This window comes from Salvia miltiorrhiza, chromosome 7 (assembly GCF_028751815.1).
Source record: "Salvia miltiorrhiza cultivar Shanhuang (shh) chromosome 7, IMPLAD_Smil_shh, whole genome shotgun sequence".
NCBI classification, from domain to species: domain Eukaryota; kingdom Viridiplantae; phylum Streptophyta; class Magnoliopsida; order Lamiales; family Lamiaceae; genus Salvia; species Salvia miltiorrhiza.
Genome location: NC_080393.1, coordinates 22,107,330 through 22,179,418, shown reverse-complemented (window position 1 = coordinate 22,179,418; position 72,089 = coordinate 22,107,330). Strand labels below are relative to the sequence as shown.

The 72,089-nt window shown below is 36.7% G+C and overlaps 3 protein-coding genes, 1 long non-coding RNA gene, 1 other non-coding gene and 1 pseudogene across 6 annotated transcripts; 4 read left to right on the top strand and 2 right to left on the bottom strand.

Annotated features, from left to right (window-relative positions):
- The first annotated feature begins 7,098 nt into the window (after positions 1–7,098).
- Positions 7,099–7,470, top strand: LOC130993461 (uncharacterized). The gene is made up of 2 exons (XR_009091671.1): positions 7,099–7,149; positions 7,258–7,470. It is a non-coding gene; the product is annotated as an uncharacterized LOC130993461 (long non-coding RNA).
- A 3,103-nt stretch (positions 7,471–10,573) lies between these two features.
- On the top strand, positions 10,574–15,151 carry LOC130993460 (uncharacterized). Of its 2 annotated transcripts, none has more exons than XM_057918359.1 (6): positions 10,574–10,694; positions 11,882–12,718; positions 12,800–14,140; positions 14,212–14,319; positions 14,407–14,598; positions 14,681–15,151. In XM_057918359.1, exons 1-6 carry the CDS (start codon positions 10,677–10,679, stop codon positions 15,134–15,136), a joined length of 2,952 nt encoding a protein of 983 aa, XP_057774342.1. In that variant the 5' UTR covers positions 10,574–10,676; the 3' UTR covers positions 15,137–15,151. The 2 variants fall into 2 exon arrangements, with proteins under 2 accessions (XP_057774342.1, XP_057774341.1); XM_057918358.1 differs by having other exon boundaries at positions 14,395–14,598.
- Positions 15,152–15,275: 124 nt separating this feature from the next.
- On the bottom strand, positions 15,276–18,055 carry LOC130993964 (uncharacterized). Its single transcript, XM_057919003.1, has 2 exons — positions 15,711–18,055; positions 15,276–15,612 (listed from the first exon to the last, which is right to left on the bottom strand). The coding sequence occupies exons 1-2, from the start codon at positions 17,990–17,992 to the stop codon at positions 15,276–15,278; spliced, it is 2,619 nt and encodes an 872-aa protein (XP_057774986.1). The 5' UTR covers positions 17,993–18,055.
- Positions 18,056–35,134: 17,079 nt separating this feature from the next.
- LOC130993459 (uncharacterized) lies at positions 35,135–38,622 on the bottom strand (annotated as a pseudogene).
- A 19,852-nt stretch (positions 38,623–58,474) lies between these two features.
- LOC130993457 (rRNA 2'-O-methyltransferase fibrillarin 1-like) lies at positions 58,475–61,084 on the top strand. Its single transcript, XM_057918357.1, has 7 exons — positions 58,475–58,645; positions 58,734–59,068; positions 59,164–59,259; positions 59,344–59,421; positions 59,511–59,687; positions 60,485–60,553; positions 60,710–61,084. The coding sequence occupies exons 1-7, from the start codon at positions 58,618–58,620 to the stop codon at positions 60,884–60,886; spliced, it is 960 nt and encodes a 319-aa protein (XP_057774340.1). The 5' UTR covers positions 58,475–58,617; the 3' UTR covers positions 60,887–61,084.
- Positions 59,955–60,025, top strand: LOC130996368 (small nucleolar RNA snoR60). The gene has a single exon (XR_009092550.1). It is a non-coding gene; the product is annotated as a small nucleolar RNA snoR60 (small nucleolar RNA).
- Positions 61,085–72,089: the final 11,005 nt, after the last annotated feature.

The following is a 72,089-nucleotide window of genomic DNA, read 5'->3' as shown; positions in this document are numbered from 1 at the left end:
CAAACAATTGAAAATGAATAACCATAGGGTAGAAATGAATTGACTGAAAGGTCGAAACGAAAGGACCTAATAGTCTGAACCCGTTTGGCTTTTCAGATGAAGGTTTAAAATATATAGGTTTAAAGACCCATATATGACGACTACTGAGATTTTGGCCATGTGGACTGGCCAGGTCCGACACAACTACTTCTCAGTCACTCGGAAATACTTTTCCGAACTTGGCAACTCTTGTTCATTTTGCTGCAAAAGGTATATTTGGTCTAAAATCACCACTTTCTTCTTAACATCTTGAACATGTCCTTGAGAATATTCTAGAGCTTCTCAAACTTGGAGTCTGCCTCCTAGTTTAATGCAATCCTTAAACATCTTCTATAGGCAAAAATAAGGTAGGCTCGACCTTACTCAACAATCTTCCTCTACATGATCTTTATGTAGTACTTCTAGTACTTAGTGTTCCTTCACATAGCGTTTGAAATGCAACCATATAATTTGAAGCACTCTTCCGTGTTATTGCAAAAGACCTTCTGAATCATCACGCATTCAATAAGGAAATAGCTTTTACTCATCTGAGCACCTTTATAGGGTATGTGTCACCATATGTAATGCTAAGTCATGGAATGACCTTAGTCAATGCTCTCATTCCGGCTACCAGACTAAATGCCTAATCCAAGACGTTCTAACTGAGGCGATGTCCTCGATAGGTTAAGGTATGTATACTTATCTTGAGTATATCCTTAGGGTCTCATTAGAATCTTAATTCATTTATTTCAGCAGTGATCCACTGTCGGCGCTTCTAGCTATTATTAAACTCTGAACCATCTTCGAGAACTTCTCTCGTCTTACACACTTGCGTAAACTTTTATGATCAATCATAATGGTTGGTAATTGCTAGTACCCATATCACATCTCGTCTTTCCAATTCGTAGTAGGTGATCGTAATCAATAGGGATTCTCAGTCATATCCTCATCTATTGCGATAGGTACTGTAAGTAGAATGGTTCCGAATATCTGAAACTATAAGCTGATAGCTTTAATAGTAATATTATAACATTATATACAAAGCATTTTGACCCCTCGTAAGTCTAACTTTGAAGTTCATACATGAATCATGAAGGTTATCCTCAAGCCATAGCTAGTGATAATCGAGGCTAGAAGCGAGTCTCAGCTTATTAGGGATTAGCTAACTGATTACATAAGTCGCACTCATCGCTATAAGCAATATCATACTTAAACTATCATCGAATAAGGCAATAGTCGATTAGGTGCTCCGTCTCGCGTGAACAACCTGAATGAAGAACTATGTCTGCGTCAGTGATTCGTGCGTGGCACTCCGCTTGCACTGCTTTCATTGGATTCTCTTCCTCTTTCTTAGCTCTTCACCATGGCTATAGTGAAATATAACTGAGTTTCTAGCTTCTATTGTTCTTCTCGTAACAGTGATCATGCATTCTTAACGCATCTAAGTTCATTGAGATATCTAATCAATCAATAAAGCATAAAACTTGAATGTAAGCATCAGTACATTCATATAGAACGTGAACTTCTCAATGTTTTAAAATCATTACCACCTTCTTTCTTGCTGAGCATGACGATGTGATGAAGTGATGAGCTTTGGTTGACTAACTCATATATACCAGTGATCATACTAGAAAAATTGGTTAACTCAAGGGTTCGGAGCAAATAAACCTGCTCTGATACCACTCTGTCACGACCGGCCCTAATTAAGGATAATTAAGCCGGGAAAACCGTGACTAATGGAGGGAGATTAGAAGCGGGGTAAAAAGGGGGATAATCAAACAAGGAAGGATCGCATTTCATCATTGTTAACAAAAGGGATATTTATAATATAACGGAGGTTTAGTCGTATAGACTCAAATAACTAGTAAGTTCGGATAACTCCGACTTAGCCAAAATAACATAAAACTTCTGAGTACGCAGCGGAATAAGGTTCTGATTACATGTATGAAGACATGTATCCCTAGAGTTCATTAATACATAATAAGACAAAAGAGTCCCGCTCGTCACTTCATCACCATCGGCAGCTACTCAACCTGCACATTTAGAAATATATGCAGGGCTGAGTACAAAAGTACTCAGTGGGCACGTATGCCTAAGTATAAAAATACATGCTTCAAAACTGTAAATTGTCATGCCATCATAAACAGTACAGCAAGGGAGTTTTTCGCTAAAAAGGCCCAAGCTTACTAAGTTCATTTGTGATTCTTAAAGTTCGTCTGCAGACTAAGTTCTCTTGTAATCTATCATATCTGGAACTTTGTGCCGGAGAGGTGGCCACCTCTCACGGTCACTTGACCGGCCAACCCGCTAGATGACTCACGGTCACTGGTGTACACTAGCCAAGGCAGGATAGCTATCAACTGCTCAAGACCCGAATTTGATTACATAACTGGCAAAGCCACATCAGATAGATATCATACTAAAATTGAAACATTTATGGCAAGACAACAATTGAAATAATTTTCAGTTCAATGATTTTGTAATGAAATATCTTGTTCAAATGTAACATTAAATTCGTTTGATAGATATATAAAACTGAAATTAACAGTTAAATCATCTCATGCATTCATTCGTATAAGAGGCCTACGACACGCAGGGGATCTCTATACGTATAGTAAAAGTAATGCCCACCTGATTGCAGTATTTTGCTACTTAAGACAATGATTCTCTTTCCTTAGCGCGATAGGTTACTCAGGCGCTTTTGTTTATTTGAACCTTTGATAACACGAAAACATGTGTTCGAGTGAATAATAGAAAATACAACAACAAATGCAGTGAATCACTATTCACTCCTTTCTCTAACTACCCATATTTCCTTAAACGACTGTATCTAACTCATTTACAATCGTTCTTCCTTTATCGAAATACTTCATGTACCTTTGAGGATGTAGGAAATCCCATTTTATATTATTCATTTATTTATCTATTATAAATAAAGAATAATTCTATATACATAAAACGTTTTTCTTTTCCCCATTTAATAATGCCAATCAATATATATATATATTGCTACTATTAAAATAACTAATAAGTCATTAATAAATTCTAAACATTAATTCCTAATGAAAATTTCATTGTGAGATTTTAGGAACATTTGTAAAAATACTTTAAAATAAGAAATTAACTATAAAAAGAAATTTTTGAGAAGATCTACTAATTTTAATATTTTAACCATTTAATAATTAATAAATCTTTAATATTTCATTTATCAACTATTCCATCTAATATAATTCTACCAACAAATTCTCATGAAATCTTTCTCAAAATATATATATATATATATATATATATATATATATATATATATATATATATATATATATATATCAATAGCTCATTTATAAACTAAAAGTGATATTTTATCAACAATAAAACTTTAAAATCCTTAATATGAATTATTTTGAATCATTTCAATCTCAACAAAGCTGTATAGACTCAACTTCAACTAATAAACTGCTTTTACTCCGAACTCGTATGGAGTCGAATTTTATATCAATAGAAACATCTTTGAGTCTAGTTTAATTGAAAAAAACGTATGTTGAAAAAAATCCAAGTAGTTTAAGAGATATAGCGATTTTCCCATCGCCTACCAGATTCGGCAGTTTCTGCCAACTGAAAGTCTAGATTTTTGAAAAATAGCAAACGTTACCGGAATGACCTCAAATTTTATATGCAGATAGCTAACATATATATATTCATACAATAAAAAGTTTAGAGCTAAATATCAACATATGGTTACTGAAATAATTAACCGAATCATCTTCCTTACGACAGTTTCAGCAGATACGGGCAGTAGACTTCTCGAATTTTAAAAGGGTAGTAAACGAAGTTCAAATGACATGAAACTTTGTACGAATATTCACCACACTCCCATCTATACCCCAGAAATTTCCCATAATATAATAGAAACGGGAATGCATCAAAACAATAGCGTCAACTTACCCCTGTCCAAGTGAGCACTAATGGAAGTTGTTCGCCGGGGGTTTTTCTGGTCGTCGTTCCGCGATGGTGTTTAGCCGCGAAGGTCTACGACTTAGTCTTCCTCGTGCGAGGTAGATCAGGCTACACAACGGTGGTTTCTCGATCCTTTTTCGTCGTAAGGATAGTGAGAAACGAAGGCCGTAAGTTGGCCGGTGGCTAAGTCGGGAATTCGACGTTGGCCGCCGAAGGATATTGCGGCCTTTGGTCAAGAAAATACAAAGAAGTCTTCGGCCTTTCGATTGTTGGATTTGGTAGCCTGAAGATGGAGGAACGAGTACACGTTCTCGGTTCAGAGCCTAGTGGCCGATCGGCGAATAAACGGCCCGGCGAAGGGAGCTCACTTGAGCTCTTACAACTAAGAAATTTAAAATTCTCTCTCTCATTCTCTTGTTGTTGGCGTGTGAAGAAGTGGATGGAAATTGCTTGGCTGATGATTTAAAAGATGGAGTTGTTGGCTGATACTACAAGGGAGTCAAAATGTATCTGCGAGGTGTAGTCATAGGTTGCGGCTGAGGTGGTTGGAGGATTTGGGCGGCTGGAGCATGCTAAGGAATAGGGAAGGGTGCTGCAGATTTTTGCACACACATACACTTTTCCTTTCTTTGTAGTCAACATCCTCATGCTTAGGTAGATGTTAGTATTGTAATAGCTAGGTTGGTTGTGGTGCAAATAAATAAAATCCCTTTGGCTTCAAAATTCTAAATCTGTAATATGAAATGCGTATTTGTGTATTTGCTTGATATCTGATTTCTAGATCTCTTAGGATAAATCTAAATTAAATCCGTAGATTTAATTCTTTGACTAGCATCTAAATTAAATCCGCAGATTTAATTTGCTTCACAAGCCGAAATAAATCCACAACTCAAATAAAATAATAATAATAACAACTAATAATATAATTAATATTTCTATTGCACTTAATAAATAACATGACTTCGCTAAGTCAGTTATAACTTTTGAAAAACATCACTGACTGCTTCAATAATATAAATTCAGGATCATAAGCTGAATTCATATCCGGATAATAATCGGTTCCATTCACTGATGAAAAATAATAAACACAAAATACTGGATTTAATATATATAAAAGTGCGGGTCACTACAGAATCTTACTAACTATCTCAAGATAGATCAGTTAGACTAATAACACACGCAGCGAAAAACTTTTGTTTTGAAATAGCTTGTGATATGAATCACGTTGTCAGCAGTTAAGTTTCTCTTTGCAGTTAATCAATTTTCAGTTTAAGAAAGTAAGAACACAAGTAAGAAGGTAAATACTGAAAGCTATAAATAACACAAAGATTTTTACGTGGTTCGGAAAGCACTTCCTACATCCACGGTCTTCTGATCAAATCGACAACTTCACTGGACATGTGCTTACGGGTGCACAGCAAATCTAGACAACTGAAGATCCTATCTTCAGTACCAGCACACCTGGTTGGATTTCTCATTCTTAGCGCACACAGGGCACTAAGATCTCTTCGGAGACAGAACACTAGTCTGAACTCCTAACAACCCAAACTCTCGATTCGGTCGATTGAAAAGAGGTTAAAAAACTTGCCAACTAGATTACAAAGAACAAGTTCTCTATAATTAGTTATACCTAGGCTTTGGATATACAATATTTGCCTAAGTTCTAAGAGAATATATGTAATCAGTAGTGACTGATTTTTGGCTTTGTGATTCTCTTATTCGATTCAAACTTTGGAAGGGCTTTAAATGCCGAGTAACGAATTCGGCAGCATTTCAGCTTATGTAGTTGAATCGGTGAAGATTGAAGTGATCATCGAGCTCTATTTATAGGAGACGTCTTGAATAGATCCGTTGGCTGAAATAGTCTTCAAGAATTCTTCCGTTAGAGAGTAATTTGAACTTGGGCTGAGGCTTCCTTTGTTTGGTGAGAACAGCTACTTTGAGGAGCAGGAGATATGACATCTCTGAAAAGGTAATCACCAAAAGGAATGACCTCTGCAGAGAAAGGACGATCATGAGATCTCTGCATTTAATGCGGCTGTACTTCTGGAGTGCGTGGCTTCCTTTAAGCTTTAGAGGTTCAGTCCGATGAAGAATGTTTAACTGATACTTGACTTTAGTATCAGTTCGCTGAATCCACGTGGCTCGCATTAAATAATCAGTCGTAACTGATTTTTGGACTGGTTAGTCAAATATAAGTATTTGACTTTGCCTTTATCGTTACATCAGTCGGCAACTTCAATCTTCAGTCTTCAGTCCTCCGGCTTCAGTCTTCAGTCTTCAGAACAACAACTAAACAAGAAAAAGAACTCTAACACTTGAGTTCGAATAATTCTAGTCTATTACAATTGAAACCTATTGATTTTGGTATCATCAAAACTAGGATTAGGATATATCATCAACACACGCTCTTGCAAATAATGAAATAAGAAAGACTGTTACATTCTTGAACACAATCAACAAAAGCTACTCAGGTTTGAACTTATTACAATTACTCTATTTCTTTTTTATTTTTGCAGTAAAAAAATATATATGTGTTGCTTTGGGTATTCGGGGGAGGAGATGTTGTTGCAGCGGAAACGGCGGTTGTGTTGGGCGCGGGGAACGTCGTGGGAAATAGAGATAGGAATTGGGGCAAGGGCTGCCGACCAAATTATTTCATTGAATTTTTATTTTTATTTTTTAATTTAAATTAATCATTTAATTTAATATAAGGTTATAATAGTAATTATTTTAATCTAATTTACCAAACAACTAATTCATAGTAACTATATTTTAATCTTAGTCTACCAAACACTAAATTATACTATTACTAATCACCTTATCTGCAATACATATCTTGAATTATATCTATCTTGATTTATCACAATATGACTACCAAACACACCCCAAATATAGGACGTAACATGAATATGGATTAATGAATTCATCAATTATTCACCAACGATTAGAGGACTAATCTTAAATGTTCCTTTGAGGACATTCAAATGACGAGATTCTCACTACGCCAAAAATGCGCATACATAACACTACATACATAACGGATATTTTGAAAAACCGTTATGTATGCGCGCACTTAGGAAAAGATAACGGTTTTAACAAAAATCCGTTATCTATGTAGCGTTGTCCTAGCGATTGTGTTCTGTACGTGCAACATTCTTGCACTTGGTATATCAGGTACATTTTCGGCTGTACTCATGGGGAAGATGGCAACCCTTGGACATGATGTTATTATAGCTATCTTGCTGATATTCTTGGTTGGCTCTTTGTATGCTTTTGTGGCAGGTTTGTGGTGGATTAAATGAGTCGTACGTTGAGCTGAAGAAGCTTGTGAATTCACAAGAAAAATTGTACCAGATGGCTAGCTAGTTGCATATTTAATATATTTAGTATTTTTGTAAGGCATAATAGTATTAGATGGAACATTTGTTGAATTTTGACTATATTCAAATGATGTATGAATTCTTTTTTATGATAATAATATATGAATTTTGATTATTTTGTTTTAGAATTATTTTTATTTATTGAAATAGTAAATAAGGAAAATTGTGAAAAATAAAAAATATGTTGAAATCTAAGAAATCATACATAACGGTAAAGAATTGTTATGTATAAGTGTAAAGATAACGTATAAAAATTGACTTTTATAACAGTCAGAACCGTTATGTAAAATAAGATAGATAACGTAAATAATTGTGTTATGTATTAGGATTATAACGTTATGTAAAATACTATAGATAACGGATTTTCTCCGTTATGTATTTGGATTATACCGTTATGTAAAAAATTATAGATAACGGATTTTCTCCCTTATGTATTTGGATTATACCGTTATGTAAAATATTATAGATAACGGATTTTCTCCGTTATGTATGCGCGCCACATACATAACACCACTATACTTAACGCAAGTTTTTCCGCATAGATAACGGATAAAATCCGTTATGTATGTGCGTTTTTGGCATAGTGTCTTATGTATAATAAGTCAGGTAAAAGAGTTTAATTAATATTCACGGTCCATTTTTTTCATTTAAAAAAAGAGTAATTTTAAATATAATTGTGGCTCATATTTAACATAGTGTAAAGTGATTATTTAAAAAGGAAACATGCCAAATTAATTGAGATAAATAAAAACAAAACAAAAAATACAAGTCAATCCAAATGAAACGGGAAAACATTTACTTTTATTTGAAGTAACACAAAAAATGTCATGCACTTAGCCTTGGTATGTACGAGTCGGGCATGCCCGAATCCTGACCCAAACGATAACTCATGACCCATGCAGGTCGACCCAACTCGAATTCGACCCTAACCTGAATCCTGATCGTGATACATTATATAAAAGAGACAGTTGTTATGAATAAAAGTAACCTTGTATTTCAAATAAAAATAACACTTCTTATGCTTAAAAGTAACAATTGTACAAGTGACGGTTCTTATAATAAAATTGATCGTTCCTATTCCCTCAAAAAAAAAATGACAGTTTCTATGAATAAAAGTAATAGTGTTCCAAGTAAAAGTGATAAATTTTATGATTAAATGTAATGGTTGCAAAAGTAATAATTGTTCTTCGTCAAGTGACAATGTTGATGAATAAAACTAACAATCTGCATATAAAAAATTAAATGGATCAATCCAAATAAGGTTTAAAATCATATCGAACACCACCCGCGCACAGTGTGACGCACACAAGTGCTCCTCTTGAAGTAATATAGTTATATAAATTAACTATTATGAATTCCTACAATCATAACATTTTTCTCTCATACGTGAAATTATGTACTCCCTCCGTCCCAATAAATGTGGCCACCTTTCCATTTTAGTTTGTCTCATTAAAAGTGGTCACTTTCTTAAAATGGAAATATTTACTTTAATTAAATCTAATTAACTAATCTAATTAAAATGTGTAACTAAATCTAAACCCTAATCAAATACACTCACACACACCACAAAACACACACAACTCACACTCAGCCCCCCCTCCACCCCTGACCCTGCCGCCCAACCCTTGACCTTCGCCGCCCCGCCGCCTGACCCCCGCTGCCGCCGCCCACCCCTTGACCCTCGTCGTCCCGCCGTCTGACCTTCGCCACCGGCCTCTACTCTCTCCCTCTCGCCACCTCTCTCTCTCTCTCTCTCTCTCTCTCTCTCTCTCTTCACCATGCTCTGTTCCTCCTCGTCCACCACCGCTACCGGCGGCATTTCCATTCGAACTCCCGAAGCCGACCCCCCAACCCCCAGACCTTCCAAAATTCCACCCTCTCTCTCCCCCAATCGACGACTGCGGCCTCCTCCCTCCCTCGCCTAGGGCTCCAATGGCGGCTCCCTCGCATAGAGGGGCGACCGGAGAACGACCAACAGCAGAATTTCGTTTGCGATTTGCAATTTGCTGGTGCAAATCTAGTTCATTTTTTCAAGATTTTCATTTGCGATTTGGGTGTTTGATTTTGGGCATCTAATATTTGTTTGCGATTTGGGTGTGTGATTTATTGAGGTCGTCGTTGTTGCCGTTCTGATTCAGGCGGCGGCTCCTTTGCTGCCGCCATTCCGATGTCGCCGGCAACATCACTATGGCCGGAGAAGAAGGTGTGAAGAAAAAGTAACCAGCGCCTTTCTACTTTCATTTCCCTTAATTAATTGTGTTAATAGGCAAAAGTGCCCCATTCCTTATTCATATTTTGAAAAATGCCCTCCCTTATCATGCAAAGCTACCCATGCCCTAAATTACTAATTAACCCTTAAGTGGGTCAACATCAAATGTAATGATTTCGGTTCTCTTACACAATCTTACACATTTTTGAGTTTCAATGCATTTCTTTACAATAATGACCGAAATGATTTCAATCTGTGCATGCAATGATTTTGTAAGTCACTGTATATATATATATAGTGTTCATATCTTTAAATTGTAAATATATCGACCGGACACTAATTAACACTTAAACAATATATTAAATTAAATTCAGCAAAATAGTAAAAATTAATATAAAGATACAAATAGATAGAATACAAACTTTTATGTCGATATATCATCGATCCGGCCGGTAAAATGGCCAGAGAAATGTATCCGACCGGGTACATTTCAATTTACAAATGACCCGGCCGGATACATTTTTCCTTGACAATTACCGGCCGGATCGATGATATTTAGGCATAAAATATTCTATTTTATTCAATTTCATAAAAAAAAAAAAAAAATCAAGACGCTAATAATATATATCCATGCGTATCTATCTTAAATTTTTATTTTTTTCCCTTTAATATATTAATTTCAATACATATATTCTTTGAAATTATTTGTATATATATATATATTTATATATATATTGTGTTATTCTTGAATGTTGATATATAGTACTATATAACACTATATATATCGTGTAAATCAATTGATATCTTTAAATTTAAAATATACTCAATATCCGTCCCAAATAAATGCATGCTTGTTACCCAAAAAAATCATGCATGTTACCGATACATAAAGGTAAAAATATCTTTCTTCAAAATTTGATTCCCTTTTGATAGACATAAAGCCGATACAATCGGCTTCTTCACTTTTACCTACTTACTTTACTTTAAAATACTAGGGTTTTTACTCCACCACACACCTCTATCGGCTTCTTCACTTTTACCCACCGAGAGAGAGAGTTCAAAAGATTGAAGCACAGAGAGTTCAAAAGATTGAAGCACACTCGGACTCATCCATGGCATCTTCTTCACAGGTATTTATTTTTAATTTTCATGAAATTGAATAGAATAATGTATGCTAAAACACGATCGGTCCGGCCGGTGAAGTGGCCGGATAAATCGATCCGGCCGAGAACATTATTTAAATGAAACATACGGCCGGATCGATTTATCCGGCCACTTCACCAGCCGGACCGATCGTGTTTTAGCATAAATTATTCCATTTTAATTAGTTGTATGTTTATATTAATCAGTTAGTAATTTACTGAATTTAATTTAATTATATTTGGTTAAGTAATTATTATTGCGAGTTTTGCTGGGTATTACTGAATTTGTTTCAATCTGAAATATTTGTTTAAGTAATTATAATTGCATTGTGTATGTGGGCTTTGTGCAATTTGATAAATTAAAGTATTTTATGCCGATAGAACAACTACCCGTCCGGCACTATGCCCGGAATAATGAGTCCGGCCGGGACAGTTTCAATCTGAAATGTACCCGGCCGGATTCATTTTACCGGACACTTCGCCGGCCGGATAGTTGTTATTTAGGTATAAAATACTCTTTTCCATGTATCTGTATGTTTACGTTAATTATTACTATTTTACTGAATTTAATTTAATTATAATTGTTGAATTATTAATTAATGAAACTGTTATTTTTTGGTATTAATTAAATTGCCGTTTTTTAATATTTTACTGAATTTAATTAAATTGCTTGGTATTAATTGCAGTTTAATATTTTACTGAATTTTTACTGAATTTAATATTAAATTGCTGAATTACTAATTTTACTGAATTTAATATTAAATTGCTGAATTTTACTGAATTTAATTGCAGTTTAATATTACTGAATTTTTACTGAATTTAATATTAAATTGCTGAATTACTAATTTTACTGAATTTAATATTAAATTGCTGAATTTTACTGAATTTAATTGCAGTTTAATATTACTGAATTTACTGAATTACTATTTTAATATTTTACTGAATTTGACTATTTTTCTCGAATTTTAGTATTTTACTGAATTATTGAATTTTAATATTTTGCGGAATTTAATTGCAGTTTAATATTACTGAATTTTACTGAATTTAGTATTAAATTGCAGTTTAATTAAATTGGTTGGTATTGATTAAATTGTAGTTATTTAATTATGCCTATTTGTATTATTTTTTAATTTTTTTACTGAATTTAATATGGTATTCATTTTGTAAATGAATAGGCGAATGTCCCATATCTTCGTCGCGGCACTATAGACCAGACGGAGGTTGCTATCAGCACCTACTATAGGGATTCACATTTTCCGGAGCTGGTTGAAACTTTAAATGTGGTCGGCGAACAGTGCAATTCAGATTTATTGGGAAGATTTAGAGCATCATGTTTTGGGCATTTCACTGATTGGAGGCCCGGCGCGAAGAGCAATAAAGCATTACACCAGATTGTATCGAGGCAGATTGTGTCAGAAGAAAATGAGATGTGCTTCTTTCTGTGCGGAGCACGAGTCAGATTTTCCCCTGCGGACTACGCATTAGTGACTGGGCTCAATTTCGGGGGATCGAGGTTCGATGCGACATTACAGCACGACTGCAGTCGCGTGGAGGCATACCGACGATTCTGCGGTGCGCGAAGCATGACCATACAGTCGCTCATCAAACGCGTGTGCGATTTGGATCGTCTAGTGGATGATGAGGATGGGAGCCTGTACCTTCGTGCTGTCCTCGTGTGTGTGGCTCACACCCTTGTTCTTGGGTTGGATGCGCGGGTACAGCCGTGGCTTTGGGTGTTGGTGGATGATCTGGCTGCATTTGATAGATTCCCCTGGGGCGCGTATTCGTATAAGATGTTATGCCATTATACGAGAGAGACAGGAAAGGGCGAGAAGTATCACTTCTACGGTCCTTCGTGGGCTTTATATGTCTGGGCATTGGAGCGCGTCCCGGGCTTCGGACACATGGTCGCAGCATCTAGCGGTGATCCGACAGCGCACCCTCGGTTTTTGAGATGGACTTTCAGGGGTAAGCCGAAGCTTCACGGTCTGCGCGATCTATTCGAGGGACAGGTAATCAGTTATTTAAGATTATCCTCCACACCGTTACTGGTTTTACTTATGTTCTAATATATTATCTTTGTTGCTTTCTAGGGTGGTGTCATGCCCCTGGACCCCGATGCTGACGATCTGTCGAGTCACTACTTCATATCAGCGCTGACACCGGGCGAACTCTCGGTGAGCTTCAGGCCCCCCGACAACCCATTAGCTCGGGGTGTCCAATTTCCACAGGGCACCGGAGCCCGTGTTGTGGAGGAGCGCGGGGACGAGGAGGATGTACCTAGACAGCCTCGTACGACTCGCAGTCACAGTGTCCGGGGCCCTGTGAGGGATGCTCGACAGCACGAGCCGGCTCGTCATTCAGTAGATCCGGGCTCGCGCCCTGTGAGGGATGCTCGACCCCACGAGCCGGCTCGTCATTCAGTAGATCCGGGCTCGCGCCCTGTGAGGGATGCTCGACCCCACGAGCCGGCTCGTCATTCAGTAGATCCGGGCAAGCGCCCAGCGCCGCATACTTCTTCATCGTCGAGCGGATCTCGGACTGTTTCCAGTCCCAGCGAGGGTGAGGTGGATCGTAAGTGGGTGAAGAAGACGATCCGTCAGGAGATTAAGAAGGCCTTCGGCAAATTCGTGGAGAAACTGAAGAGCAAGGGTAAAAAGGATAGGTGCAAGAAGAGCAAACATTTCCGAGTGCCCGACTCCCCTGATGATGATGACCAGCGACGGTCCCCTGATCCTCCACAGCCACGGTCTCCTCCACAGCCACGGTCTCCTCCACCCAGTGCTTCAGGGCCCGACGCTTCAGGGCCAAGCGTTTCACGTTCCTGCGACGACGACCCCCGCGGTGAGGAACCACGCCATCCAGAGACCCAGGATTACGACGAGCAGTGGCGGGCCATGAATCAGTCTGTTCAGGGCGACTACACACCTGCGGAGCAGACTTTTGACTGGTCGACCCAGGTCTACCCTCATTGGTCTTCCCCATTCCTGAAGCCGCAGTATAGAACAGAGACCCCGATATTCTTTGCTGAACCGCTCACTTCTATCGCACCACATGAGTGGGGACAGTCCAGTTCGGCAGGACAGGCTCAGACGGAGGAGCCTGAGCCACAGGCAGAGCAGCCACAGGTACTGCTGCTGCAGCACCTAGAGCCTGAGCCACAGGCAGAGCAGCCGCCAGCAGAGCAGCCGCCAGCAGAGCTCCCGCGTCGCAGTCAGAGGGTGAGGCGTCCGTCTAACTATCAGCGATCGCCTTGGGTTAATAGCCAAATGCCACGTCCAGTGACACAAGTCTGCAGTGACCATTATGAGAAGTGGATGGCTAGGTGTCGAGAGGGTAGGGGTCGTGAGATTTATGTCAAGGCAAGTGGTGGTTTGCGGGAGTACGACGACTTCGCGCGGGTGGATAATGTCAGCCAGGAATTCACAACTGGGGTAAATAATCTATTGATTTTAACATTGTTAAATTACTTTCTACTAACTTATTGATTTTAACTTTGTTGCAGGATATTGACTTGTATTTCTTAAGCTTGAGAAATAGACTTCGAGCTTCAGCAGATTTACTGGATGACGTAGATATGAATAACACAATCATATTAGACACGGATTGGTTTGTAAGTAAACTTTCATTATTTGTATGTTTTCATTGGTGCGAATATAAATTATTAATTACTTCTATTGATCTGTAGATATACCTCAAGGGCGAGTGGGACGCTCTATTGGAGAAGTGGGCAGCCAGTGAGTTTACTCCAGAGGAGTATCATATATTGACGCATGGAGCAATAGCTGATGGTTGGCAGCCCCGGATAGACTGGCTCTGCCAAATACGTGGAAAAGCCGTTAAGGGCCAAGAACTTCCTCCTGGTCATATAGGATGGATGGATGCCACACAGGTAATCAGTTAAACAATTATTTGTCATTAGTCATTTGTGCTTTATATGTTGTTTCTTATCAATTCATTGTGGTTTGTCATAGGTTCTCATGCCAGTCATAATTGGCCACCATTTTGTCCTATGTCGGATCCGGTTAGGAGAATTGGTTTGCGAGGTCTATGACCCAGTATTCCACAAGCTATCACCTCGACAGCAGGATGGTCGAGTTGGTGAACTACTGCCTTTACTGAGATTGTTGCCAATTGTCCTTCAGTTGGCGAGGTGGCTAGACGACACATCCATTGATTCGACAGTGGCAAAGGAGAAGTACCCACTTATGACGGCGGTGTTTGCTCCAGCGGAGGTTCAGTTTCACCAGCAGGACTCTGTCAGCTGCGGGCCTTTCGTCTGCATGTATGCAGAACGACTGATATCTGGCTCTCCATCCATTGAGTGGGGTAACCACAACGTGGCGGCATACAGGGCCAAGGTTGCTAGATCTATATTTTCGTTGTGTGAAACTAGGACACATCGTATCAGTAGACTTGGTTTTGCATAGTTTTGTATATTGTTACATTAATGTGTGCTTCTATTTGGTTATTCAACGAGCATTATTTCCTGTAAATCATTCCAGCTTATCGAATAATAAGATAATTTAATCAATATCATTAACTGTTACAGCACACAAATACATCCCACTACTCCCTGGGCTCAGTCGCCCTGCCAGCGCACGTTCTCTTGCTGTGTCCTTCTTCATGGCAGATGCTGCACTTCTTTGGTTTACGACGCCTGATACTAGAAGACTCATCGGCTTGTGTGCTGGTGCCTTCACCACCACCTCGATGTCTACCTTCTTTTGGGCGCCCCGCTTGACCTTTTACAATCAGAGGTAATACAACCTGCTCAGCGATGTGCTCGGGAACTAACCACTGGCGTCTCGGCGGGAGATTATTAACTTCGCGAGAGTAAGTATCGATAAGAAAGTCATTCGTGTAGTACGAGTCTACATACTCCGCGATCGTATCACCGGCTTCACTATAAAAACAAACAAACTCGACAAGTAATCAATATAACGAACATTAGAACATATTTACATTTCAATGAACCCGACAGTAATCATTTCATGATCGTACCTTATTGCAGCGATTGAATGAGAACAGGGCAGTTGGTCTAGCTGAAATACTCGACATTCGCATTTTTTCTTCTCTAGATCCACCTTGAAGCTTCTGTCAGCAGTTTGCACCTTATACTTCATGCCACTCAACCTTTGTGCAGTGTATCGACGACTTTTTTGGACTTCAATAGCTACCCTTTTACCAGCCTCAACAGTCAAGCCTTGCTCGATTTGTTGTGCAGCCCTTAGTCGCTCGCTGAACCATTTCTCAATAACAATTCTGATTGCCTCTAACATCGAGCATATAGGAAGTCTTCTTGCCCACAACAATCTGGAATTAAAAGCTTCAGCAGCATTTGATGTCATAAAACTGTAGCGTCGCACAGGCATAGGACACATCGAACGAGCCCACTTCTCCGGCCCAATCCCCATTAGTTTATCGTACGCGGCTCTCTTCATAACCTTCAGGGCGTTCATAGCCCTATTGAAGTCGGACTTCTCGTACGCAAATGCAGCTTGTCGATACACCTCGACCACTGCCTTACCGTAATGCTTCAGGTTATTTTGCAAATGGTAGTAGCATAGGCCGTGGGTTGCATTTGGTAACTCATTTCTGATAGCATTGGCAATGGAGATATGCTGATCAGAGACAATCAAAAGTGGATCGGCTTGGCCATAAACACGTCGAATGCGTGACATGAAATAACTCCACGATTCATCGTTTTCTTTCGGGCCAACACCATACGCGAGTGGGAACAAACTCTCGTTGCCGTCCTTCGTCACTGCAACAAACAAAATACCCCTATTCTTGCCCTTCAAGTGTGTGCCATCGACGACAATCACTGGCCGTAAGCTGAACATGAAAGGGGTAGCCGAAGCTGCAAGAGCAACAAATAAGTGTTTGAATCGGCCATCATCGTCAACTTCCCACTCCACCCTCGAACCGGGATTGGATTGTCTCAACATGTATAAGTACTTGGGCAGCATCTCGAAGGACTGATCATGTCGACCATAAACCATCTCAGTGGCTCGATTACGGGCTCGCAATGCAACATCGTACTTGATCTGTACGCCAAACTCACGTCGCAGCTCCAGCTGGATGGCCTTCGGCTTCAAGATCTCGCAATCGTCGTGTATCTTCTGTGCTAAATATGCTGCGACGACTTTTGCGGGGGCCTTTATTCGCGCTACGCGCCCTAGCTCACCGTCGCATGAGTGCTCATTGGTGAACTTATACACTCCCCAAATGACTCCATCTTGTGACGATGCATGGAGCTTGAAGGGGCACGTATCTGAATGCTTGCATTTGACATAGACTCGTCTGCTGTCTGATTTGCTGACAGAAAATTCCTTGCCCTGCTTCATGTTCCACAGACCGATTGCAACGATCAGATCATCTTTGCTATTGAAATACATATTCTTTGACAACTCCCGAGGCAATAGCTGATAATCTTCAATATCCACAACTGCCGCTGCGGCGTCCAACGGGATAACCGGAACTAACCAATTAGTTAGTTCATCTGCTCCAGGAACCTGTTCGTCATCATCCTCGTCGATCTGCAAATTCTGCCAACCTGCATATTCAATCCCCGCCCTTCTCACGTTCTCTGGCTCCGACAAGTCTTCAGAGGCGCTTGTATCAGTCTCGGCTTCAGACGATGGAACATAATCTTCATCTACATTACCAGCATCCTCCACGAACTGAGGCTCGTACGTATATTGATCATCAGCTGGACCCCAACAACGATCAGTTATTAGGCGATCGTACTGGTACGGATTTGGCTCATCCCATGAAGGCCAACCCGTTGACTGATCATTACCCCAAGTGACCGACGGTTCAACACTTTGTTGCGCCGGTGAATCTCCGGCTGATAGGTCTAAATAAGCATATCTTTGGATTGCTTCCAATCCGTCCCCACTTTCGAATGTTGCACTGGATTCACCTCCATACCCGGAAGATTGAGGGAGATCGAACGAAGGAACATACACTCCTCCACTGTAATCGTCTTCAACAACATAAATCTCAGGAAAATGTGGCTGCGACGCCAGCAACTGAAGCAAATCATTGTCATCGGCAATAATATTTTTACTGTATACCCTGCCATTTAATCTCTTCGTCAAATAATACAAGCTGTAATTAGTGCTCAATGAATTCTCCATCATCAGGTAATTTATCATGTACACCGTACTGGCCATTGTGTCTCCGAAAATATGCAAATTCTTAGAAGAGCCGCCGATGTACTCATAACCATTGAAGGCACCTCCATAATTAACCACAAAGTATCTCCCATATTCATTCATCTACAGAAAAAATAATAAATAAATAAATATATGATGTAAATGGAATACAATGTTAAAATACAACATATAACATGTTAATACACTCGAAAACCATCTATCCGCCCGGGGAAGTAGCCGAGGAAATGTGTCCGGCCGTGTATTACATGATATATAATTACACACGGCCGGACACATTATCAAGGACACTTGTCCGGGCGGATACATAATTTTCGAGCATAATAACATGAGTTATGTAGCAATATATATGTATAGAACTAAAATGCAACTAATAATTACTAATTAATACTTTAAAACATGATAGAATTTGCTCTAATTCACATGTATTTCCTTCAAACGTGGCTTTAAATCATAGTATGCTATAATATGCTAATAATTCACATAAGCATATAGGATCAAACAAAACATTGAAAATAAACAATAACCAACTTAAATTACATTTCAAACGTAAAATGACATACCTTTAAACGTTCGGATGAGAGAATTCACAAATAATAGCTTCACCACTTGGAAAATATTAGAATTTCTAATGAGTTTGAGTGTTTTTTCACTTTGAGTGTTCGGATGAGAGGATGAGAGAATGAGAGAATTCACTCATATATAAACAACAAAGCTTCCTTCATTTCACGTGATTTTCTTTCAAATTAGAGTGTTTGACATGAATACTTTACTGACAAAGCTATTTCACATCATATTTGTCGTTTATCATCAATTTAAAAAAAAAAAAAAATTATGTCCCTTAATTGAAGGCTAATTAATCGATGGAATATAAATACAAAAAATTAACACAATCCATATTAGCACTCAAAACACACATAGGAACCAAAAAAACATCTATCCGACCGGAACATATATGTGTCCGCCCGGTGAAACCTTGTGTCCGGTCGGACACTTGTTTTTCCCGGTCGGACGCTTGTTTTTTTTTTTCCAATGTGTGTTTTGAGTGCTAATATCGATTGTGTTAATTTTTAGTATTTATTTTCCATTGATTAATTAGCCTACGATTTACTTGTAAAACCTTCGATTTTAATTCAAAAATAAATAAATATTAACTTCTCTGTCAGTATTTCACATGTTCCAACACATATTTGACCGATTTCAATGTTTAAATTGATGAATTGATGTTTTTCTTACACTTTAACAACTTTTGTCATAGATGTGTAAGAACTTTTGCGGAAAACAATGCACATCCATCACATTCAAAGGGCATTTTCGGTTCTTCACTTATTTAGGGCATGTAGTGCTTGGTATAGTAAGAGAGGGCATTTTTCAAATTATTGATAAGAGAAAGGGCACTTTAAATTTCGCCTCTAATTAATTCCTTAATTTTGGTGGACCACGTCTAATTAACACATAACATTCAATTTCTTAATCTCCGTGCCCAAAACAAAGGGGCCACATTTATTGGGACGGAGGGAGTAAAATTTTATTCATATTTTCTTGCAATCCTATGTATGTTTGTTTTAATAATGATTTGTTATTTTTATTTTATTATTTGTATCTATATATATATATAGTATATAATAGCAAAATAAACTCTATCCTACGTGGCATCATATAATCACTCCATTCTAATTTTCCCCAATTCTCATTCATTCATTTTTTTTTACTAAATTTTTAATCAATTTTAATATCTAAAAATCATTAAATATCTAAAAACCACATACGTCCCTGACAAGAGTTTGTTTTAGTTACATGTGATTCTACCTTATCTTATGGTTATAATTACAGTTATAGATATAAATAATTAAATATTCAAAAATCATAAAATTTAATCATTAACATTTGTTTATTCAAATACCATGAGTACATGCATATATAAATAAATTAATTATAAACTTATACACAAATCCTACACCATTAAATAATCATACAAACCTATAGATAAATCTTCTAGCATGAAAACCTAATGAATTTTAATTAAATAATTTATGATTGTCACAATTATTAACAAATAAGATATTAACTCAAATATAGATAAATCCTATCAAAAGAAGAATTCTTTGACAAATCAACTATTTTTTTTCTTCTAAATCTCTAATTAATACACTTTATTTTCTTAAGAAAAAACTATTGCTCAAGTCATGGAAAAAATGAAAAAATAGGTTATTGATGCATTATCCGCTAATATTCATTTATGCAAAGGACGAATACTATCTAGATATTTCGTATAATGCATCTCGCATGAGCAAAATAAATAAGATGACACTGAGAGAGTTGTTAACATTCAGGATATAAGACATAAAAAAAGGCAACAATTACTTATTGCTAGATGATTGCTTCGACAATTTATAGTGGACGGATACACCATGATGAAAATGCAAAGGCAACAATGAATCTGTTACAACCAGTCAAACGTTAGGTCAGGAAAATATGAAAATCTAGCTAAATAATTCAAAATAAATAAGTTGACACTAAAAGAGTATATAACATTCAGGATACAAGACAAAAATGAAGGGCAACAATAACTTATTGCTAGACGATTGCTTCAACAATTTATAGTGGACGGGTACACCATGATGAAAATGCAAATGTTACAATTGATCTGTTACATCCAGCCGAACCTTAGGTTAGAAAAATATGAAAATCTACATAATTTGAAAAGCAAGGGAGATGTTGCTGATATATAAAAAAAACAAAAAAAAAAATACCTTGCATGGTGAATTCAAAGTGCTTAAAAATATAACCAAAAAATCATGTTGATCATACAAATCTTGATGATAATCATTCTCAATCTATAGGAGGAGAGATACAAGTGTCACCATGGAAAGAAATAAACGCAGATCTTCTTGATAACAAATATGTGGTTCCATACAATCCATTTTTGAATATGAAGTTGTTGGGAAATAAGAAGAAATATCCTACCCTTAGTTTTGATGATCCCAAAATCCTTAGATTTTAATTGTACTAGACTAGAATTTGTTTTGAACTCAACTGTTGGAGATCATTTTTCTAGTATAGACTGAAGACCAAAGCACTGAAGTTCCTTGGACTGAAGACCGCATTTAATGCAAAGATATGGTGAATCGTCCTTCTCTCTGCAGAGTTTTCCTTTGCGTGTTATGTAACAGCCCGGCTCTAGAGTTGACGGCTGTCCCCACAGACCAATACGAGTCTTTTCTAGCGTGTTTTGTCCTCACTCGCACGCTCCCTGAGAAACTTCCCAGGAGGTCACCCATCCCGAAATTGCTCCAAGCCAAGCACGCTTAACCTTGGAGTTTCTTTCGTATAGGCACCAGAAAAGAAGATGCATCTTGTTGATATGAGTAGCACCTATCAAATCCTTTAAGCTCTCCTCGAATATGCAGTCCCATACCTGCATATTCTCAGAATCCCTCTCGTTCGGGTGTGTTCCGGTTCATCCCTGCGCCCCTCCGCTTGGAAGTCTTAACCGGAGCCGCTATTTGTCCGTGCCTCTTTGCACCGGCGATCACTCCGTACTTCGTCCCCGGGCATCACAGGCCCACCAGCTTCCGCTTGGTTCGTCCCCGAACCACACCGTACTGGGAGAGGTTCGGCTCTGATACCACCTGTAACAGCCCGAATCCAATTTAATTTTAAATGAAAACGCACGCGGAAAATCTATGAATATAAATAAATATATAATGTGAAAATCATGAAATAAATTTTTATTTAAAATATATTACTCGAAATAACATCTTTAGTTAAAGCTAAATACAAAATATTTGATTCGTCATTCGACCTTCCACGTGCCTCCGGCCTTTAAAACCTGAAAATGTTAAGTATGAGATGAGCATACAGGGTACACTCAGTGTGGGAACATGCAATTATTGTCCACGTTAATAAAATGAAAACACATATGATTGTAACATTCGTAACTAAAAGTCGCACTGTGGCATACCAAGGATCTTTACCGTCCTGGACCGATTCAGCCGGCCGCTGGCGACTGGTTGCAACCATAACTTTAACATGTATATCGCATTGTGGCATACCAAGGATCTTTCCATCCTGGACCCATTCAACGGGCCCCTAACGATATAATTTAATGTACCTCACATATGGTAAACACATAATATTAAAATGAACAACAATTAACCACAGCATGTACTTAAATAAATCTCACACCTGAACTTGAACTTGAAGGCTAACTTTGAGAAATTCAATCAAAAGTAACGTCCTAGTCGCGCCGCACCTTTTTGATGTCTGTAATGAGAAAACAGATTGAGAATCAAGTTTGCTGGGTAAATGTGGTTTGATAAATTTTCAGAAACGTAGAAGCAATGGCTGGTGAAGAAATAAATATGATGAATGAATAAGGTGGAACTGGGTTGATACGTGGCTGTTGCTGAAGAGAATGAGATTAGGTGGCTGAGGTAGAATACTCACACGTAAACTCCCTCTTCAAATCAGAATTTAATTACAAATGGGTGGATAGTAGAATCATGTTGGGCATTCTAATTTTAAAGGCCCAATATTAAGAACTATAAAGATTTTTTATTGAAATCCAACTTATAGAAATCATAAATAATACTTTATTCATTGATCAATTTAAATATAAGGCCCAATCTTTGAGCAATAAATTTTCATTTGCTAAAGTTATAATTTATAACTTAAAATTATCTATCTAACTAGGGGCGCGACTAGATAATTCATCACAAACTCGACTCATAAATATATATATTAATAACTCAAAAATTTAATAATTTTCAATTAAAAATTGCAAAGGAAATAAACGGTTTTGGGCTGTGACATGTTACCTTACACTGTAACACCATCTCCTAGCTCAGAAAAGTCATGCCTCTTTCGGCGTAAAGGAGATAAAGGACGAAGACTTGAGCCATATTTGAATTGGCAAGTCAAACGGCAGATATGAATCATAGGATTGAAGGATCCTCTCCAACGGATCTATTCCTCCACATTCGCCTATAAATAGACCTCAAGATTCAACCTTCGACCTCACCGATTCAAGAACATACGCTGAAGTTCTGCCAAACTTACGACTCAGCCTATACTTAACCAAAATCCTTGAATCGAAGAAGATAATTCCCATTGTCAAATATCAATTCATCTAATATACCAACATTCTCTTAGAAGTTTCTAGGCAAATATTTCTCATCCTAAGCCTAGATTTTGATTACTTGAGAGCCTGTTCTCAGTAATCTATAGTTGGAGATTTGAACCCTTTTTACAAGAGTGAAAAGAGCGTTTGAGAAAGAGAGAGAGTTCGAAACCGTTGTCTGAACTCAGAGAACCTTAACCATCGCAAGCTAGACGTGTTTGTCTCAGCAACTGCGTGTTAAGGAAGAGAAAAGTCCAACTCAGTGTGTTGGCTCTGAAACTTGAGTTTCAGAAGCAAGGTTTTCTGTGCACCCACAAGCACAAGCCCAGTGATTTGTCAGTGTGATCGACTGACCGTGGACGTAGAAAATTATTTTCCAAACCACATAAAAAGCTTTGTGTTCTTATTGCTTTCATTATTTTATTTTTCCATATATGTGCACAAACTTTATTCATACTGAAATTGTTAATGTGAAAAGAGAAACCCTAAGAACTAACAAAGTGATTCACATAAAGGCTATTTCATAAGATTTATTCGGATAGTTAGTAAGAGATTTCTAACACTTCTCTGATTATTTTAAAACTGATTAGACTGAAACCCTACTTGAACTATGATCACTAATTTATTAGCAATTAAAACTGCAACTAACACAACGCAATTGTAATAATAAATAGCAACCAAGTATCGTATCCTCAGGGACTGATAAACGAAATAACTCTAAGTACTCCTAATCTAAACCATCACAGTATTCAGGCAATCAATATAGGAAGAAGATTTATTAATCAAAACTAAATTGCAAACAATAGCAAATAAAATTCAGGTAAAGAAATCAATTGATAAAGCAACTGATCCTAGGGTAGTAAAGTCGTTAACTAAATTCACACAATCAACCTATTAATCTTATTTACCAGTTTAATCCAGTTATGATGAGAGATCACACATTTAATCAATTACTCTCGTTAGAGCAGCAAAGATCGTAGATTAATAAATTATCTATCTCCGTCAGATCTCAAGATAATCTACTAACTCCCAATAGCTCCCTATGATCCACATATCTCCGTCAGGTCTAAAGGTTAAAATCATACATTCATGAATCCGCTAAACAGTTATCTCCGTCAGGTCTCAAACCGAATAGCTACACATGTAAATTATTGGCCAGATAATTCACAAGAATTCAAGCACCAGGAATTCTGAATCATAAACTGGAAGACAAAAATATATTAACAAATTAATCGCATGAATTTAATTAACTATTTACAAACCCTAGAATCAGATCAAGAAACTAGTCAGACATAAGAAAATAAATCAAAAGCATAATAAATAAGAGAGCAATAAAAATAAATAAACTTGATAAAACCCTGAAAGAAATCTGAACAACTTGAATGTTGAATTATTCAATCTTGCAGGAAAAGAAATCTAATCTATGAAAGCTATAAAATTCTAATCCAAAACTGAAAAATATGAAAATAGGTGAAAAATAGGTGAAGAGAGGTGTCTAATAGGTCAGGAAAAAGACCTATATATAGGCACAGGAGATAAATACAGTGTAGAACTCGAAAATACTGATAAAATCCGAAAATCTCAAAAATTCCCGAAAATTCAAAAATTCCTGTCGGACACTATTCACTGTTGCTTGCGACTTTCTTGTTTCAACCATATCTTCCTCGTCCGAACTCGGATTTGCGAACCGTTTGCGCCTTCGAACTCGTATCGAGACTAACTACAACTTTCATTAGACTAATAGTCCAAATTGGAATTACATATTTCTGTAAAATTCACCAAAGTACTAGCAAGTATCATATTTAACAAGATAAAACAATTTAATCACAAAATAATCATCAAACACTCAATTCCCTATAAAATTGACATCATAAGAACATTAAAATTCATGAAAAAATGAGTGTTATCAAACTATCAGTGTGTTGACAAGTTCCTCGCACTGAAGTTAATCCATTGAACCAATATCAGTATCAGTCTACACCCGCTCTTAACTGATCTTCTTTACACTGTTCACTTTAGTCAACTCACTTCAGTATCGATTTAGATATTCACATCAGTTTACAAAAAAAGTTTTAAGTTATAAAAATAACCTACTGGTGTATCCCCCCCATACACCAGTTCAGTAACCCTACGGGACCCAACATAAGTATCGTGACCACATCAATGTTGAGTTTTGCAATCAAGGGCAATTTGTCAAGTATCTCTTCAAATACATCAATAAAACGGCGATAGGGTGAGTGCAAGAATAACTACAATAAATAATGATAAAATTATTGATTACATTGATTTTAGATACATTTATGCTCGTGAGGTTATGTGGAGGATTTTTGAGTTCCCAATTCATTATCGGACTTCCCAAGTTGAACATTTATTTTTTCATTTCGAAGGAGCGCATACATGCTTATTGCTAATTCCACCAGTTTAATCAATTTTTCCAGCTATATCCATCTTTGACAGATGAGCAAAGGACAATTTATGAAAAAGTAATGACGTCAACTGAGAGTGGCGATGGAGAAGAACATATATTTGGAACACCTTATGTTCGGTCGTACGTTGGTGGGGCAATATATTATTCCCGGTAGTTTCGAGTGGTATAGCTTGGTTACTGTTGCCTCGATATACCATTGGATTATCACGAAAACTCCATTTGCAGCAAGATCAACCTAGATAATGATTTAAGTGGAGTCTTTGAGAAGACAAAGCTTATTATTTGGCATGAGGCATCAATGACGCACAGATATTGCTTTGAAGCGCTAGAAAAAAGCTTAAAGGATATTATGAAAGATTTTAGTATCTGATTAGAGTGGTCATACACATGACACAACAACTAATGTATGTATGATGAAATTTTCTATAAGTTATAACGTAATTGCAAATTTAATATTATTTTCAGACTTTGAAAGTTGAAGTCATTATTGATGTATTATTTAATTTATTTTGCTTTAATGTTTTTTAGTAACCAATTGCAGCTACAATAATCTAATTTAAGTAAATTTTAAATAAATATAACAATTTCTCTCTTAATATTTTACAGGTCGATTATAAGATATTTAATTTAGGTTAATTTAAATAAATATTATATATGTTATTTTAGAATAATTTATTCGATACTTTATTTTAATGAAATAGAATATCACAAAATTATGTAATATTAAATTCCGTCGAATTTCGACGGCCCGGTTACTAGTGTTACTTTATATTTCAAAACTTATTTTAAAATAAAGACTCTCATCCCATTCTTCAAAAAAAAATCGTTTCCCCACCCCCTACCCTCCCTTCCAAAAAAATACTCCCTCCGTTCCATATGGATAGGCTGATTGAGATTTTCACAAAGATTAAAAAAAATCATTGGAAATGAAAATATATAAGTAAATTTCCTAATATGCCTATATTTATTATTTAATGATGTATTAAAGTGTGAGTAAATTAAAGAATTAAATAGGGATATATAATAGTAAATGAGTAAAAAAACATTACTTTTTATGAAAACAAGTCTATATAAATGGGACATTCAAAAAAGGAAAACAAGCATAAGCTTATAGGATGGAGGGAGTAAATAAATAAATCTATGACATGGCTTTACTGCTGCCAAACTTGTGGATCCGCCCAAAATCCACATCCAGTCTGTCCAGGTGAACACCATCGCCACCACGAGCTCCAACTAGGCAACTACTTCGTCTTCTTTTTTTTTGTTTTTTTTTTTAATTTACAATATTAAATAAAAAAATTAAATGGTTGCGCCACAGAGGAATTACTTCTTCTTGTTCTCCTCCCTTCATGGCATCACAATGGTGGTCGACCTCAGCGACCAGAGCGCTTTGTCATAAAAAATCGGTGTCGACTGGGGCTTCTCGACCAAAGTCCATGAAGCAGAATTCATTAAATCCCGACTATGATTCATTAAAAATGACAACTTCGGCAACGCTGCATTGACCGCCACCATCTCTTCCGTCCATTAAATCTAATAAAGTAAGTATTTTATTAAAAAAATACCACATTTAGTTGTTTGTGATTATAGAATAGTTGAAGGTCAACAACACCATCCACCATCGAATTCCCGCCATTCATGGTTTTGATTATTTTATTTAGGAAAGATGTACAATAGAAGAAAATTCAATTTTTTTAATTAGGAAAGATGAAAAGTTCTAGTCATTCATAGTTTGTTTTTTTTTTTTTGATCAGGCAAAGAAAAAATTTCATTATAAAATCAAGGTACCAGAGGTACCGTACGGAACAAAGGAAAACCAATTTAATAAAAGAACAACACAAGAGTAGAGAACTCTAACCCAAAGAGAAAGCAAAACAATAAAAGAGCAGAAAGCTTACATCCTCAGAAGCAGATCAAAAGCGAAGCATCCTAAGCATTAAGTCTCGCCACAGCAATCCAACTTCGAAAATCACTAACCGAAGTCGGCAGCTTGAATGCCATTCTCCATCCCCACAATCTGGATTTGATCTCGGTTATCATTTTCTCTCTACACCACATTTCTTGGCTAAATTTGCATTCGTTCCTTGTTTTCCACACACACCAAATACAACAGATCCACACTCCCAATAGGAAGGTTTTATCCTTCTTATTTCCAAGGTTGGAAAAAGCTATAAGGTGTTCCTTAGCCTTGTGGTGAAGCGCTGCCTGCTGTCCAATCCATGACAAAATCGCCTTCCAAATTTCCTCAGTTTTGGCACATTCAAAAAATAAGTGGTCGATAGATTCAGCTGTCGACTTACATAGGGTACAAATCACCTCCGTACTTGGTATCGCCACTTGTCTTTTTTGGAGATTGTCGCATGTTGCTAGCCTCCCTTTTAAGACCTTCCAAGCGGTCGTGATAGCATTGAAGGGAGCTGGAGCTTTCCAAATGAGCTGCCACTCATTCTTTTCTTTGCTGGGCTTATCTGATCTAGCTTCTGAGCTCATCGCTTTATAGGCCGATTTAACTATAAAGATCCCATTATCCGCGGCTTTCCAACTCCATCTATCTCTTTTGCCTGCAGCCACACGCATATTTTTTATAGAAGAAAAAAGGTTATTGAGCTGATCTAACTCTCTTCCTGACAGCTCTCGATTCCAGGTGAGCTTCCACACCCATTCATTATCCACCCAATCTCCCAAATCTTTAATAAACCCTTCCTGTTTTGTACTAAGATGAAAGAGTCTTGGAAACTTATCCACCAATCTCTTCTCTCCTGCCCAACAATGTTGCCAAAACAGTAGCGATTCACCCTCCCCGACATTCACCACGAGATTCTCCCTCAACCACCGCCCACTCTCCCCCTACTTAAACTCAACACCTTTTTCCACCATCCCGTTCTCGTACCCCTATCCCCTGCAACTCTAAACCCCTCGCCATCCCAATCGATCTCCCCCTGTCTTGCCTTGATCACCCTAGCCCACAGAAGGTCTTTTTCATTTAGAAACCGCCAAATCCATTTAGCAATGAGAGCATTGTTAAACCATTCAAGATTTTTTATTCCCAATCCTCCTGAGCTCAAATCTCTACACAACTCCTCCCACTTAACCCAGTGGATTTTCCTAACCTCAGTCCCTCCCCCCCAAAGAAACTTGCAGCATATGGAACGAATTTCAGACAGTACCCCCTTAGGGGCCTTGGCAAATGACAGTTGATAAATTGGTAAAGAGAGAAGGACCGAGCGAAGTAAAGTTACCCTTCCTGCGAAGGAAATTTTCCTGTGATTCCACCCCTTAATCTTCTTTGTGATCTTGTTTCCCAACTCTTGCCAATCTCGTGTTCTGCTCAAGCTTGCTCCTATCTTGACTCCCAAATATTTAACAGGGAGCTCATCCACTTGGCACCCGAGCAATGCAGCCAGCTCTTCGCACTTGGAGTCCTCTAGACCAACTCCCACCAAACAACTTTTATCGAAATTAACTTTCAATCCTGATAGAAGTTCAAACAATCTGAGTATGCATTTGATTGCCCACACATTTTCCTTCTTCCCATAGGAAACAAACATAGTGTCATCCGCATATTGTAAGTGGGACACCTCAATCCCTTCCCTTCCAATTTTGATTGGCTCCAAAAGTCCTTTGTCGACTGCTCGTTCCACTAAGAGATTCAGCCCTTCTGCCACGATAAGAAACAGAAGCGGAGATAGGGGATCCCCTTGTCTGAGGCCTCTTTCCAACTTGAACTCGCCCGAGGGACTTCCATTAACCAAAACATTGGTTGTTGCTGAATTGAGACATCCGGCAATCCAATTTCTCCATTTTTCTCCGAAATTCATCTTTTCAAGCATTTTGTCGAGGAAATACCAATCCACCGTGTCATAAGCTTTAGCAAAATCAGCTTTGAAAAGTATAGTACCTTTCTTCTTCCTCTTGGCCTCCTCAACACTTTCGTTTAAAGTGACAACTCCATCAAGAATGCATCTGCCTTCAACAAAAGCGCTCTGTCTTTCTGAAATAATGAGATTCATCACCTTTTTCATTCTAAGAGCAAGAACTTTGGCCAACACCTTGTAAAGGCTGTTAATAAGTGAAATGGGCCTGTAGTCTTTTAGCTCCGCCGTTGCAGTTTTCTTCGGTATTAAGACCACAAAGGCGGTGTTACAACCTCTTGTAAGCTTTCCATTAGCGTGAAACTCCTTTAAGACTTTGAGCAGGTCTTTCTTGATGATTTCCCAGCACCTTTTCATAAAAAGAAAATTAAAACCGTCGGGTCCGGGACTCTTCCCACTGTCGCAGTTCCAAACAGCCTCTTTAACCTCTTCTTCCATGAAAGGAAGTTCCAGCCACTCTTTCTGTTCGTTTGTAATTTTCTTTTGCACAAAGTTTTCTGGGATTATGAGACCCAATCTGCTGCAACTTCGAAACTGATTGAAGAAATGTGTTCTGACTATTCTTTTCACCTCGATTGGTTCTTCCACCCAAGAGTCTTCCACGTTGAGACCCGAAATCTCATTCTTTAGTCTTCTTCCTCTTATTGCCTTGTGAAAAAAACTGCTGTTGATATCACCCTCCTTCAGCCACCGATTTCTTGCTTTTTATGCGAGAAAGCTATCTTTATTGATCAGTTGGACGTGAAGGTTCGTTTCTGCTTCTTGCCTCATGAGAATCTCATCCTCCTCCAAACCCAAAATGTCATCAATCGTGTCCCATTTCTGAATTTCATCCCTCAATTTTGAGATATTTTCGCCCACCTGACCAAAGGATGATTTATTCCACTTCTTGAGATCTTCCTTAAGTCTCTTCAGTTTTTCCTTGAAAATATAACAACCCCACCCAGTAATACCATCCCTTCCCCAGGAATCTTTAACCACCTGCTCAAATTCGGGGTGATTCGCCCAAGCATTGAAGAAACGAAAGGGTGTTGGGCCCCAATCCACCACCTTTGTTTCCAAGAGAATCGGGCAGTGGTCAGAAACTGACCTTTGGAGCCCCCTCGCCTTTGTTTGTGGCCATGCAAGCAGCCATTTATCATTCACCAAGAATCTATCAAGTTTTGTTTTACATTGGCCTTGTGGTTGATACCACGTGAACTGTCTGCCTTGCAGTCGAATCTCCACCAGGTTGCTGCTTCTAACAAAGTTATCAAAAGCTTGCACCTCTCTTGATTGGAATTGTACTCCCCTTCCCACCCTTTCTGTGTTATTGCGAATTGAATTGAAATCACCTCCCACACAAACACATGAATCTCTGTTCTGCTCCACCAGTAGGTTGAGTTTATCCCACAGTTCCTCTTTATCTCTGTTGTTTTGAGGAGCATAGATGTTAATCAGGCAACAATCAAGGTTGTTTGTCTTCCATCTGCCATTAATGATCAAAGCTCCATCAATGTCCCATTGACTGGAGCTGGAGAAACTCGCCTCATTCCACATGGTAAGAATACCACCCGATCTTCCCTCAGCTTGACGATAGGCAAATCCAAAATTATCTGATCCCCAAATCAATTTAAGATCCAGATCACTAAATCTGCCCAATTTTGTTTCTTGGATAAAACAACATTCGATTCCTGTTTTCTGGATAAGATCCCTAACTTCTCTCTTTTTTATCTTACTCCCCAGCCCTCTAATATTATAGGAAATCATCTTCATAAGGAAACCAAATTTCTATTCTCCTTGTCCCCAGCGTTTTCTCTATCTCCATCTAACTGCTTAACAATTTCAGATTGTTCCTGTTCACAAGACAGTCCGATTTCCTTCCCAAAATCCCAAATTTTTCTTCCCTCAGACAAAAAAAGAATATCAGTATTCAAACTCACCTCCTCCAGAGCTGGATCTAAGCGGGGTTCTTCCGGTAAAACTCCTTTGGGTGCCTCACTTTGTGGTGGAGAAACCGACGTTCCTTTTCCACTCCCTATTCTGCGCTCTTGCATTTTCTGCTGATTTTTCTTCCCACGTTGCTGGATGAAGCGATTGAGACCCATTTTGATTGGAAATTCACCCCCCACTTTTTTCTTTTGAATCGGTTTAGAACAGCGCTTCCTCCTCATTTGATCGGCTACTTGTTCCTCTGAAAACTCTTGGTCGTATCTCTTCGAAGAGGTGGGCTTACTTTGAGTAAAAAAAGGCCTATTTTCCCCTGAATTAATTGGCCCATCAGCGCTATTTTCACCATTTTCCCCTGAATTAATTGGCCCATCAGCGCCCACCTCCGATGAAATAAAATTGGGCCCGATATTTTCAATTGGGCTATCAGGAGTGTTCTCCACTACCTGTGGGCTCGAAACTGCAGGCTCGTTAGGATAACAGAAGGAGTGTTCTCCACTTCCAGTGTTGGCCCCCTCGCTACTCGTATTTGCCGCACCTAGAGTTCCCAACTTTGTCTTGGAAAAAGAAGACCCTTTCACCCTCTGACTTCCTAAAGATTGTGCCAAAACAATTTTAATGTGATCTTTCTTGGGAGACTGGAAGGTGTTAATGTGATCTTTCTTGGGAGACTGAAAGGTGGCTGCATGCTCTGTGGGAAGCGGCTGGTCTGTCGGATGAATTAAATTTTGGCCGGAATCTCCACTGTTCAGTAATTCTTCCGAATTCCTATCTATCTGGGCGTTCGCCGGAGAATCCGAGTTTTGTATTTCCTCCTCCATCTCAACCTCCGACTCTTCTTCAGAATCCGAATCAATGTTCACATCCTGGTCGTTCACTTTTCCTACTAACACATGGTCTTCAATTTCCTCCACTCGGATTTTAAAATGAGCTCCGTCAATATTGCATTCAAAAGTAGAAATTTCGAAAGAAATTAAAGTACATAATTTGGTGCCTAGGATGTCCTATTATCAATTTGGTGCGTTCTTAGTTCTTACTGATGTTCTTTTTAGAATTGAAGACTTTTGCTAAAAAATTCAAAAATAATGGAAACGTAGGAATATGCGTTATTCCTAATATATGGAATTTTTTAATTCAATAAGTATTATGTAATGATTTTATGGAACAATGTCTTTATATGTCTATAATCTATATAAAAATTTTGTGCTCCACATTTTTTTGTTTTTTTATTTTTATAAATTACATAAGTAAATAAATAAATTTAAAGACCGCGCGATGGAAGACTCGAACCCAGGACCTCAGGTCTTGTGCTCCATAATTTTAATTAGCTATAAAATCATGAGGCACTCTCCTGTACAACCGGTTGCACCGTGCAATTGATTTCTGAATGACACTATTTCAACATACAAATGACACTTGAGTAGTGTCATTCGAAAATGTTCAAGTGCCATTTTCCGAATAAAGTAGTGTCATTCTGGCAACCAGTTGCACGGTATTTGTGAAAAATCATTAGTTCGAAGAATAAGTTCTTCCACGTCAGCTTTTATAGCCAACGAACAACTATTTCACGCAAAAGTCTTGGTCGTTCGTTGACGTAAACGTAGTCCATCATTGAAGAAAGGCTCCCGACGATAGATGAAGGGACTTTGAGTGAAATATTGACACCGATTGTTGGGTTTTTTCTCAATCATCCATAAATTCTTATTCATAAATTTAGATAGTTAATTATCCTCATCCACTGAGATGATTATTATGCTCATAATTCATGCAGAATTCGAAGATTTGTCGTGAGTACTTATTACGTTTTTCCTTCCTCTCATTAAAATAGTTATCTTTTGAGTTTTACACAAACTAGGAAAAGTCAATAATGTTATACGGGCGTTATAGTATATGTGTAGGTCGGATCAGTTCCATACACTGACCCAAATCCTCTCTCATGTCCCATTACATAAAAATGATACTCCCTCCGTCCATCAAAAATATGTCACTTTACTTTCGGTACGGGTTTTAATAAAATGTGAGTGAAGTTGGTAGTGGAGTAAGGGTCCCACTTTAAATGTGAGTGGAATAATGTGGACCCTACTACTAAAAATGGATGTGGCATATTTTTTGTGGACGGACGAAAAAAGAAATTTTGGCATATTTTTGGTGGACGGAGGAGGGAGTACTTTATTTTGAATAAAAGTGACACTACTTATAATATAAGTAACCTTGCAATCAAAATAAAAGTGAGTTTTTATAAATAAAAGTAACAATTCTTATAAATAAAAATAACAACGGAATAAAAGTAATAGAGTAGTATTCTAAATAAAAGTGAACTTTAAAAGTGACAGTTGCAAAAGTGAAGTGTTAATGAATAAAAGTGATAGTTAGTTCCAACACATAAAAACAAATGAGTCAACAGGATAATTTTGGATCAAATCAGATCGGACCCGTGCCTGAATCGGGTCTGACCCATGCACACCATAGGACCACATGTACAAGAGACAAACCTTTACGAAATAATCTATAATATTTTCTAAAAACATACTAATATTAGGGGAGGGCTAAAATAAAAACACTTCTTAAAATATAAAATATAAACAATTTTCAGCCCTTAGATCATCAAGATCTACGGTTGATTTGTAACCTTGTTGGATGAATTCGTGGTCCTGGGTTCGAATCTGAAAGGTAGCAAAAATTTATTTTTCACAATTCGTAACCATGTTGGATAAAATTCGTACATTAAAAAACGTTTATATTTATATTTTAAGAAGTGTTTTCACTGTAGCCCTCCCCTCTATGGCTATATCTATATATGTCTATATATATGCAATTGTTTTGCTGCCTTATTTGTTGAATTACTTGTGAATTACTTCTATTTATTGCACGATTTATTTGTCCAGATAGAAAATTAGTCTAGAAACTTAAGAGAGAAACAATATTTGTCAATTTATTTATGCTTTATGGTAAAGTACTAGAGTTTTAATGCCCTTATTATGTAAAAAAAAAAAAGGTTTAATGCCTTTATAAATGCATGGGCTAGACTAATTTTCATCAATCATATTTTGGTCATATTTTGCTACCGAAATCAATTTACCCTCAAACTAATGCTAAATTGCTAATATGGTTGTCGAATTTGGGCCACATCGATTTTTCAGGTGGTCATGTCATTTTCAATTTGGAGATAAACCAATTTTGATCACAATTCAATTAAAGTAATTTATCGACATAATCTTTAAAGTGGTATGCAAAACTAGACTTTGACTAAAGTTTTGATAATTTACAAATCACTATCCCAATTATAAATACTAGTATGTTTTAGAAAATTGGCTTTGGTTCAAATTGAAACCTTAATTTTTTGGCTCAACTTGAAACCAAACCGAAGGGTTGGGTTAGATTTATCTTTTGGGATTAGGTTTAAATTTGCTTATGTAATTTCTAACATCTAACAAACAAATTTGTCAATTTCAAACTAAAGAAGGCATATTTGATTTGATTTAACCAAATGCTAGTAATTTTCTCCAATAGAGAGCAACAATTTGAAATTAAAGAAGCAATAATTACACCTAAAGTCAGCCGTAATAATATAAGGCCATGCTAACGTGACAAGTCGACTTAAGTCGCATCTCCTAAAGAAAAATAAGCAGAAGGATCACTTATGAATGACTGTAAATGTACAACTCAAATCTGGTAAAGCTCTCACATCTGTGATATCAAAATCTTCTACTACGCTCTCACAAGATATTAATTCCTTAGTTGCTAACTGCTGCACAAACAGTACAATATTTAGCACCATATGTTTCTGCAACATCTTTGGGGATGAAAAGAACATGTTTCTGCAGCAGGTAAAAACAAGTGTGTAGATTAAACATCTTATGCAATGGAGATAAAAAATAGTAATAAAGATAGTTGGATGTTTAAAGGGACAGGTTTGTTGAAGCAGATTGAGTTACAACAATATCTGTTCTGTCCAAAGCCGAGAGAATCAAGCAAAGAGAGCTTGTTTCCATAATACAAGTCAAATAATCATGACACCTATACATGAAAATATTTTTCATAGTATACACCTAAAATTCTGGAAATACAAGGAAAAATCTTGATATCACTCTTACTCTACCAGGCATAATTAGGGTCTCCACAGATACCTTCTTCTCGGTGCAAGGTACTGGAATCCATTTACAAGGCTAACCCAACAAGCTTGCAAAATCTACACACCAAAACTACATCGACGTTTTTATGCTTGTATAACGATAAGTTTCAAGTTTCTCACCTTCATTTAGAGATTTACAATGCTTGCTGTCAGCTGGCCCCTGATTGTAGCATCGGGAAGAAACTCCAGCTATTCCGAGGGCCTGTTTCCTCCCTTACAACTTCCTCACTGGTCCACCACTCACAGTCGACAGCGGATTTCTCCGACACTTCTCCTTTTGGATTGTTAAAGTTGAACTCTTTGCTTGAACCCAGTGAGATAGTACGCTGTTTCTGATGGAAATCCTCTCCTTCCCCTTCTGGAGGCACCCCTGGGAACTTCATTTGCAGTATCCCTATTCAACTGTTCTCTGAAACTATCTGCATTCTTGGTTTCTGAAACCTTCTTATTTGTTTCATCTGCTGCTGCCTCTTGTAGATCTGCTGATGCATTTCTATGAGACAGGGCTGGCTCCCTCACGACACAAGTAGGAATGTCTTCACCGAACAGTTCAAAGGAGACTCTATGATCAACTATAAGATCATCATTTTGAGATTTATGGTCTGAGTTGGCAAGTGAGGCCACTTCGTAGATTTGGTTCTCCAGAAGGTTGCCATCTCGTGATGAAGGTTCCCCACCATTAGGCGTCAAAGCTCCAGAGCCTAGCCTCGAGCCCCAACCATTCGGGGTTAACGACCCAGAACCAACTCTTGAATCCCACTTATAATTTGGAAAGTGTTCATAGCCCAGAAATTTGGGAGCTTCCCCCACCCGAAATTCCATAATAGGCCGTTTATCAGGGAAGGGCGATGAGGTTCCAGAAGTGGACATTGCTGAGCCTGGTGACTTAACATGACCACCAGGGCTTCCTGGATACTGATAAGGTTGGAATTCATACTGGGACAAGTTGTATTTCAGGTTGGTGCCACTGTTTCTTCGATTTCGTGCAAGTGATGATGATAAAAGCTGGGCAAAGGGAACTTCTGGTGAAGAAGGTGTTGTCATTTGTACTGATTCGGGAGGTGGAGTAAAACAGGCAGTTGATGGTTCAGTGGTGAAGGTAGAAAACACAGGCGGTGATACTAATTGAGTCTCATGAGCATAAGGACCGATCGAAAACATCGGTGCAGTTCCACCAGTAGAGTGAGCATGAACTGAAAGGGACGCAAGCGACAGTAAACCAGCTGGTGACTGAGTGGCAGAGGGGGGGTCCGATTGCAGAAAGGAAGCAGGAGAAGAGGGAGGAGCTATGAAGGGCATTACAAGGGTGGAAGGGCGGCTCCAACTTTCATGAAACAGGAGCTGCAACCCCGGGTGCAGCTGGTTCAGAAACAAGAACAGCATGACCAATTCGTTTGCTATGTTTGTAAGAACCAAAACACCAGTAGATGCTCCAACAACTTCCCCATCTTCTTTTCTGAAGTCAAACAAATGCAAGCATGATCAGTTATTGCATCTGCTATTTTTCAACTTTTTAGTAGCTAAAAAAAGAGTAGTTGGAAAAAGATATAAACCATGCCAATAGAAACATCAACAACTATTGAAACTCTGAAAATAAAACAAAGCTACTAACACAAAACAATTACAGCCACAAAAGAGTAAATATTAAAGAAAATCAAGATTTTGAAATCTTAACTAATTCCTCCAGTGTAAGCAACAGAGGAAAAACTAAATTGTTAGCATTATTATAAAACTTTGTTGCTTCCCAGTCTGCTTTCCTTAAGAGTAATTCATACACTGAAGCTGTCTTCCAACTTTTCCAAGGTGCACCTGCTATGTCCATCTCCCCACTCGCCATTTGTTACCATTTTCAATGTAGAATGCCTGCATGAAACTTCACATATTCAGTAGCTCGTTATTTGGCTATCTATATTTCTCCAGATTCTCTCTTCAATGCCATGCTTTGACCTCCCTAAGGGACATTCTCCGGGAGATGCACCTTCCGAGAATGACTCAAGTCTGACATATGCTCTTTTACCTTGTACATTGTAGAAAATCCTTCAGACACCCTTATCTCTCCATTCTTGTACTATTATTTTTCTCTAGCCAGGTTGATCTATAAGATACCTTCACCTTGCTGTTTGGCACAAAAAGGCTGTGGTGTCCATGAGAAGATGATTAAATTAAGACATCATATCAAAAAGCAGGCTAAAATTGTTCCTCGGCTCCGATCCCTATAATAATTCTTCAAGAGTTTTCCATGTAAAGAACCTTCCAGAAGTTGGGCAACCCTTGTGCTTCAAGAGACCATGAACTGAGTTTATTTCGAGTCACAAAGAAGTACATTTCAATAGCTATTGAGCTGGAGAAGTATAGGGAAATGATGCATTACAATACCAAATCACAAGTCTTTCCAATCTGAGTTCTGCAAGATTTTGTGAGGGAAAACCCGCCGTCCGATCTCTCTGATAAAATTTCTAACATTTATTGATGGTATCGTTATGGAGTATCATGGACATCAGTCACACATAATTCACAGCTCAAAGACATATGTAGAAATTTCTGAAAATACAACCACTATTTGTAATTTTCAAATTAAGGTCAAATTTAGCTGCCACTTTACTCTTTAACTCGAGGGAGAAAGCCTATATCCTCTATCCTCCTTTTTAGAGTTAGATTTCTTCCAATTATAGCGCAAACTTTGCTACTACAACAAAAGTAATCTCCATCATTATATCAAAAAAGATTCAATTTACATATCATTCGATCTAAAAGATTAAAAATACCATCAAATCTAATTATAGAAGAACATCACGACGAAGCTTTAGCAACCAAATTGTCGATCAACAAAAGGGAAAAATCAACAACAAAAAAATCGAATCCGAGAATCACACACCAAGACAATTCAGTGAGCAGTTGAAGCGATTGAGAACACAAAAGACACACATGACACACCTGAACCGTGGATGGTTGAACTCTGCTTTCAGCGGTAACAATTGCAGTCGCAGCAGCATTTACTGTTTCGACGCTGTTGTGTACGCTGGTCATGGTAATTCTCAGGCGTCTCGACGGCGAGACGTCAGATTCCGGCGATTTGAAAGCGCGTTGATGCTGGACCCCGGTGGGTTTCGTCGGAAGTCAATCAAAGAGAGGGGTGTGAAGCAAAGCAAGATCACATGGCATATTTCAAGAGGCTCAGACACAAACACAAACAAACCAAGAAACGGCGACTTTATAAACAATTACTCCCTCCGTCTCGTCTGCTTTTTTTTCACCATATCATATTAATGTAAAGGTGATTTAACCATAAATTACGTTGTCTATAATAAAATTGAAATCATAAACTTGCGTTGTCTATTTTAGAAAAGATAAAATATATTTGAAGATATTTTATATTAAATCAAGTAAAGGAGAGAAATGAGAATGTAAAGCTGAAATAAAAATTTTATTAAGAAAAAAAAATCCATCCAAAGCCAAAATAAAATCAAGCACCCGTAAGAAACCACGGGTAACTGAAAACAAACAAGCCAAGACTAAGAGAAGATTTTTAGAGGGTCGTCCTCGTCCAAAGAGTCTTCGTTGTCCAACATATCTCCCCATCTTTTAGAAACCACGGCCGACATAGATCGAGCTGCGTCGGAAGAAGAATGAATCACAAAATTTTGCAGAATCGCACCTCTAGTCTGAGCATGTTGCACTTCAAGAACTCCACAGGCAACGAAGTGTCGAGAACTGCGCCCTGCAAAACGGCACGAACAACACGGCCTGTTGCTTTTTGGATCGTACTCATATCCGAAGACATACCATTCTTGATTATACGCCGAAGTCGGTGCTTTATGGAGACATCAGAAACTTCCCTTTCTTGGTAGCACCCTTCGGACGCCCTCGGCCTCGAGTTATGGGGGGGTCTGCATCATCACCTTTCCTAGCGTCACAAGAGCCAGATCTGGACTGCTACAGTGCGTCGGGGTGACAATATCAATCTGCGTATCAGGCACAGTAGAATTAGTAGCCGTCGGCTATCGGGGTGGGTCCATATCTTTGACAACAAAGGCCAGCTTGTCCATAATATCCACTCTCTCTAGACTAGAAAGAGTAGAAAATGAATTGTGCTGAGCAATATCTGTAGGCTGAGACCCCGACCGGCAATTAACTATCGGATAGGTGTTGTTCCTCGCAGTCCTCGCATGAGATGGGAGGACATCCATCTCCGTCATCCCAAAGAGATGGGGTGGCAGTGGTAGTAACGGGGATATCTTCCTCAATAGGGACAATCATCATGTTGACGTGACCGGCTTGAGCGTTCGTGTCTGGGGGACTAGCAGCCTTCCGAGCCGAGACACGACGCCAACCATCTCTAGAAGACAAGGAAGGCTTCCCTTTAGCGCCCTCGACTGAAGGATCCTTGGTGTCATCCGTCTCAGGATTAGAGCTCTTGCAAGTGCTAGTAGCATGGCCAACAATATTGCACGATCGACAGAAATACGGTAGATTTTCATAACCAAACTCGATAGCAAAAATAATATCCCCACGCTTGACATCTAGAATATCAGGCACATCAGCAGATACATCCATCCTCAACCAAAATACGAGTAAACTGACCAACAACAGCATTAGCAGAAATCCTATCAATAATAATAGGATTACCAATATGACGAGCAATACCAGAAATGAGAATGTAAAGAATAGTTCTCTTTTAACATGGAGTATTATATAGCACTTCCTCATGTCCTTTAAAAGTTAAAACATCTTGTTCTTTTTCTTTTTTTTCGGTATGTCCTTAAAATATATTTTTAATTTAACTTTAAAAACAATTCTATTAATTTTTATCCTTACAATTTTTACTTTTTATGAGACTCATTCTTCACTCTTCAAATACACAACAAACTTTTATTAAAATTTGTGTCACACTCCCTCAAAAAGTTGTTTGAGGAATGGAGGGAATATAATTTATGAGTGATAATTATAGGTGTTTGTTAGGCCGTCTAGATAATGTTATATGTTGAGTGTCAAGAAATGAAATAAAACATTTTAAGTGGAACAGTCCAAATAAAAAGGTACTCCATTTGTTCCATCTAAAATGTTTTGTTTCTTTTGAGCACAAGTATTAAAGTGTAGGTGATTTATGTATAAAGTAAATTGTTTATAGTAAAGTTTATTAGATAAATGACTTTTTGAGAGTATTTATATATCAAATTGAGTAAGAGATAACACATAGAGTAATTTTTTGATGGCATACTTTGTAATTTATGAGTTATGTTGAATATATTGGTTACTTGTTAAGCGTCCTAAAATAAAATAAACCATTTTAGATGGCAAGTCAAATATGAAAGTAAAACTATTGAAGTGAAACAAAAAGAGTAATATAGTGGAAGTGAGACATAAAAAGTACCTTTAATCATTTTCTACCATTTTGCTTATTTATATTCTTACGAAGGAATTATGGTACAAAAATATACGAATTTTGAAAAAAGATTGTAATTTCATCTGAAGCTTTTAATTAAATAAAAAAAATACATAAATTTATATTTTAGTTATAATTTTCACTTGAATTTGATTTCCGGCGAAATTAGAGCTTAGTTGACAGTTGGAAGTTCATCCTGATGTTGGTCTAATTTCTTATAATGATGAGTATTTAGAAGCCTAGAGGTCTAAGGAGGCAAAAATTAATATATTTGACTTAATTTTGACTACCAACTAAGCTATCATTTCGTCGAAAATTAAACTTAAATGAAAATTGCAACTAAAATACAAATTCATATGTTTTTTGACTTAATTGAAAGTTCAGGTGAAAATTACAATTTTTTTTTTCAAAGTTCGTGTATATGGCTATGACCCCTTTTATAGATAATCCTATTTTTTGCGTTTGTTTTATATTAAGGAGGCGTATGATTTGAGTGATAAGGGATTATTGATAAAATAATTCGCCTTATCAAGTGTTTGGTTTGCATGATTGTCCGTGATTAATAATTCAGTCCGCATCTAATCGTCCAAATGAGTGATTGTTTATCCCCAAAATTGGGTGAATTATTTCATCACCCCTCTAATCATAACAATCTTATCTATTTCATCCATCAAACTGAACTCCTCTTATATATCGTTAGGTTTAAAGCACAAATTAAGTTCGAGATAAATTTCCAATATGAGATTTCACCATGCCTAAAATTTGAGCTTCATATATATAGTCTTATTTTAGACTTATCTTATCATATCCTATATGTATTGGTATGTTATGCAAATACGTGATATGACGTTTAATAAAAACAAAAAAAACATAAGTAAGCTGGGCTTCTCCTCTAATCAATAGATTGAGGGTTCGAGTCACCTACAAAATTAGAGTGTGAGTGTGTTTTTTTTTCTTTGAGTGTAACAATTTTTTTATTTTAAAAAAGGTAAGATAATTTTTTATATTTAAATTTTAATTAAAAAAAGACTTGAGTTGTAGATGATTACTCAGAGTCGTTACATTTGAATTTAGGTACTAATCCATTAAACATTTAAACTCTTGATTGGTAAGATCTCAATTCCACTTGAATATTAAATGTTAATTCTTTGGTATTTACCATCTTAGAAAAAACAGATCAAATGTTAATTCTTTGGTATTTACCATCTTTAGAAAAAAAACGAAGATTACTTATAATCTTTCCGTCTCATTTATTTTGAGATTTTTTTTTTTTTTGGACGTTCCCACCTACAAAAATTTTGCTCTTTATTCACTTTTTAATTTTTTTCACTTACGCATAAAATACTACTTTTTTTTAAGATGTGTAATGAATTAAGTCACATTTAAAAAACTAAGTAAGATCAGCTCAGCATATAAAAAATTTGTAAAAAATCACATTTCAAACTTAAAAAATTTAATCTTAAAAATTCTCACATCACCGCTAAACCAAACTCAAAATAACTGGTCAAGGTGACTTCCAATTAACATCTGCATTCCACCCAACAAGGCATATTTTTAATAAAAAAAATTACGTTTGTGCATGTGGTGCGTGTGATATTTTATGGTTTGAGGAAAAGGGTGGGAGAGTAGCATTTATTTATTCATGTATTTAAATTTAATCAAAGTAAAGATGGTAAGGTTCTCTTTATGTGGCTGTTATTTTGTAATTATGCGAGTTGGTGGGGTCGAATAAAGATTAGAGAACTAATTAGGATATGGGGCTTTACGGTGCTTTGTGGATAGTGCGAGGTTCGAAAAGCAAAAAAAAAAAGAATCGAAATTTGACAAAATGGCCCTCCTAGCGTCTTGGTATTTTATGGTGCCATATTACGGCGCCGCGCAGGATAAGAATATGAATTGGCTATTAATGGCAAAACTGACGCCAGGTGGAGGAGGGTGCGCAGTTAATGTGGCGTATGTTTGGTTGAGTGCGCCCACCCCGTTACAATTTTAATTTCCATGTCACGTGACCTTCGTGATATTGGGTATTGGTTTGGTTGCTTTATGTCAAACTCATAAAAATAAAAACTAATTGCACCTACATTATTCAATTTTTAACATTTTTTTTTATTTTACAAATTAACTTTTAAAATTTATATTCTTTTTGTCCTATTAAACATGACTCATGTTCGACTAAAATAACTCATTTATATAATGAACAATATTTAACTTTTAAAAAGTTGTGAACTCTATCATTTTTATCTAATTTACATATTTATTCTTAATTTTCGTGTTGGAAAAAAATGAGTCATGTTTTGTGGGATAGATGGAGTATTAAATTACTTAATTATTATATTTTCTAATTATGCATACTCGATCATTTTTCGATCAAACTTTATGCTCAAATGACCGTCTAAAATTATACTCCATTCGTTCCTCAAACATCTTTCTTTCTTTCTATTTTACTTTGTCCTCAAAGCATCTTTTTAACCTATTTTTGTAAACAATTTCTAATATTACTGTTATAATCTTCACTTTTTGCGGGACTCATTTTTCACTCATCAAATACACAACTTTCGTTAAAACCTGTGTCACCTTCCTTAGGAAAATATTTAAGGGATGAATGGAGTATATGTTTAAATTGGTTGATTACTAAAACAACATCGATTTCAGCATATTAAAGCGATGTAGTTTGCATTTATAGTAAACATCTAAATAAATTATGGCATTAAATCGGAAGAAACCGAGAGAATTTAAGTTAACAAAGAAAGCGAGAGGAGATAAAGCAACAAGAAGGAATTCAAGAAATCGATTTTAGAGTACATAAAACTTTCCACCACTTTAAAATATGCAACTCTAAGCCCACTCCCAATTAGGCTAATCCGGACGGTTACTATTTATGTGTTGATGAGATTTCGGCTTTCAAAAGTGGGGTTTAACAGTTAAAACTCTATCACGTGTATTTTACCTTGGATGACCTTGGAAGCCCTCTGCCACGTGTCACGTTTTTGGTGCGCCGCATGGACAAAATGTGTGGTCCATAATATACTACATACTAGTATTTGTATATATATCATAGTCCAAACTTGATCAAGAAACGCTAGTGTAGACTTATTTTTGGAATTCTCTTCGTGAAGAAAAAATGTCAGGAAAAGGTAATATGCAATTATCCTGATTCTTTCTTGATTCAGTGCTACGTAGATAACTGAAACAAGCGGGTTGGATCGGGTCTGGATCGATCAGGTTTTGAATCTGAGCGAATCGGATTTAGAATCAAAACTGAAACCGTTACTTGGTAGTTCAACGAGTAATTAACAATTTCATATCAGTCCGGATAAAATCTACCTATTGACGTCCATATCTACAGCCCGTAAAATTGAACTACTTATTGGACTTTCAGATGCTATGATCTCTAATGGACTAAAATCATCATTAGGTCGATTTATGAGGTTTGAATGATATTTTAACTCAAATTTGGTTTAAAATTATCACTAATTCAAATTATGGGCATACGATTGTATTTGATCACTAATTTAATATAGTATGCTAATTTCAAATTATAAACCACATAATCATAATAAGTAATTATGTAAAAAAAAGAAAAGTAAAAGGAAGTAATTATGAAGGATAACTATGTATCCGGAACACTTTGAAATGAAATATTGAGCGAATAACATATTAGGTCTAACTTTCAAAACAAGGAAGAAATTAAATGTAAAACATGGACAAAATGGGGGGCATAATGGACAAAACATGGAGCAATAAATTTGGTTTATGTAATTAGGAAATATCTGTATTCGATGTGAGCTTGGAAACTTCATATGATTATAAGAGGGAGGAGGGGGCTTTTCGTCAACAATAATGCTTTTGGATAAAATATACTTTCTCCGTCCACGAAATGAGTACTCATTTCCCTTTTTAGCAAATGTACCTCACACATCTCTTTAATTAATACACTCAAAAAGTGGGACCCTTAAACTATTTACACTACACTCCATACATTTCTTAAAACCTGTGTCGTCCACAAATGGGTACTCATTTCGTGGACGGAGGGAGTAGTTAAATATTTTATAAATAAATTTATTTAAAAATTTTGATTCAAATTTTTTTTAGCTAATTTTATTGTTTTCTTCATATTGTAATATATTTTTTTTATAAATTTTAAATAACTTTTTTTTTCTTAAAGTATAAAAACTACAAAAAAAATCAAATAATTGTTGATTTTTTTTAAAAAAAAACTACAATATGGACAAAATAATAAAACTAACTACATTCTTTTCAACATTGAACAAAAAAATTTAAATAAATATATATTTTTTTTAAATAACTTTTTTTATTCAAACAAATTTTGTCCAATTAACACTGCTCTTTAGTCAAAGGCATTCACGCGTGGGATTTGGTGCCATCTACAGAGAGAGGGCGCTTTAGGGTTTAGGCCTCGTGTGATAGAAAATGACGTACACTTTTTCCTCAATACTTTCCCTTAGTTTAACAACTTTTGCACGGGTGGTTCCCTCTCCACATTATCCCTTTCCCCCTTTGATAAAGATATCACAACTTCCCCCTCTCCATTCTCTTTCACCTTTTTTTTTCTTCTTCTTAACTTTTCTTTCTAAATCATTCTCATCTAGAATGACCTCATTTTTAATCATTTATGAACATCGTGCACAATTGTAAATATTAGAGAATTACTGCCTCCGTCCCACGAATCTTAACACGTTTCTAAATATAGTAATAATTATTATATTTTCTCTTACTTTATCACATTTTCTCTTCTATTTTATCACTTTATTACTTTATTTCTCCTATTTTATTACATTCTTTCTCCTAATTTATCACTTTTATACTTTATTACCTACATACTTAAAACACTAATTTACAACTCCTTAATTCTCGTGCCAAAACCAAACATGTTAAGATTCCTGCAACGGATGGAGTATAATATAACGACAATGACATCATTTTTTGTTGCATTTTCAGAAACACTTATGCTTTTAACAGTTTCATTTCTATTAATTTTTCCTTTGACATGGATTCGTATAAACATATAGCTAGATTGATTACGGTATCATTCAGTTTATATATTATATATTTGAAATTGATTGGAGGCATTAATAATTTCTTCCTCATAATCTTATATATGATCTTGACATATATATCTCACATTCTCACTATATATTAACATCTTAATAAGTCGAAATATCGTATTTTCCTTATTCTGTGCTTTAAGCAGTCTCTCCTCCTTTTTATTTGGAGTATTATAAAGGCTGACTCTTTCTTGTCAGGAAAATAAATATATATATATATATATATATATATATATATATATATATATATATAGGAATGGGATCATATAGATCCCTATGCTTATAATAGATCCGTAGATCCAAATCTAAACCACACATTTATGACATGTGGCGTATCAAGATGGTGACACGTGGCAAGGAGTTTCCAAGCATTTCAAGGTAAAATATGGAGAGGGGTAAAATTGGAATGTAATTTTCGGATTTAATAATTAAAAAAATATATATATATTTTTTAGATTTTCTCAATATAGATATATTTTAGATGCATATAGTTTCCCACGAAGATGCATAAAGTTTTCACATGAAATGCATAACTTTGAACAGAAAATTGCATTTGATTTTTACAGTTTTGGTATTTTCACCACCCCACCCCGCACCACCCCCCAACCCACCCCACACCACCCCCCAACCCTCCCCATTATCCACCCCCCAAAATAGTCATGTTTCACATGCATATAAAATCAAACAAAAGTGCATAAAGATTTTACATAAAAATACATTAAATTATACAAAAAATGCATTTTATTTTAATAAATCTGGTATTTTCGCCACCCCACCCCTGCCCCACCCCCCAACCCCCACCCCACCCCCCACCCAATTTTTTTTTTTTTTTAAAATTGATTTTCTGACCACTGACCCCCCACCCCCCCCACCATTTTTTTTTTCAAAACTGATTTTCTGATTGTTGAGTCGCTGACCCACCCACCCCCCCCCCCCCGCACCCCCCACCCACCCATCCCCCCAAATTTTTTTGTATTTTTTATTTTTTTAAAAACTGATTTTCTGACCGTTAACCCCCCACCCACCCTCCAGCCCAAAAAAATTATATTTTTTCAAAAAATGTAATGCATTTTTGTGTGAAAGTATATGCATTTTTGTGTGAAAGTATATGCATTTCTGTGCGAAAGTATATGCATTTATGTGCGAAAGTATATGCATGTAAAACATGTAATTTTTTATGCATGTAAAAATCAATTTTTGAAAAAAAAAATTGGGGGGTGGGGTGGGGGGTGGGTGAGTGGGGGGTCAGTGGTAAGAAAATCAGTTTTTGAGAAAATAAAAAAATAATAAAAAAAAAATTGGTGGGTGGGTGGGTGGGGGGGTAGGGGTGGGTCAGTGGTCAGAAAATCAGTTTAAAAAAAAATTGGGGGGGGGGGGTAGGGGGTGGGTGGGGTGGGGTTCAGGGGTGTGGGGGGTGGGGTGAAATCTTATGCATTTTTATATGAAACTTTATGCATTTTTATATGAAAGTTCATGCATTCTCGTATGAAACTTTATGCATCTAAAATATACATATTTTGAGAAAATCTATTTTTTTTTAATTCGAAAATTACATTCCAATTTTACTCCTCTCCAGATTTTGCCTTGAAATGCCTTGCCACGTGTCACCATCTTGATGCGCCACATGTCATAAATGTGTGGTCTAAATTTGGATCTACGGATCTATTATAAGCATAGGGATCCACATGAACCCAACCCTATATATATATATATATATATATATATATATATATATATATATAGGGTGCGGTTATAGTGAGAACCACAATTATCGTGAGAACATAAGAACCAATAAAATTACTGCATCTGCTATACAAATTAATGCATCCGCTATTAAATTTAATGCATCCGAAAAAAATAATTTTTTTGCTCCCTTCAGGATTCGAACCCAGCACCTGCATCCATCCACCAAGATGATGCATCCACCGTAGATCTTGATGATCGAATGGCTTAAAATGGTTCTCCGTTCTTATTTTATTAGTGGTTTTTATTTGAACCTCTCCCTATATATATATATATATATATATATATATATATATTAAATTGTAGAAAATGTAATTGCTTGTTTGTTTGAGAATTAGTGCTCTAAGTTTTTTCTTAAAAAATAAAATAAAAAAGAATTTAGTGTCCTAAAATAGATTGGATCACATTACGATCGATTAAGTCTGATTTTTTAAAAAATTACACGTACGTTATCGTATCATTTGAAGGACACATGAACTTAGATTATTTACTGTCCTGACATTTATTCAAATTCAATCTAATTTATTTTTTAATAAAATATTTATTTATCTCTCATACACATAAATAACCCACAACCTAATGTAATTTCTACTCCTATTAGTAACACCAACTCAACCTACATATTTAACTGTGAGTGGCAAATTTCTTCAAAATGTTTTCAATCCAGTACTCATCTTGAAGAGTCCTATAAGCTTCTCCATTGTGAAGTTAATCAATATTTAATAAGAATTTGTATATTATTTTAATATTTTTTCATACAAAAAATTACTATAATTAAATTTTATTTACAAAAAATCTGAAAAATTATTCAAAAAATGCCACATGCACAATAAGAATAAAAAGTTCATGATGACCACAGGGGTAGATAATGTGTTGGGTTATATTTTTCTCGTGACTTTGTAATTACATATTTTTTAATAAATTAAAGTAAATAAAAAAATTTAAATATCGGAGGATAATGAACTCAAACCCAGAACTTTATACCATGGACATTAACTATCTATTATTAGACCAAACCACTATGCTAACACATTTTCTATTACTACTATTTTGTTCCTTCTTAGGTGACCCGTTATAGTTGATCTTAGGTATTGGTTTTTTAACCAAGTAAATGATAAGTATTTATCTAGGAGTATAGTTATATCTGTGTTGCTTGTCTAACTAAGTCACTGTTTTGCTTCATTTATTGTTTATTTTATCTATATTCATTTTTATTTAGGGACATTTATTTTGGTAGATTAACTTTCGTAGATAAAAATAGTAAGAATAATCACTTGTTTATTTTTTTTAAGTCAATTTTTTGTTTACTTTGAAATATTTAAAGTTTGAGATGTCCGAAAGTCCTTAATTATTTATATCATTTAAATTAGTTTTGTTTGATTTATATTCTATTATAAATTATGGTTGAAAAAATCTTATTTTTTAAGATAAAATACTCAATCATGTTAAAGTAAACGTCCCCTTACGCTTTATCTCAATTAGTGTATCTCCCGCGCTATGCGCGGTGATTGTGATCTTAGACTCGCATAAATTGTGTATATATTTTATATTTTCTTCGTTCATAAAAAATACTCCTAGAAAAAAGATGATATAAATTTTAGTAAAAATGGTAGTGTATTGTGAATGAATAAAGGATCACACTTAGAAAGTAGTATAAATAATGATAATTAATTATATTGTGAGTGCAAACTTTCGAAAATATATTGAGACTAATTTTTGTGGACGTCCTATAATGACAAAAATAGACTGTTTTTGTGGGCGTAGAGAGTAATTATCAGTATAATCTAAAAAAATTACTTTTAATATCAAATTTATTATTTGCAACTTGATCTAATATTTTAATATAACCAACGTAATTTATGCAAAAATATAATATTTGTTTATATATAGATATAGTATCACTTATATGATAAGTTGCTAATGATATAAACCATATTAACAACTACTTTCAAATACAAAATTATAATTAATAGTCAAATCAAGTAATATATATATATATATATATATATATATATATAAGGAAAAATAAAAAAATAAAAAGTTATTTCATTCAAATAATATGTTGAATCATAACAAATTCAATTCAATAATATTGTATTAATATATATTAATATAACACTTATGCAATGCACACTGATTATATATTTAAAATAATAATGTAAAATAAAATAAGAACCATATATAGATACATTATTATAAAAAATTAAACTATATTTTGTAATTTTGTTTTATTAATAAATTTTATACATTAAATAAATCTAATGCATAATATAATAATCAAAATATCATAAGTAAAATAATATAGAAAACATTTATTTTGTTGATGAATTTATTTATTTCAGATTCAATACATAGTAAATTAAATGATTTTCCACATTCTTTCATTTAAGATGCATCTATAATTCAAGATGAAATCCCGCAATATATAAATTAAATAAAATAACATTTATTTAGTTGATATAATTATTTATTTTATATTTATATTTTTATTTTTAACATTATAATTCAAGTTATTGATTAAGTTTGTTTAGAGATATAATAATCCTAAAAAGTTAAAAACAATTTGATACCAATAGTATATCATTAAGAAAGAAAAAAATTGATGATGCGGTTTCCATAACCATAACTCCACGATTGTTGCTGAATTAGTTTTATAATTTGTCATTCAAATTCCAATTATACCCTTCTAATTGAATTTATTTACATTTACTTTGCTTTTTATATATATAAAGATTCATTAAACCAATCAATTTGACTTGAAATACATGATATCCAGTTCAAGGCGTCAATTGCAAACCTTTTAAGGCAAGGAAGTTTATACCTTCAGTTTGATTGTAATTCTTTATTCGATCGTCACGGTTAATAATTCTATAATTTGTGGAGGATTGCCTTCTATAACTGTCGGCTTGTCTGAATGCTATTGCAAATTTAGTCAACATAACCGTTTCTTTTATATATACATATATATATATGGTTGGGTTCATGTGGATTCCTATGCTTATAATAGATCCGTAGATCCAAATCTAGACCACACATTTATGACATGTGGCGCATCAAGATGGTGACACGTGGCAAGGCATTTCAAGGCAAAATCTGGAGAGGGGTAAAATTGGAATGTAATTTTCGAAATTTAAAAAAAATAAATAAATTTTATCAAAATAGATATATTTTAGATGCATAAAGTTTCATATGAGAATGCATGAACTTTCATATAAAAATGCATAAAGTTTCATATAAAAATGCATAAGATTTCACCCCACCCCAACCCAACCCCACCCCCCACACCACTGAACCCCTGAACCCCACCCACCCCCCCACCCCCCCAAAATTTTTTGTTTTTTTTTTTTGTTTTTTTAAAAATCGATTTTCTGACCACTGACCCACCCCTACCCCCCACCCACCCACCAATTTTTTTTTTCTCAAAAACTGATTTTCTTACCACTGACCCCCCACCCCCCAATTTTTTTTTTTTTGAAAAACTGATTTTTACATGCATAAAAAAATTACATGTTTTACATGCATATACTTTCGCACAGAAATGCATATACTTTCACACAAAAATGCATTACATTTTTTGGAAAAATATAATTTTTTTGGGCTGGAGGGTGGGTGGGGGGTTAGCGGTCAGAAAATCAGTTTTTAAAAAAATAAAAATAAAAAATTTGGGGGGGGGGGTGGGTGGGTCAGCGACTCAACAATCAGAAAATCAGTTTTGAAAAAAAAAAAAATTGGGGTGGGGGGTGGGGGTGGGTGGGGGGTCCGTGGTCAGAAAATCAGTTAAAAAAAAAAAAAATTGGGTGGGGGGTGGGGCAGGGGTGGGGTGGCGAAAATACCAGATTTATTAAAATGAAATGCATTTTTTGTATAATTTAATGCATTTTTATGTAAAATCTTTATGCACTTGATTTTATATGCATGTGAAACATGACTATTTTGGGGGGTGGTAATGGGGAGGGTTGGGGGGTGTGGGGTGGGGTGGGGTGGGTTGGGGGTGGTGCGGGGTGGGGTGGTGAAAATACCAAAACTGTAAAAATCAAATGCATTTTTCTGTTCAAAGTTATGCATTTCATGTGAAAACTTTGTGCATCTTCGTGGGAAACTATATGCATCTAAAATATATCTATTTTGAGAAAATCTAAAAAAAAATATATATTTTTAATTATTAAATCCGAAAATTACATTCCAATTTTACCCCTCTCCATATTTTGCCTTGAAATGCTTGGAAACTCCTTGCCACGTGTCACCATCTTGATGCGCAACATGTCATAAATGTATGGTCTAGATTTGGATCTACGGATCTATTATAAGCATAGGGATCTATATGATCACATTCCTATTCCTATATATATATATAATTGCATGCATAATCATAAAGTTGCGTGTTGAAGAAAAAGGAAAAAGATTAAGAGAGAGAAGAAATTGGTTGTAGTCTGTAGACTATAGTGACTTGTTTAGAGCGCTTTCTATTCATATATTTTACTTTATTAAACTTTCTACATAGGTTTCATGATCCTTTTTGCTAATAACTGCGATTGCCTTTTTATCCAACCTTTTTCACCCCCACGAACTGCACTAGTAATCATCATCTCTTTTTAGGCCCATCTCAAGAATTCCAAAGAAAATATTTTTAACAAAAAGTCATAGCCTTATATACATGTAGATGTAGATAAAAAAGAATTATGAAGGAAAAGAAGAAGAAAAATAAATAAGTAAATATTGGTGGGACCCAAGAAGACGTGCTTCCACTGAGACATCTCACAAACTGACCATCTTATGGGGTGGCTTGTGGCCCCACAAGACGAAAGTTTAACCAGCATACCACATGTTCAAGTAGGTAGTGCTTCATCTCTAATTATTCTTTTCTCTTTTATAATTATCAATTTCAAATATTATATAGTTGGGGATACTTGTTTGGTTGCTCGTAAGTGCCAACACAACAATATCATATTCGATAAGATCTGAAAAATACGTTGGGGGAGAAATTTGACTTTTAAGCATTCTTTTATTTTTTATTTTTTAGTCTCTTAGGGCCTGAGCCCATGAAGCATCTACCTCTATTATACTCATTTAATATGGGCTTCACTATGTGAAAGTTAAAGTTTTATTTTGTTTTAATTATATATTTAAGTATTACTATTAGATTTAGGTCACGAACAAGATCTGTATTTTGAATATTGCGAATTTTTTTTTCGTGCACAACAGCACGAGTAAGAATATCTCAATATGACAATATCCATCACTCATTTCTCTTACTAGCTATAAAAGTTTCCTTTTCTAAAAAAAAAAGTTTCCCTTTTCATATAGTTTAGAAGATCTATTTAATGTTAATGAAAAAATAATGGCGTACAACACTTCTTCTGTTTTATTTTTTGTAGGGTATCTTCGCCTAGCCAGGGTTCATCACTTGGTTCCCGAACCTCCTGTCTTCCCCACACGTACTCAAGTACTTTGGATCTTCGTCTTCTTCTTCTCCTCTGCAGACAACGACTTTGCTGCTCTGGAAGACTCGGCTTCGCTGCTCTGACCCTCGACTTCGCTGCGCTGGCCTTTGTCGACTCCTCTGCTCTGGCACTCGTCGACTCCGCTGCTCTGGATCCACTTCGCTGCTCTGCACAAACAAGGAAGAAAGCAAGCAAGTAAAAGGAACAACAGGAGACCAAAAGGAAGAGAGAAACAAGAAATCAGAGGAAACTCGAGTTTGGGAAAAATGTGTCCTCGGGACACTTTGGCTCAGATTTTTCCCACAGTAAGATCGGCTCTTCCAGCAGCTCAATGATCACGGTTCAAAAGGGAACAGGAGAAACAGATCAGCACCCCAATCCCGATTGCACAGCCACCAGCAGCAGGAATCCGATGGACAGGATTCCGATGGCTTGCACACCCACAAAGTATCACTAAACCAGGAAACCGATGGACAGGAATCCGGTGATACAAGCACTCAATCGAAGCGAAGTTCACACCCACAGTCACCAATCAGGAAACCACGAACAGGAATCCGGCGACACTACAAGAAGGAATAGCAGAGCCTTCTGAGTCAAACAGTGTGTGAAACTTCCTTGCAATTGAAAGACTTGCAGCAGGGATAAAAAGGAGTGGAGGTCATTCGGAAGGAGGGTGGAGCATTGAAGTCGGAGGTGGGGATCGAGGAGACGGGCGGCGAAAAAGGTGAAGCGGCGCAGGTAAGTGAGGATGAGGGGAGTAAATCTGAAGGGCAGTGGGCTTAGGGTTTGGGAATGGGCCGGGTAGCAGAATTGGGCTAGGGAAGAGTATTGGGCCAGAGGAGTTAATGATAATTGGGCCAACTCTCCACATTCCACCTTTGGCACAATAATCATTAAGTCACCAGGGAAGAGCCTGCCTTTGATTTGAGCTTATCATCACAGCCATTTTTACTATTATCCTATCATAAAGACAAGACAATAGAGGGTGAGAAAAATATTATACATATTAATCTCAGTCTCAACACCAGAGACCAACCCAAAGGGAAATCACCACATTCTCAAACTGAAAGGTTATCATTGAAGACTCAACAGACCACACACAAAACACAACAGAACACACACATGCAAAAGAGGAAGGCAGACACAGAGCAAAACACAAAACACAAGAGAGACAAGAAAAACAACCAGAACAAGAAAGAGAAGAGCAACAGACACAGAGACCAGAGCAAGGCTCAACAAACAACAAAGAAAAGGAAATAAAAGAGACAAGCAGCCACAGAGGCTGAACTTGCCACACACAAACACAGAGACTAAATTTTTAACCATGATCTAAGTTAAAGGTTTTCTACTTTTCTTGCAGTAATTCAGTTTTGCAACTGGAGCAAATATTCCATTCTAATTTATGCCTTTCCTTTTAGTAAAGCCCTTGGCAACAAGTCTTGTCTTATATCTCACATTATCAGTTTCATGCTTGTCTTTAAGCAACAATTTGCACCCAATAACAGAGCATTCAGTAGGCTGTTCCACAAGTATCCAAGTTTCATTATTAGTAGGTTCATTTATAACAGGCTCAAGCAAGTTTTCTGGTTCAGCATGCATGTTGGGTTGAGGATCCACCTCAAAAGGAACAGTGGGGTGAGGAAACATAAACTCATACTTGTTTTGATCAGCAACATTCAGATTCTCCACCTCACTTAGAGCAGCAGATTGTGAGGATTCAGTCAAACATGGAAAGATAAGTTCATTAAGCACCACATCCCTACTGATGCTAGTTTTAAACCCAGGGACAAACCTATCCCACAACCTATAGCAGTTGTTCATGATGACAAAAAAGGCTCAAACAGCTGCAAGCAGCAAAACTTAAGACAACAGTCTCACAGACACCGACAAACAATAGTCAACAAGCAACAACCCAGAGCAGAGCTCAACAAACACCAGAGTTCATACAGCCAATCCAGATAAGCCCCTCTCTCCCTTGTTACCCAGAATACTCGCATGAGGAGACCCACAGGGGAATCCAGACGAACTGGACTAAAATAAGGGAGATCTCACTCGGCTTGGAATACCAAGGGTTTATCGAGATGTAGAACAACAAGCGGAAGCACAAAAGCACAGGATCGCAAGATAGCAGAAACTCAGCAAGCAAAAGCAAAACAAAAAAGGGAAAAGCAGCAGGCAACACCAACCCTAGAATCTAGGGGTTTCAGGTTTAAGCCAATTTACCAGAGCCGCCTTCCCAGGAAGGGGAGAGGCCGGTCCTACCTTGTTCCTTGCTCGTCGGGAGCGAGAATGGCGCAGCCAAGGGGCGGCGGGGTAGGGTAAGATGTGTTAGGAGGGTGCCCTGGCTAGGTCACCGTGGCTCTGATACCAGTGTAGGGTATCTTCGTCTAGCCAGGGTTCACCACTTGGTTCCCGAACCTCCTGTCTTCCCCACACGTACTCAAGTACTTTGGATCTTCGTCTTCTTCTTCTCCTCTGCAGACAACGACTTCGCTGCTCTGACCCTCGACTTCGCTGAGCTGGCCTTTGTCGACTCCTCTGCTCTGGCGCTCGTCGACTTCACTGCTCTGGACCCACTTCGCTGCTCTGCACAAACAAGGAAGAAAGCAAGCAAGTAAAAGGAACCACATGAGACCAAAAAGAAGAGAGAAACAAGAAATCAGAGGAAACTCGAGTTTGGGAAAAATGTGTCCTCGGGACACTTTGGCTCATATTTTTCCCACAGTAAGCTCGGCTCTTCCAGCAGCTCAATGATCACGGTTCAAAAGGGAACAAGAGAAACAGATCAGCACCCCAATCCCGATTGCACAACCACCAGCAGCAGGAATCCGATGAACAGGATTCCGATGGCTTGCACACCCACAAATTAAGTATCACTAAACCAGGAAACCGATGGACAGGAATCCGGTGATACAAGCACTCAATCGAAGCGAAGTTCACACCCACAGTCACCAATCAGGAAACCACGAACAGGAATCCGGCGACACTACAAGAAGGAATAGCAGAGCCTTCTGAGTCAAACAGTGTGTGAAACTTCCTTGCAATTGAAAGACTTGCAGCAGGGATAAAAAGGAGTGTAGGTCATTGGGAAGAAGGGTGGAGCATTGAAGTCGGAGGTGGGGATCGAGGAGACGGGCGGCGAAAAAGGTGAAGCGGCGCAGATAAGTGAGGATGAGGGGAGTAAATCTGAAGGGCAGTGGGCTTAGGGTTTGGGAATGGGCCGGGTAGCAGATTTGGGCTAGGGAAGAGTATTGGGCCAGAGGAGTTAATGATAATTGGGCCAACTCTCCACATTTTAAAATAACATTAAGTGGGTTTCCAGTAAGGAAAATTAAAACTAATACCAAGCACAAAAAAAATACTTCATTTGTCCACTATAAACGTATTATTTTTTTTAACACGATTATTTAGAAAGAGTTAAATTATAGTACTATATATTTTTTTAGTTAGAGGTAAATTATAGTATTAAGTTGTGTGAATATAGTCTGACGTCAATTCAGCTCGGAACTCGTGGGCTAACTCAATTAGCCCGATAATTCGAGAGGGTTAGGGCTAAAAAAATTCAACCCGATAAAATTACAGTCCGAATAGCCCGTAACTGAATAATCCAACACCTGGTAGGATTGGCCCAAAAATAGATCGAACCGAATAGGGCTGACCCGAAAATAATGTGTTTGCTTGATGATATGAAAATTTTCTCGTTATTTGATTTTCAACTTTATTACTTAGCTTCTGAAACATAGTATAATAAGATTATTTTTTTTCAAAAATTTGTGAAATGTATTTTGATTAAATATTACTCCCTTCGTCCACCAAAAGTAGACCACTTTGGTTATGCACATGATTTAATAAAATTGGTGATGATTTGGATGTAGTGGAGAAATGGTCCCACCACTTTATGAGATGCGTGGTTGAGATTGAATTTGAGGTGGGTTTTTTTGTAAATAAAGAGTGTTTGTAAGGATAAAATATTAAAGTGGGTGGTGGGACAATTTCCATAAGAGGAAAGTGGTCTACTCTTTGCGGACGCCCAATATAGTAAAAGTGGTTTACTTTTGGCGGACAAAGGGAATAATTTTTTTTTGAAACAATATTAGAAAGTTATACTCATCATTTTACTCCTATGTATTTTTAATCTAATACTTAACATAAAATACTTAGATGTAAAAATTACAAAATTATAATCATTTAACAAAATTATGTATCTTTACATATCTAAGAGTTGCATATCAATTATTATGTAAGTCGTTGTTGAAATGTCACTTATTTATGCGTATATTACAAATATAATATTGACAAGAGAAATATATTAGTTAATATTTTTAATTAATTTTCGAGTTCGACTAACCCGAAACTCGAACATTTAGAGTTAGAATTGAAGATTTCTAACTTGATTTTTTTAACACGATTAGTCCGCACCCGAATAATTCGACAACTCGATTGGCCCAATTGACATCTAGATTTAAAAAGGAGATATGGAACACAAAAATTATCATTTATTGAGCTTAATCGTTTGCAAAAAAAAAGGAGGACATTTTAAATGAGATAATTCAAAAAAAAAAAACAAGACGTATGAAGTGGGAATGAGAGGTAGCAAATATGCAAATTTCTTGGTTACAAGAATTGAGGAAAAATCTATAAGTTCATGAAAAAACATGGATTTTTTTTTATTTGACATCTGCTCATAACTCTCATATTTTTTTTTAATTTTTTTTTATGAAACCTTAGGTCTTAAGCATTAATTTCATACCGTTGTGTGCGTGTGTTGGTCAAGCGGTAAGGGGTTAATGCTTAAGGCCAAAGGTCTTGGATTCGGGTCCCCTGTAGAGCGACATTTAAATTTTTTTATTTAATACTGTTAATTTATCAAAAAATAAAATACTGTTAAATTTCCCCGCTTTAAAATGTTCTCTTTCATAGTTGAAGAAGAAGGGTGGAGCCCTATAAGGATAAAAAAAATCAAATATAATAATAATATTCGCATTTTAATTGAATTATTATGGGGCTATAAAGAGAGAAATAAAGAGGTATGAGGAAATTGTTGTAAAGAATATTGGTAGGTGGGATTATTATTTTTGTAGAAGGTAATGAACCTAGTAAGCAATTTTCATGTACAAGGACGAAGCATAGTCGCTCAAAAATTATGCTAATACTGTTCACATTTTGGTGGGATACAGAATCAGAGAAAAGTAATACCCCATTCACATAGTGGCTCAAAAATTATGCAAATAATGTTTTTAAGTTTTGGTCGGATAAAGAAAACAGAAAAAAGTAAAACCCAATATCAATCCTTGAAAGTAAACCAAATGTTTCAAAAAAGAAAGAACAATTTAAGCCCAATTATGAGCCCAATAATGCCGCAGTTCCCCATTACATAGACCTGCATATTCTCCAAGTCCCGTTAAACGCTAAAAAAAATAAAAAAAATATCAAATAATGTCTCAAGTCCAAATCCGGGCCTTGATCCAAACCATTTTCCATAAACCCTAAAATAACCCGAAACCCTAGTAACATATCTTGACATTTCTCTATAAATTGAAGTTCCATAGGCCCCCACTCTGATAAACCCTAATATTGTTGCTCTCATACTATCTGAAGCGCCGTAGTAGCAATCATGGTTGCAACCACACCAACCCGAGGAGGTATGCCACTAATCTTCCACATTTCTTTATCTGTATTAACAAAACTCGAGGAATTACATAAGTTGAAAACAATTTACTCTTTTTGCAGGACGCGGTGGCTTTAGGGGCGGCCGAGGAGATGGCGGCGGGAGAAGTGGCGGACGTGGTAGAGGCGGAGGTAGAGGCGGCGACTTCGGCGGCAGAAGTAGCGGAATGAAGAGAGGCGGTGGTAGAGGCAGTGGTAGAGGCGGCGACAGAGGCCGCGGTCGAGGAGGCCCCAGAGGTGGTGGCAGGGGAGGACCGATGAAGGGAGGAAGCAAGGTGGTTGTCGAGCCACACAGACATGACGGCGTTTTCATTGCTAAGGGTAAAGAAGATGCTCTCTGCACTAAAAATCTGGTGCCTGGTGAGGCCGTTTATAATGAGAAGAGGGTTTCCGTTCAGGTACAGTCTTGCTGTTCTTGTATTTCTAGTTTAACTTAAGTTTGACCTATTTGTTATATGTTTGTTTAATTTATATATATCTCGTTTCTTACCAGAACGAAGATGGAACCAAGGTCGAATACAGAGTATGGAATCCCTTCCGTTCGAAGTTGGCTGCTGCTATTCTCGGTGGAGTCGACAATATTTGGATTGTGAGTTTATCAATGATGTGATTTGTAATGTGAATTCTTCAATTTTAGTTGGGTTATTAAATATTTGTTTTTGATTGGATGAAGAAACCTGGGGCACGTGTTCTTTACCTTGGCGCTGCTTCTGGAACAACTGTTTCTCATGTTTCCGATCTTGTTGGCCCTGTGAGTGGTTTTCCCTCTAGCTGCTTTGAGTTAATGATGCTTTAATGTGTTTGGTTTTTTAAAGTTTGGTATTTTGTTTGTTTTGGTAGGAGGGTGTGGTTTATGCTGTTGAGTTTTCCCACAGAAGTGGTAGAGACTTAGTGAACATGGCTAAGAAACGAACGAATGTTATCCCGATCATTGAGGATGCAAGGCATCCTGCTAAATATAGAATGCTAGTTGGCATGGTTGATGTCATTTTCTCTGATGTTGCTCAGCCTGACCAGGTTTGATTACTGATTGTTTATTCATTCCTATTACTTAATCATTGATTTTGACTGTTGCTAACCATCTATTGTTAAAACTGGTCTTTGGTTCAAAATAATATCCTATTTTCTGTAGTCTTACTCATGTTTTTGTATAGACTACATATAAATTATGTATGTTTATATATATTACTAGTTGTTTCTTATGTTTCCATTGATATTTTATCTTCATATTTTTTGTTTTGGTTAAAGTTTGTTATTTTGTTGTTGTATTTCATCAATTGATGTCAGCAGAGGATGAGTAACTCGGATTCCCCTTCAAGACTTATTGGGTGATGTAAAACCGAGTGTCTGATGCATTTTTTAATTTACTATTCTTTTATTTACTTTTCATTTGAGTTGTCAGTTGAAAATTTATTTCTGTTGAGTCTTTATTTGAGTTTTAATTCTTTTATTTCTGTTTGGACAACCCAAATATTTCTCTCTCCCTATTTTTCCCCTTATTTTTCAAACGTTTCTTTTATAGTAGTTTTAATGCAAGCATAGAAATTATGAATGTATCTAATTATCAATGGCCTTGATTGCTTCTGTGGGTGAGTTCTCCATGGATATATACCCCTTTCAAAGTGAGTTCATGTATTTGGCCTCCACAGAGGGGCAAACTCGTGATAGGGTAAGAAATATCTTGGATTGCAGCACAAATGGGCATTTATTATCTAGCAACATGTTTTTACATTTGTTCTTGAGGTCTTTTGAGATTAGAAGATAGTGTGGGATGTCTGCTTTGCCATTTTGTTTGATTTATTCATCCCCTACAGGCAAGAATTTTGGCTCTAAATGCATCATATTTCCTTAAAGCCGGTGGCCACTTTGTCATTTCCATCAAGGTTTGTATTGCTAATTTCTTTTAATGTCTTATAGCTTAATTGTAAGAATCACTAAGCTTCTGTCAAAAAGAAAGGGAATCACTAAGCTTTACCATTGTTTCCAATGGTTGTGATTTATATGTACCTAATGCATTATAATACTTTGTATCTCTTCAGGCCAACTGCATAGATTCGACTGTTCCTGCTGAGGCGGTCTTTGCCCAAGAAGTAAAGAAATTGCAGGCTGAACAATTCAAACCAGCGGAGCAGGTTACCCTGGAACCGTTTGAGCGAGACCATGCATGCGTGGTTGGAGCATATCGTTTGCCGAAGAAACAGAAGGCTGGAGCCTGAGCATGGGCTTTGTAACTTGTTTTTTACATCTTTATTCACTTTGTCACAGAACAATTATGACTTGCTAAAGTAGGCTTTTCACGCTTTTTAGTATTATATGTATTGTTCAGTTTAAAGTGGGATTTCAGCAATTGTTGTTTTGGGTCATGAATCTGGTAATACTCCATATTGTTATGTATTTGCTTTGATATTCGATTACATATTTGGTCTCGTTTACAAGGAGAAGTAAAAAACTAAAACACAGAATATGGTTTTGTTTGAAAGAAAAGTCCGTTTATCTTGATGCGTATAATACTGTTATCCTAATGAATAGCTACTGAAATGTTGTCTAATATTTCAGTAGCATTTCTGAATTACTGAATTAGCTTATAGTTTTGTATAGTGATTAGTCCGACGTTGATTGGTTGTTCCTTTCCTGCTTAGAACATAAATTTAGATGGCGTGTTTGGACTAGTCCTTTTTCTGTTCTTCCTTGTGGTTCAAGGTGTGGAATGCTTCCCATTCTAGAAATATCGTAAGAGTAAGATAAGAAGGTGTCTTGTGAAAGGAAGAGCAGTAGTTTCTTCATTTATTAGCTCCTAACCCTAGGGATATTAGCTATTAGTTTCTTCATTTCTTTTTGCCTCAGATTTTAGCTTCTATCTCATTTGACTCATGCAAACGAATATCCAGAATCTGACTTCAGTTACTCTTTTTCGGAACATCTCAAACCTCTTCTTTTGCTTAGTATGAGGGTAAGCCACTCTCCATTGAACCTCTTAACTTACAAATTATTTACTCCCATCTCTGAAAACTGTGACCCAATGAAAATTACATAAATTTTAAGAAAAAATGTGCTAGTTGTGTTTGAGTAGAGATTTTTGGATTCCATGCCTTTTTGTAAATAATGAGATGGGAAGTTTGTGGAGTCACTTTCAAATAAGGAAATATTATAATTTTCAGGAACATACCAATATAATAACAATATCATAATTTTTAGGATCAGAGACTTAATCAATAAATTAATTGTATTTGATCTATAAAATATTTGTACTTTTTGTGGTCATAAACTCACAACACTTCTCCTCTAATCAATAGGTCGGGGGTTCTGGGTTCGAATCAGTTAGAAGATTAGAGTGTGAGTGTGAGTGTGTAACAATAATAATAATAAAAAAAACTTCACAATAGAGCGACCATAATCTAATTTATAATTTTGAACCAATTCTATTTGGGATAGTCTCGATCCTCGGACCAATTTACTCTTTAGATGACTGGTATGCAGGAATAGAATTAGAAGGGAATTGAATGATAATGAAAATGAAATGGAATGAAATATAATATTCCTATGGTTGGTATTTATAAGGAATTAATGGATAAGAATGAAATAAAATTAACACAATAATAATAATAATATTAAAATTATTTTATTATTTTCACTAATATTATTATTATTATTATTATTATTATTAATTATGTTATATTATTACTAAATTGTTTTATTATTTTTACAATTATTATTTATTACTATTTATTATTATTATTAATTTTATTATATTATATTATTATTTTTGCAATTATTATTATTATTTATTATATTAATAATATTAAATTATTTTACTATTATTTATTATTATTATTATTAAACAAATAAACTTTTATTATATAGTAATCTCAAATCCGTGGGAATACATAATACCATAGGGGAGGGGAGGAATGGCTAATCCCATATGTATGAGAATAGGCATTTCATCGGGAATGTCGATTCCCATTACAAAAACAGTACCAACTATAGGATTGGGAATGGACGCTGGAATCACCATTCCATTCCTGCATATCAGTCATGCCCTAGTCCTTTACATAACCTAAGATTTAAGCACACAACAATATATTTTTGTTCACCTAAAAAAACAATATATTTTTGTTTTATCTTATAAAATTACCAACTTAATTTATGGATATCTCAAATAATATTTATTGCAATTATGGTATGATCAGGGGCGGATCCAATGAAGGGCGATGGGGGTACGGTTGTACCCCCAAAAATCGAAAATTTTTAGTAATAATATTATACATGATTATGGGGTAGATAGTATTTGACTTGTACCCCCAACTTTTCTACCGGCCAAATTACTTTAACTAAATAGTTTTAGTTTGGGCTTTGGGCCCAAGGAGCCCAACTAAAAGTTAATAAAGGGGGTTGCATTGCTCACAAAAGAATTAGAGAGAGTTGGCTAATAAAAAATTAGAGTGAGATATATTTCTACAAGTTTTCGATGACGAGGTTGTGAAATGTTTTGAAGAAATAAAGACTCATTCGAAGATAAATTAGATAATTATGTAATTTTTATTTTTTTTATTCGAATAATGTTTTGGGACGTACTATTTTTAACATTAATTAATTATCTTTTACATTTATATTTATGAGATTATTTTTTCGTACCCCCAATTTAAAATTCTTGGATCCGCCACTGGGTATGATGATATATAATATTAAATACATCAAGTGCATACTCCCGCTTAACTACAACAAAATAGAATAATACAACTTATAATGTAAATTTAGCACACCCGAGTATGTTATAAGCGATGTTTTAATATGGCTACTACATTGATCAATCATATAAAAGAAAATAATGAGGGCCAAGGCAAGGGATTTGAATAATTTGACGAATCACTTACCTAACAAAGCGAATGGAAATGCATTCCAGTCATGATATATTCTTTCCAAACTACTTTACACAATTTTATTTATCCATAAAGAATATACAAAAAGATAAAAAAAACTTTCTAACTGAATTGTCACGCCAGTTGAATGTGTTGTAACTTGTAAGCTAACTCTTGAAAATAGTTACTACTACTTTTTAGTTGTTTCTAAAGCCTTATTGTTTCACTTTTAATCAAAGACCAAATTAAATAATTCTAGTATGCATACCAAACAAGTCCTAGAATATGGATTCAGTCATTTACTGGTGTTCGTAGAAAAATTGTGTAATATTATGATATCATATAATAATATATGATGTATAGATTATATTAGTATTTGCATTCGTGTAATGTACGGAAAATATTTTATATTTTTTATATATTTTATAAATACTAACTCAATTATCATACATTTTTCGTCCATTTTGTTTCCTTCTTTCTTTTCCTTTTTATCTGCCATTTTTTCCCCTTTTTTCCTTTTTTGATTTTTTATTGTCTTTTTTGTTACCATACCATTTTTACTGATTTTCTTTATATTTTTTGTATTTGAATTGACCCATGTATTCAGTTTGATAAATTTGTGAGCTTGTTGAGTGATTTGCTCATCACTCTTATCGCTCCCTCAATTTTACTCGGCATTTTTTTGTAGATGACCTCCCAAATCTTGACGTCCTTTTGAACACATTGAAAGTACAGCTTGATTTGTTTGTTGTCGCGTAGAATAGTGTTGGAAGGACGTTGATCATTATATTTCCTCGTGATTTCTCCCAATACACGATGGCCTTTTCAAAAAAAGTACATGAAATTTATTTAGAAAATGAGTACATGGGGAACTCAATCCCAAACGACAACACGGTAAAGACAAGATTACAACACCAGAATAACATGAAAGGATTATGTGAGTTTGGTCGGAAAACATCTAGTAGGATCGATGTGTAGCAGAAATTAATGGGATTCATCGTCTTAATCCATCTCTATGGGAAAAATATAATACCTTCGACCGTTCTAGCATTATCATGGACTCTTTCTGTGAAGACTCTCTCATTTTTTACTTTTCGGATCTTCCAACAAACACTCAACAAATTCATGTTATTTTTTACTTTGGCCAGATAATGTTTAGCAACATCTTTCCCACTTTGTTCCCGCCCATCTCAACAAATTCATAGAAGTGATCCGAAATTGAAGACAAAGAAACGAAGGGAATCTTCCACCAACTGCAGGTATTATTTCAAACCATACCAGAAAATAGCAAAGTAGCAAGATATGATCGGAGGACTCCACTTGAGAAGAGAAGAATGGGCAGTTGTGGTTATTGTTCTCGAGATTAACTTCCTTCTTCGTCAAATTTTCTCTCGTAAGAATTCTATCTTGAAAAGCTTTCTAGACGAAGGAGAACACTTAACATGAGATGTATTTCAGTCAAATTATATTAAAAGTTGTCGGTATTGAAAGAAATGATGCTGTCAGATTGGATATCTTCTTTGTTGTTGTGTAGAATGTTGTAACGATAGTTGCAAAGTTATCAGGATAGCAGCAGAAATATGAACATTAGAGATAATTTTTCTACAAGTTATATTTATAACTTATAGATGTCTCAGGGCGAAAGAATCCACTATTGAAATGTGAATTACAAAAGGATTCATAATAACGAACCCTAACGTCACAAAGACATGGAAACACAGCTGAAAAAAATACAATGAAAAATATCACAACTCTCACAAAACACTCAAAACTATACTAAACGGAATCAAAGATTCCGTTGTACAAAAACAAGAGATGTTATGTGAAATGTTGAAACAACACTCTCAGCGACACAGACTCTGTCAAACAACTTGCTTTTCTTTGTTGGCTCTCTCTTTCCCCCATCTTCAAGTGTAAGACATGGCTCATCTTATAGATGTTTGAAACTCTTGAAATGCAGCCTGCCAAGATCAGTTACAAGCTATGGTTGAATAGCATTGAGTGTGAGAGTTATAACTTGTCAAAAAGATGCTCCTCAACTCACACTACTTTGTAACCACTTCCCTATTATCTTCCACTTGAATGCCTATTTGACTTAACCTTTATTCCTCATTGAAATTAGTTACAAATGTTACAAAGATGTTACATTTGAACTCCTTTATGTATTATTCCTACAAAACAATAATTTGTGAAGAAATAAAAAAATAAATATTAGTGGTTCAAAATGTGAACCCCAACAATCTCCCATTTTTGCCTTTCTTCACAAAACCTGCACAACCACAAAAAACATAAATATGTACAAAGCAAATTTATGAAAAGCTCATAGAAAAGTTCATAACTTATTAAAATCTCTCCCTCAAATAATAAACTAGCCACTTATCTCCCCCTCAAACAAATAACTCCCCCTTAAAACAACTCACCACTTAGATCCCCTTTCTTGAGAAAAAAGTAGAAAAATGTCGATTTTGAAAAGAATAAGACACTATTCCAAAACAAACTTAAAGAGAAAATATTTTATGATATGTTAACCAAACACACATTACAACACTCCCATATTTTTTTTTTATCGAATTCAAGGTAAAAAAAAATGTGATAATATTTCTGTTACTCTTTTAAAATGTTATCCATTATCATAAGAGCATAGTCAACCCTAACCAAGATTGACAAAGCTTATTCTCTAAGAAAGAAATACACCACAACCATTTCATACCCCCAAGAATGACACTAATATGGCCATAAGTACCTGACCCCGATGACTTAGGGTTCCAATGGTTGGTTGGTTCCCGCCGTCGTCTATGGCTTTCGGTGGACTCAGTTCACCGGGCGATAGAGGTGCGCTCAATCTGCCGGTCGTCTCTACCAATTTTCTCACAAATACTCCTCGTTCCTCATTGGTTGTAGGAGAGCACTCCGAGACCGCTTCTCTGGATCGAAGTTCGGGTGTTGCTGCTCCGCCCGCTGGTGCGTTGCCTGCGGAGCGGATCTTTACCAAGCAATCTAAGCAGCCTCAATCTTTTACTACTCTACCAAACCCTACGATGGCCCCCCAAAACCCTAACATGTTCAATGCTCAAAACCCTACCCTTGAGGGTTTGTCTGCTGCTGCCGCTGAGAAGGAGAAAACTCAGCATACTTCCTACGCTGACATAGCGATGAATCGATCTCAACGCCGCACTGATCTTGCTGCTCATCACTTTCACGCGTTAAGGCCAACAAAAGACGGAGATCTCCTCTACCTTAAGATACCGCAGGAATTATATGAGAGGGAGGTGTGCTCGGAATTCTCTTTTGCTCTTACGGGTCGTCTTTTGTTCCATAAGGGAGTCCGACCTTTGCCTGCTCTGGCGATCAAGGAGGAGTTACAGAAGTTATGGAATATCGAGGCGAACTGGAAATTTATACCCCTAGGTAAAGGGTATTATACGCTGGCTTTTAACAATGCTGTTGATAAAGAGAGAGCAAAACATAAACTGGTTTGTGAGCTATCATGCGGTCATATCCGTTTGAGAGAATGGGCAAAGAACTTTGACCCGTTTAAGGAGCACTCCTCATTGGCGAATGTCTGGGTTAGGATACACTACCTTCCCATTGATTATTGGAATCCAGAAATCCTCGCTGGTATTGGTCGGTTGGTCGGGCACACTCTAAAAATCTATGGAGCTTCGGTTCGCCGAGATTTCGGTCAATTTGCTCGACTGTTGATTGAGCTGGACATGTCCAACCCTCTCCCGACTACTCTTCTCATCGATGGAGGTTCGTTATCTTTCCATGTTGAGTTTACTTATGAAAACCTGCCTTTCTATTGTTCTAGGTGTAAAATTACAGGTCATTCTCTTGATAAATGCCGTAAGAAGGCTCTTGTTGAGAGGGCTGCGAATAACGGAGGCTTGAAGCACAAGGAAATGGCGGGGGCGAGCTTGGTTGGTTTGGAACAGCAGGCTGTTAAACAGCAGATGGTTAAAGTTTGGCAGCCAACTTTGGAAAATAAGGCTGGGGAACCCTTGGAGTTTATTTCGAAAGGGGAATCACATTTGAGAGACATGGATGCTTCGAGTTTGCAAACACAAGTTCAGCAAATTCAGCAGCAACAGTCTAACCATCGGAGCTCTCCGTTACAACTTGATCAGTCCCGGTTTCCTCCGTCTTCTGGAAACCGGTTCGAGATTTTAGATTCAGATTTTGGGGCTGGTGAATCTTTGGATTCTCAGCAGCAGACTTCTGGCCGTCGAGAACAGCCGCCCGTTCAACAGATTCGACAACAACATTCTGACCGTCGGAACGCATCGACACAGCTTGATCAGCATCGGTTTTCTCCGGCTTCTGGTCATCGGCTCGAGACTTCAGATTCGGGATTGTATGGAGCAGGTGACATCTCGGATCCAAAGCCGATTTCGCCGACGTCTGGCCGTCCTTTGCCTGCTCAGCGAATTTTTGACCTGGGGGCTTCTGACGGTGGTGAGGACAGAGGTACTTATGGGTCAGATTTGTTGGCTTCTTGTTTGCGACCTGTTGAGACTTTGGTCTATGATCAGGTTTTGGTGGAGAATGCGACTGAGGAAGACTCGGATGGGGCGGACAGCTTGGCTGATGAGGATTGTGGTCGCGAATCTCAGGATCAGACTTTGCAACCTTTTGAAGATGTTACTTTGGAAAATGCTCAGAAAGCTCAGTGTTTGGAGCAGATTTCGGCGATTTTTATGCCGGCTCATGTTCCCACTGTCAAACGTGGTCGGGGACGTCCGTCTAAGCTGGAACAGGCGTCTAGGGCAGCTGAGAAGATTGCCAAAAATGATGGGGATAGCATCAAAAATAGGCTAAGAAAACCGGGGGACTTGGGAGCAAAGTCGAGGGAGATTGTCACGACTAGTTATCCTACGGAATTCCTTGAACGGGTCAACGAGGCTCAAGCCAGAGGGGTTACTCTTCAAAATTTTGTGGTCTCCAGCTCTTCTTCGAAGGCTTCTCAAATCATGTCTGGAGTTTCTAATAAAAAATGGGGTGACATGGTTGATGAGGATATCCTTCCCGGGAGGAAGGAACACTCAAACATTTCTCAATGAATGTTATGACTTGGCATATTAGTGGTAGTTGCTGGCTTGTTGTGCGGTTGCTGGGTTGGCTTCTTGTTGGCGTTGTTCTTTGGTCGGCCTTTTCTTTTCTAGGCGGGGTTTGTCTATTTTGCAGTTGTTTTCTTGTTACTGGTTTGTGTGGGCCGGGCCTCCTAGGGGCAATGGTTCGGCTGGAGCTTTTGAGGAGGCTCCCCCCGCTCACCGCCAGTTTTTTGTTTCTTCTTAGACGGGCACTCTTTTTCCGCGTTAAGGGATCCCCCTGGGGTTTACCTTAATGAGGTTTTTATGAGGCCCGACCCTCAGATGAGTTTGTGCTCTCTTGGGTGTAGGTTCTTTTTTCTTTCGTTTTAATAAAATTTCTATTTCAGCAGTCAAGAAGGAAATACAACTCTTTTGTTGAAAAGCTATGAGAGCATGAACCATTCCGCGAGATGAAATCAACCTTCAAGTGGTGGAGACTTGCACAATAAAGACCACAAATCCACGAACTCAACAAATTCTGTAGAGTTAAAAGCTCTATTCTAGACAAAAGTTCTGGACCCATTCTCTCTCTAAAGACACCCATATCCTCGACCTTAAAACTTTTATGTGAAGATAAACCATAAAGATTCCTAAATTTAACTTTGAAACACGGCCACCCCGTACCAAGGATCATCCCAAAACAAGATTAGACAGCCCATTTCCAAGAGTAACTGAAATATTATCACAAGTTTTTTTTACCCTAAACCCGATTAGATGACTTTTCAAATCCCTCCACCAGAAAGAATCCAAAATGACATAAATTGACTCCTTATTACTGACATTAAAAGCCCCATACATCGACCTAAGGACCCTCGCCCAATGATCATTTTGATTCTTAGCAAATCTTCGAAGCCATTTACAAAGAAGAGCCAAATTAAAAATCTTAAGTCCTTAACTTCCAAGCCACCCTCAGATTTGATGCTACACACGCTATCCCAACTATCCCAAGGAATTTTAATACTATTTTCCTTTCTCCCCATAAAAATTCATGTTACATTTTGATCAAGGTTTTGATAACGCTCACCAGATCTTTGAAGAAAGAATAGTAGTAAAGTGGTAAAGCTAACAAGACCGAGTTCAAGAGAATAATTCCTCCTCATAAAGATAGAATTCTTTTTTCTCACCTTGATAACCTCTTGCAAATCTTCTCAATCACAACATTCCAAGTTTCTATATTCCTATGATTTGTATGAATTGGAAAGCAAGGAAGGTTTCCAATGTTATCAGCAAGGGAGGTAAGATTTTGATTATCCACATGAATGCTGTAGAGAGACCTTTTTGTAAAGTTAACTCGGAGTCTGGATGAGATTTCAAACAGTCTGAGAATACATTTGATTACCATAGCATTATTGGGTGAGGCTTTACCAATGAGCACAATATCGTCCGCAAATTGTTGATGACTTACCACCACATTATCTTGATCACGACTCAAGGGCCTTTTAATCGGCTCCCTTGATGGCGTTGAGCGTTGCCTTGGGCCACAGCGTGCAAATGACCTCGGTCTCCGTGGGAGTGTAGCCGCCATGTTGCTTGATCGTCTTCGGAAGGATAGGAATCTCGGCCACTTCATCATCTTGAACAAATTGAGTTTTGTTCAAATTGATAGCCTCAAGACTCGTCGGAGTGAAGGTTTTGGATTCTTGTGAAAATGGCAAAATGTCACTGGGAGAAGTATTTGTGATCCCCGACGATAAGGCTTAATTTGGTTGGTTGCTCCACTATTTTTTCCATTCACGATCCATTTTTTTGAGATGAAAAAGAGATGAAAAATGGTATAAAAATATGAAGAGTGAAATAATAGAATTGTAGTGTAAAATGAATGAGGATGGATGAAGTATTTATAGGAGAAAATTGAAAATAAAGATTTTTTTTAAGAATAGCCGTTGAACGAGCCAACGACTCTTTTAATAAAAAAATGAAAAAGGTATGAAATAGTTGTTATTCAGATTTTTTTTAATTGGACCGTGCAACGCATGCACCCGTTTAAAAAAAATTATCACGCGATTCTTGCCATCAAGTAATAATGGAAAGTCTAATGATGTATGGCAATTTGACATGTATTTCTCATTAAATTAAAATAAATTGGTTGTAATTTTCTTTTAAAATTTCCATTCAATACATTATTGTTGGAAATGTCTCATTTCTTTTGGGCACAGAGATTAAAAAATGTGTATAAAGTAGATAAAGTGAGTTGGTGGAAATTGTTTAAATATTAAGGGGGGTGTATTCGTTGTGGATTTCCACAGACTTTAAAAAGTCCATGGAATTTAAATTCCATGGAATTCACATAGATTCCAGACGACTTTCAAAGAATTCGTGGTTGGATTTCACCCCGACTTTCACTGATTTTCGAAGACTTTACGGGATAATTTTGGAATTGAATTCCATGAAACCAGCGCCCGCGGAGAACCAGCGCCCGCTAGAAGAGACCCAGCGCCCGCGGAGTCCCAGCACCCGCTGACTTTACATTGGAAACTCAATCTCCAATCAGAATTCAGAAGAGATGGACCTCACAATTCTTCATTCGATCTGAATAGTAGAATTAACTCTTGTTCTTCTATATTACATTACATACAAATATATGTATCATAATCGTATCTCAATGGTGATTGCTCTTTTGTTGGTTGCTGAGCGAGAAAAGCTTCTTAATCACCTTCACCAGCGATTCCATCTTCTTCGGCTTTGCACGGATCAGTTTTAACTGGCGCACTGTTAGCGCACTCTTCTAGATCTTCAAATTCATCACAATGATGTTGACTAGTTTCTTCACTGAATTCGGAACCGGAAGAATCGGCGGAACTCTGTAATTCCTCATTGAAATCCTCCCACAGTAGGTCCATCTCCTCCTGCGATTCCGCTTCTGCCGCTGCCTGGGCCCAGCGACCGCGGCAACCCAACGGCCGCTGAGAACCCAGCGCCCGCTCACACCCAGCGCTCGCTGGCTTCTTGGCCGCGGGCGCTGGAACTCAGCACTCGCTTAAAACTTCATGGATTTCAATTCTCGTGGTTCTTGGCCGGATTTCGTCGTGTGTATTTTTTGGATGAAATCCATGAAAGTCATTCCAGATGTTAAGTCAATGGAATAACGAATACACCTAGATTTGTATGGATTTTAAAAAGTCTTGAACGAATACACCCAGATTTATATAGACTTTTAAAAGTCTTGAACGAATACACCCAGACTTTTAAAATCCATAGAAATCCATCAAATTCCACAACGAATACACCCCCCCTGAGTATAAAGAAAGAGTGTATTGCCAAAAAAAAAATGAGACATTTGGAGAGGGACAATCCAAAATAGAAAATGAGACATTTGGAGTGGGACGGAGGGAGTAATATTCAACTTTTTTTATTGCAATACTAAACTTTTTTGCTTGCGTGATTTCATTTAATTTTCGGATATTCTAATGAAAAATAAAATTCTACCATTATTCACATGCATGTACTAAAAGAACTAATTAGCTAGATCT

Coding starts and splice junctions, on each gene's coding strand:
- LOC130993460 (XM_057918358.1), top strand. Junction 14,141..14,211: donor GCCAGGAATTCACAACTGGG/GTAAATAATCTA, acceptor ACTTTGTTGCAG/GATATTGACTTGTATTTCTT. Junction 14,320..14,394: donor TATTAGACACGGATTGGTTT/GTAAGTAAACTT, acceptor ATTGATCTGTAG/ATATACCTCAAGGGCGAGTG.
- LOC130993457 (XM_057918357.1), top strand. CDS start 58,618: ATGGTTGCAACCACACCAACCCGAGGAG. Junction 59,688..60,484: donor ATGTTGCTCAGCCTGACCAG/GTTTGATTACTG, acceptor CATCCCCTACAG/GCAAGAATTTTGGCTCTAAA. Junction 60,554..60,709: donor ACTTTGTCATTTCCATCAAG/GTTTGTATTGCT, acceptor GTATCTCTTCAG/GCCAACTGCATAGATTCGAC.
- LOC130993964 (XM_057919003.1), bottom strand. CDS start 17,992: ATGAATGAATATGGGAGATACTTTGTGGTTAATTATGGAGGTGCCTTC. Junction 15,613..15,710: donor CATTCAATCGCTGCAATAAG/GTACGATCATGA, acceptor TTGTTTTTATAG/TGAAGCCGGTGATACGATCG.